General features: G+C 40.1%; 3 protein-coding genes and 1 long non-coding RNA gene across 4 annotated transcripts; 2 read left to right on the top strand and 2 right to left on the bottom strand.

Moving 5' to 3' along the window:
• Positions 1-24,639: 24,639 nt before the first annotated feature.
• LOC104109012 (uncharacterized) lies at positions 24,640-26,015 on the bottom strand. The gene is made up of 3 exons (XR_011408796.1): positions 25,827-26,015; positions 25,619-25,705; positions 24,640-25,468 (listed from the first exon to the last, which is right to left on the bottom strand). It is a non-coding gene; the product is annotated as an uncharacterized lncRNA (long non-coding RNA).
• An 11,883-nt stretch (positions 26,016-37,898) lies between these two features.
• Positions 37,899-38,639, top strand: LOC138894585 (uncharacterized). Its single transcript, XM_070179290.1, has one exon. The coding sequence runs from the start codon at positions 37,899-37,901 to the stop codon at positions 38,637-38,639; it is 741 nt and encodes a 246-aa protein (XP_070035391.1).
• Positions 38,640-60,764: 22,125 nt separating this feature from the next.
• On the top strand, positions 60,765-61,658 carry LOC104109014 (14 kDa proline-rich protein DC2.15-like). The gene has a single exon (XM_033659378.2). It carries the CDS (start codon positions 60,898-60,900, stop codon positions 61,300-61,302), a length of 405 nt encoding a protein of 134 aa, XP_033515269.1. The 5' UTR covers positions 60,765-60,897; the 3' UTR covers positions 61,303-61,658.
• A 559-nt stretch (positions 61,659-62,217) lies between these two features.
• Positions 62,218-65,807, bottom strand: LOC104109015 (cation/H(+) antiporter 15-like). Its single transcript, XM_009618190.4, has 3 exons — positions 65,341-65,807; positions 63,808-64,803; positions 62,218-63,724 (listed from the first exon to the last, which is right to left on the bottom strand). The coding sequence occupies exons 1-3, from the start codon at positions 65,560-65,562 to the stop codon at positions 62,417-62,419; spliced, it is 2,526 nt and encodes an 841-aa protein (XP_009616485.1). The 5' UTR covers positions 65,563-65,807; the 3' UTR covers positions 62,218-62,416.
• Positions 65,808-72,089: the final 6,282 nt, after the last annotated feature.

Raw genomic sequence — 72,089 nt, 5'->3', positions numbered from 1 at the left:
TAGTTATGGGTCTAGCTACTCATAATAATAGCAGAAATCAAAGATAAAGAGAAGATATAATCCATAATACTAAATTAAAAGATGAAAATCTAATGTTATAAGGTAAATCTTGTACAAAATTTCCCAAAAGGGAAAACCTAGCCGTCTCACGTACTCAGAAAAAACATAACATAACCTAAAATTGACAAAAAGATCTATATATACTAAGCTAAAATTTACGGACAAAAATACCTCTGCGGAAGTTTCACGGTCGCGTAATTCTGACCGCGGCCGCACACTTGCTTTTGCGGCCGCGTGATTCTGATCGCGGTCCGTGTTTCTTCACATCTGGACCTGGGTTGAACCTTGTTTCGCGGACCACGTAATTTCCACCGCGTCCGCGTGAGAGACTTTCGCGGCTGCGTAACTTTGACGCGGGCCGCCCTTCTCATTTTTGCTTGAATTATGCACTCTCTGAACCTTAGCAACCGCGGTCCGTGGAATTTCCATCGTGGCTGTGCTGGTACTTTTGCGGCCGCATCTTCTTGTCGCGGTCCGCGTTCATGTTTGTGCCCAAAAAACCCATCTCTCTGATTCTTCATATCGCGAACCGCGAAATAATGGCCGCGTCTGCGTTGATACTTTCGCGGCCGCATTTTTTTGTCGCGGTCCGCGTTCCACACCTCTTGGCCCAGTCTTGATTTTTGTTCAAGTTTTGACTTCTTTATGAGTTGATTATGGCTCCTTTGGCTCATTTTGAACAATCCCTGCAAGCAAGCATATTAAGTTAGTTTCCGAGAATACCTTCACGTATTTTTGTCCCATAACACAAGTAAAAGAGAGTAATTTAATAGGCAAATATCCCTATTTATCAACCGGGATTGTCCCGAATGAGCTCTCTTCTAACCAAAGGAAGAAGCTCAAACGAAACTGCTTGGATTATTATTAGGACGAGCCATATCTTTTCAAAATTTACAATGATGATGTTATCCGGAGATGTGTTCCGGAAGAAGAGCAATTGAGTATTCTTGAATCTTGTCATTCCTCGCCCTATGACGGTCACCATGGTGAGGCGAGAACTGCTACAAAGGTCCTAAGCTCTGGATTCTATTAGCCTACCTTGTACAAAGACGCTAGAGAGCTCGTTAGGCGTTATGATGAGTGCCAAAGAGCCGGTGGAATTTCCAAAAAGAATGAAATACCTCTCACCACCATCCTTGAGATTGATATTTTAGACGTGTGGGGAATCGACTTTATGGTACCATTTGTGAGTTCATGTGGGAACACTTATATTCTTGTTGCGGTGGATTATGTTTCAAAATGGGTTGAAGCTGTGGCTTTGCCCAAGAATGAGGCACGGAGTGTGGTGGCTTTCTTAAAGAAAAATATATTCACAAGGTTCGGCACCCCAAGGGCTATCATTAGTGATGGGGGTTCTCATTTTTGCAACAAAGCCTTTGACACTTTACTTTCCAAGTATGGTGTCAATCATAAGGTGTCAACCCCCTATCATCCCCTAGCAAGTGGACAAGTTGAAGTCTCCAACAGGGATATCAAGAGCATTCTATCCAAGACTGTCAATGCAAACCGGACTGATTGGTCAAGGAAACTTGACGATGCTTTATGGGCCTATAGAATAGCTTACAAGACTCCAATTGGTATGTTTCCGTACCGGTTGGTATTTGGAAAAGCATGTCATCTTCCAGTTAAATTAGAGAACAAGGCCATGTGGGCGCTGAAGAAATTGAACCTTGAATGGGATATAGCTGCCAATCTCCGGGTAGACCAACTAAATGAACTTGATGAGTTCCAGTTCCATGCTTATTCCAGATCGTCCTTGTATAAGGACAAGATGAAGTACTTACATGATAAGTATATCTGGAACAAAGAATTCAATGAAGGTGACTTGGTTCTTCTATTCAACTCTTGGTTACGGATCTTTCCGGGAAAGCTCAAGTCGAAGTGGAATGGTCCTTTCGAAGTGGTACATGTGACTCCTTTCGGTGCTCTAGATTTGAAAAACAAGAATGGTGAGATCTTTAGAGTCAATGGGCACCGAGTGAAGCACTATCTTAGCAAGATTGATAATAGCCATGTTGTGGCATTGATCCATTTCAAATGATGATGATAACATGCGTCGTGCTGCGATGTTAAATCAGGCGCTTCTTGGGAGGTAACCCATGTGTTTTTCTTTCTTTTGATTTTCTTCGTAGATTAGACATAGTTTTGGACTAACTGGTTGTGAAGTGTATGTAGGAATTGGTTGTGCAGTGCAAGAAATTGACAAGGAAAAAATTTGGCTAAGTGGTGAACTTTCGTGGACCGCACTCAAAATTTTGCGGATCGCATAAGCATTTCGCGGCCGCACCATTCTATGTGCGGTCGTGTAGCTGAAATGGGCAAAATGCCAACTCTCTGAAGTTGGCCTGTCAAAATACCTTCAGAGTTCGTGGCCGTGTTCAAATTTTCTCGGTCCGCACAAATTGTGCGGGCGCGGCCAGTTTTTTGCAGACCATGCCCGTGCATCTGAGGCAAATCTACAAAAAGGTAAAGAGTGCGGACCGCGACAAAATTTCGCGGCCGTACTCAGGTAAGGCGGTGGGGTCACTGGGTTCTGAGTATAAATAGGAGTTCTTGAAACTTTTCACACTTTACAAACCCTAACCTCTCAAACTCACCTAAAGCATTGTGCATCCTTACTTGGTTTCAAACTCATCCTATTCTCATAAATTGTCAATTTCCTACCATATTTTACAACTAGTATGTTCATTTCAATAATTTGATTTTTTCTTTTTCTTTTCAGATAGGGTTAGAATCATGCCAAAATGTCAAATTAATGCTTAATTATTTATTAACAACATATGAGTAGTGTTTGTATGCATAATGAGGGTTGGGGTTAGTAACTTTGCATGTTTAATTGCTACAATTCTTGGGTAATTAGTGAAAAACTTAGTTTTAAGTGTTCATCAGTGCCAATTTATTTTGAATTCCGCGGTCGCGGTCATTTTTCCGCGGTCCGTGATAGGATATGCGGTCGCGTCCAAAATTACGTGGTCCGCGATACCCTAGCATTTTAGAATTCGCGGCCGCAGTCACTTTTGTGCGGTCCGCGATTGGTCTTTCGCGGCCGCACTCAATTTTTCGCGGTCCGCGCATTTGAACTTCAGAACTCTATCATTTGCCTTCGCGGCCGCATTCATTTTTATGCGGTTTGTGATTGGTCTTTCGCGACCGCACATATTTTTGTGCGGTCCGCGGTTGATCAAGTTTAGAGAGCCAGTAGTCTGAGCCTGGCCTCTTCGTGTCCGCGTTCACTTTTACGCGGTCCACGATGGACAGTTCGTGGTCGCACTCATTTTTGTACGGTCCGCGATGCCCTATTCCGAGAAGCATTGTTTTTCATTTCATTTGTACTGCTTTAACACATGATTGAACCCCGATTCTAATTGTCTTTCACTACTTGTGTGTTGCAGAAAATGGTGCGTTCTCGTGGGAGAGGAGACACTTCAAAGGGGAGGGCAGAATCCTCCTAAGGCCGGGGTAAAGAAAAGCAACCCTTACCCTTAGCAGCCCAAACGGTATTAGGCAAAAAGGCTACCCTCGTTAGACCTCCTGCCGACTCCTCTGACACCAGTGAATACCTCTCATCCCGGAAAACATCTGAGGGGAATTCTGTACAACCACAACCGAGGGAACAATCACAATAATTCCCTGATAGATTCCATTTAGTCGATGAACCTACATCCTCCTCTAGTTCTTCTGATGGCTTAGAGGGAGGTAGTCAGGCATCTGAACCATCTTCCCTGCCTGCTACAACAACAGCTACCCCAATCATTTTAGATGAGGATTATGAGGTCCCGGATGACGGGAAAGGGGGTGACACAATTATGGGAGGTCTGGCTAGATCAAAGAGGCTGGAGGTGTGGGCTGATAGATTTGTAAGTGAGAAGGCGTATGGAAAATTTTAGGAATGGTGGCCCCAAAGGTCGCTCACTCTTGAGCGACAATTCATAACCAAAGACCTAAGCCAGCACAATCCGAATGTCCTACGGCAATTTACGGAGAGAAAAAGATGGAAATGGTTCACCTGTCGGATGCATGATGCAAATGAATACCTTGTCAAGGCATTTTATGCCAATATTGCCCACATCAAAAAGGGTACAAAGGTGACAAAGGTCCGGAACTTGAAAATCCGATTTGATGGCCACGCACTGAACACCTATGTAGGGTTTGAGGATGTCGAGGCAGTGCAATACCTGGAGAAGCTAGCATTAGGTGATGCAGTTCGCCCATGGCTAGCTGAGATACTTGCTATTTCGGGGACAACACGTGCACGGCTCATAGCAGGAGTTCAAATTGTCAGATCCACCCTTACCTTTGAAGCAAAAGGGTGGGCAACATTCGTGTGCACCCGTGTTGACCCGTACCAACATAAGAATGTCCTTCCACTCCCCTGGGCAGTATTGGTAGCTTCCATCATGGCCGGCTATCCTATTAATGTGGGAAACTTAATGTCCTACAATATCTTCAATGCAGTCCAGAAAGAAGAGAGATCGTATCCCTACCCCAACTTCCTCACAGAGTATTTCCAAGACCAAGGGGTAGAGCCAAGACATTTTGATGTAGAGGTGAAGGCTAAAAAGCCTTTCTCATGGTACCACCTCCAGGGAGCGGACAACCCTAAATTCAGGGGTAAAGCCACTACCTCCACTGGCCAGTCTAAAGAGCCAGGGGTAGTGGCCACCAGATCAGTTGTCGAGCCCTCCACATCAGCAGGCACTTCTGCCGGAGCAGCTACCATGCCTTATCCTTCCTCCGGACCTTCCCTCTCAGTGCCACTGTCAGTGCCCACATCTTCTACCTACCCTCAGACTGCACTGCGGGTTTCACAGACACTATCAAGTCTCAACAACTGGATGCAGGCAGCTACCACAAAGCTGACTGCCATATCTAGTGCAGTGGTAGCACAGTCTTCAGCCCTATCAGAGCTTCAGGTACCTCCATCAGTGGAGGACTCTTTGAAGAAGATTCTGGACAACCAGAAGAAGATTTTGGACGACCAGAAAAAGATCCGGGAGACTCTTGATACACATGGGAAGATTATTAAGGATTTGGGGAAGCAAGTGGAGAAGATGCATAAGACTCAGGCATCTAAGGAGTCGGTAGAGAAGTTGAGCAAAGAGGTTTATAAGATTGCTTCTACTGATGATATTCCACTAGACCTGCTCATAGAGGGGACAGCCCCAGCAGCACAGGCAGTAGAGCATGAGGCATCAGATGCAGCAGCTGGCCAGTCTGAGGAACCAGCTGCCACTACACATATTATTGAGGAGATCATCCAGATGCTCAGCAACCCCATGGTCCCCAGTTAGAGGATATGGAGATCTAGTTAGAGGACACGGAAGGAGCTGATGATCCTATGCAGTCTGAGGACCCCACTCATGTTCCTAACCCGATGTTGACAGAGACCACATATGGACCGGATGTCGAATTATGTGCAAACAACCTCAGAATAGAATTTTGATGATTCCAACAACTTCGTATGGTGATTTTAGACTTAGGAGCATGATAAAAATTTTATTTGGAAGTCCGTAGTGAAATTAGGCTTGAAATGGCTAAAACAAGAATTTAAGTTCGGAAGTTTGACCGGGGAGTTGACTTTTTGATACCAGAGTCAGAATACAGTTTCAAGAATTTTCATAGATCTGTTATGTCATTTATGACTTGTGTGCAAAATTTGAGGTCAATCGGAGTTGATTTAATAGGTTTCGACATCGAATGTAGATGTTAGAAATTTAAATTTCATTAAGCTTGAATTGGAGCATAATTCGTGGTTTTAGCGTCATTTTATGTGATTTGAGGTTTCAAATAAGTTCGTATAATATTGTAGGACTTGTTGGTATATTTGGTTGAGGTCCCGAGAGCTTCAGGTGGATTCCGGGTGGTTAACGGATCGAATTTGGAATTTGAAGAAGAGTTAAGGCAGCTGATATCTGGTGTGATCGCAGGTGCAAAATATCCATCGCGGGTGCGAAGCCGCGGGTGCAAAAAATCCATTGCGGGTGCGAAGCCGCAGGTACGAAAAATCCATCGCGGGTGCGAAGCCGCATGTGCGAAAAATCCATCGCGGGTGTGAAGCCGCAGTTGCGAAAAATCCATCGCGTGTGTGAAGCCGTAGGTGCGAAAACTCCATTGCGGGTACGAAGCCGCATGTGCGAAAAATTTTGCCGCGGACATGATGATCGCTGGGCAGTGAGTGTTTAAAGCGGGGATTTGAGCATTTTTGCTCATTTCTTCATTCTTGGACGATCTTGGGAGCTTCTTGAGAAAAGCATTCACCTAGCAACTTGGAGGTAAGTTAATTCACGCCTATTGCAAGTTAAATACATGGTTTATATATGGATTTACACATGAAAATTTGTAAAAATTTGGAGTTTTAAAGAAAAACCTAGAAATTGGTATTTTTGATTTTACACCACGGAAATGGTTATGAAATTGGATGGAAATTATATATTTGAGTTCTTGAGATTATGGGTAACGATTCCCTTCGAAAATTTCTGAAATTCGGGTACGTGGGCCCGGGGTCAATTTTAGGAATTTTACCATTTTGGATAAGGTCATTTATTTAATAGATAAATTTCGAATCATTTAGTATATATTAATTATTTTGTATAGTATTTGGATAGTTTCGGATTTTTCGGCGTCGAATCGAGAATTCAACGTGACGTGGTAATCAGAAAGTGGACTTTGAGACGAGGTAAGTCTCTTGTCTAATATTGTGAGGGAAAAATTATCACATAGGGATTAAATTGAATAATTGTTGCTAATTGCGGGGGCTACGTACGCACGAGGTGACGAGAGTCCATACGTAGCTACTATAAATGCTAAAGTCCGGGTAGTTTAGGACTCAAAGCATGAATTACTTGTGTAAATTGTATTCCTTGATTAATTAAATATTAATTGATATATATATTCTGAATTGTTAGATAAAAATATTAAAGGATAAAAATTTCATATGCTTGATATTTTGTTTATATTGTGAATTGTTAGATAAAGATATTAAAGGATGGAAATTTCATATGCTTGATTTTTTGTTTAAATCAATTAATTATTAAAAGAAATTGTTCTCCTCGTGAATTTATCCCATAATAAATATATTCTCCTTCCAGAGGTACATAAGAAAATGTCCTCCTTTCTTGTGGAGTGGGCCGAACGCCTCGGCAGGATAGATGCATCTATGGATCGCGCTGCACGTCCCTCGGCAGTGTACACGACACTCTGGATCGGGCCGTACGTCCTCGGCAGAAATCTTGCTTAATAATAATAATAATAATTACACAATATCTTAATAGTTTATTTCAGCTTGCGAAGCTAGTTGATAAATTGGAAATCTTTGAAATTTAATAAATTATTATTCCTGCTTGTTAAGGAATTATTGTTATTCCTGTAAATAAGACGAATTGATAAATTAAAAAATTTATTTAAATTGAATTGCAGCTTGTAAAGTTATTTGATAAATTGGAAGTTTTATTGAAATTGCATGATTTAATTAATAAATTGAAAAATTGTTGCATTTGAAGGATTCTTATTATTTCTGCTAATTGAATAAAATTATTGTTAACTCTATGAACCATGCTGATTTGAATAATTATAATTTATTCCAATTATTATTATTGACCCATAGGGAGTGTCAAAGTCGGCTATCTCGTCTCTACCACTTCAAGATTAGGCTTGATACTTACTGGGTATACGTTATTTTTGTACTCATATTGCACTTTCTGCATAATTTATTGTGCAGGTACATATATGCATAGCAGCATTGTGGGCGCAAATGTGTGGTTAATAATTGTGGGAACATGGGTGAGCTGCATTCTATATTACGATCCGCAGTTAACAGAGTCTCTTTCAGAGTTATTATATTTTTCTGTCTAATTTGTATTCTGGACAGATGCTGTATTTTATTTTTAATTCCCTAGTAAATGCTCATGCACTTGTGACATCGGGTTTTGGGAATGGTTGTGAATTGTTTAAAAATTTAGCTGCAAAAATATTTATCATTTACTCTATGAGTTTATCTCTACAATTTTATTAAGGAAATTTTTTATTTCAAAAATACTAAAATGGGTAATTAAGTTAATTGATTATGGTTGGCTTGCCTGACAGTGGTGTCCGGTGCCATCACGGCCTTTTTGGATTTTGGGTCGTGACAACATGGTATCGGAGCACTAGGTTCACTTAGGTCTCATGAGTCATGAGCGAGTCTAGTAGAGTCTTGCGGATCGGTACGGAGACGTCTGTGCTTATCTTCGAGAGGCTATAGGGCTGTTAGGAATACTTTCCTTCTTGATTCCTCATCGTGCGATTCGATTCCTTTGAGGCTTATGCATACATTTCCCTCTTATTCAATCTTATGCGACGTGAAGAGCTTGTTATACATTGAGGATCGAGGAAATTTTTAATGGTACTATAGATGTAGTGCAGGATGCTTCTCCCTGTGTAATTAATTGGGTTATTGTCGTCGCCTTGCAGAAGGACGCTCTGTCATTTCAAGTTAAGTATCAGTACTACCTAAGGTTTTGAAATTTGGCATTGATTGTTACGACGATTCGTGTGTTGTTATCGCACAGTGTTTATGAAATATTAAAATGCCCGTCTATGTGTCAGGGCAGTAAACGACTTGAAAGAAGGTTTTCTTAGTACATGATTCATAGGTTCCATGTTTTAATTTCAGCAGAGAAAAGGCAATCGGACTATGAATGTTCAGGTTTGGGATTGATGGAGTAACGAAGCTTGATATTTTCGAGTGTGGTAGAGTTCTCAATTTTGATGTGGTGTCGTCGCCTTGTAAAATGCATTAAAGATCGCCAGTGTTATGGTTTTCTTCAACTCGCCTTCACGACGGGGTGTTAGGTATTGGTATAGGGGAAGCAGTCATTAGAGATCGCGGTGTGCAGTGATTCAGGATCGAATCAGCATTTCTAGTGTTGATGTCTCAAGAAGGATGATCGTCAGAAAGGTTTAAAGCTGGTAACGAGTTATTGGTTCAAGTTTTATAGAGACGGATTTTGAGTTAAAACAACAACTGGGTAGCGAAGGATGAGGAAGGACATGTGGTAGGTTCCTTGAGGTGGTTAGGCTCCGAAAAGGCCAAGTATAAGAAAACAGAAGCAGAGTAGTTGCTTAAAGGAGATGGTTGGCCAAAGTAGGAGAGTGCCAAGGTAGCACAGGGGTTACGTGGTAGGATGATTACACGTCTTGAGGAATGTTTGGAGTGATTTGGGATGTAGAATGGACAATGACTAGGTCTACAGACTTAAGTTGTAATATTAACTGCTATATTGAGGAAGATTAGATACAATAGGAGGGAGTTGTTTGATATGAAGACGGATACAACATAAATTTGGATTGGAAGGTATTGTCGCACCTCTAGTTGACGTCCATGAGGAGTGAACAGACTGGTGCAGCTAGTGAATGAGCCTGGACTCAGGATGATCTGCTGATTTCATAGTATTTGCACCCAGTGCAGCGGCGTTGGAATATGTCGGCATGTAATTTCCACGGGTGGGTTATCTCTTGTGAGCAGGTTAGCGGTTGCATAGTATTGACGAATCTTCTGGTAAAAAATGTAATATGTAAATGTGGCTAGTGGTTCGGAGTATTTATTAAAGTTAATAGAAGGATTTCGAGAAACATTTGGCGAGTTGCATGTGCAGGATCATGTCAACGATGAAGAAAGAATCTCGGTGGATTCCAAAATTTTGTAATTGTAGCTTCAAGCTAAGTAGAAGAGCCCCACCGTCTATGATTGGATTGCGTAGTGACAATTTGTGCGGTTTCTGGTTATCGGTGTATTGGTGGGTCATTGCAACTAAGGAAAGAAAACATCAGTGCTAATTTGAGCAAAGTATTTGAGGAATGTGCACCATATTTGGCCTTATTAATTCATATTCAGGTTTTGGGAAGACTCAGAGTTTATGCTTCGTGTAGATGTAATGCATAGGAAAGTGAAATAGTCAGATGTTTCCTTGATAAAGTGTCCATGTGCTAGTAGGGCCTTGGAATTGATCATGTTTGGGAACAAGTCAGAGCAAGTGACTCTCAATAACGGTCCTAGTGGATTCAAAAAATTTAAAGTGTGGTGTCTAAGTATCTCGAGTCTATAGTATGGTTGAGTATCGAGATTTTGTAGCAGATTATGAAACGGGGCTTGGAGTACTCTACGTTATCTTCAGGTTGTGGTGTAGCATTGGAAAAATGGAAGAAAATAACTTCGGATTCATAAAAGAAGTATGAAAATGGGTGTACCAGTTGAAGATGTAAAAAGTGTGCACAAGAAGGGATACGAGATAATTAGTGGGTTTTGAAATAGTGTGGTCTCGTGAAATAAGATCACTTGGGATGAGTGCGGATTTGAGTTCGTGATGTAATGAATGGAGCTATTATTATTTCTAAGGCAAGTTGAAAGTAAATTGAGAAAAGACGGATCGGCTAACAATGGTTGAATCAGCACGATGGTGGCAATGATCAGTTCCTTCAGCGCATTGAATTATGCATGTGATTTGTGGCGGCACGTGCGAGCCTTGACGGCCGCCGTAATTAATTTTATTTGGAGGAATTCAAGTATTATGACTTGTTATGTGTAGAGGGATCCCAGAAGAGTTATAGTGGTTTAGACCACTACTTGAGGCCAATATTTGTTTTTTACGGATATGGGAATTCAGTCACGTGTTGCAATGGTTCTCTTGAAATGAGTTAAGAAGAAGGTTTCTATATGATAAAGTGTTTACCCTATTAGTGGTTCGGGAGTTATGATGGAATTCTTGTACTCCTGCGCATTGGCGTGGTTAAGTGCACTAAGTAGCATGGGATTCGAAAGTTAAGGATTTAAGATTTCGGTTCGGTGTTAACAAGGATGTCATGAGCTCGGATGAGAAAGAAAGCGATTTAGATGTTTAAAGTAAGATGGTATTGTTTTTGGCATTATCTAAGGTCGATGTCAGGTGTAAGAGACCTTGTGTATTGATTTTTGGATTCTTGATATGCTTTACAACATTAGTGTAACCGGTAGCATGGATGTGCAGACTTGTTACCTGGTGCGGAAGGTCGTGGGAGCGTGTCTCACGGAAAGATTGTGTAAGAGTGACATGTAGTCACTTGATTGAGTGAAGATTGAAACCAAGTATGAAGATTGTGGTAATATCGTTGATTTGAGAATTTATGCCTAGAGGGCGCTCGGTTCATTTGGTTGTCGACTGTGGAAATATTGTTCCGGTTATGATGGCTATTCTTGCATGTTATGGGAAAAAGGGGTTATTATGGATACTTGAAAGGTGATTAGCCTAGTACGATGCGATCAGAATCGGCTTGAGGTCTGTGGATGGATTTAAATATGAATACGGGCTCTATATGTGTTCATTTCAGCATAAAAGCTCCCTATGGAGGAGTATTTGGATGTTGGATGTCGTTTCGTCGTCGGTTATTTCATGTAATACTATGTTGTGTCGTGCCGTGTAAGTTATGAAACGGCTTGATAAAATTCTTATGTGTTGAGGTTCCGCGTAGCGATTGTGTTGTGTGAGCATAATGGCTCTCGAGATTCAGATCATATATCGCACCTTAGTTGTGCTTGAGTTTTGTAGCATATGGCGTTGTCGGTCCTTCCAAGGATGGTATTATGCACATAGCGTGCTTGTGTCTGATGTTCGTATATTTTGGTAAATAATGAGCATTCTAGCTCGGTAAGTATTTTCTTATAGATTCTTTTTGTGCAGATCGGGTTGCACGCCGCAACAGTGTGATGTTGAGTACGGTTCCCTATATTCTATTTTGTGTCCCATTTTCTGAGGAAGGTTCATGACATCTTTTCAGTTGTTTAATTAGACACGTGGGTTGAGTAATCCTTTCCATAGTCTGTTTTCCTTATGTATCGCAATCGAGTCCGTAGCTTATTAGCTCATTGTGGCGTCATATGAGACTTTTTGTCATGTCTGAGGTGGCTTATTGCCTGAGCAGCTTATACTAAGTGAGACGAGGTTATTGGATTCGGGATCAGTACTATCGGATTATATGAAGTATAATAAAGAGCAAATACCATTATTTGATCCATAATGAGGCAATGGTTCTTGTCAGAAGGAGAAAAACTCAATAATTTGTTGGCTCAACAGTTGGTTATGAATTTCTACACATTTCTTCCATCGTGGAAACAGCTCAAGAGTTGGAACATGAATTATAGGTATCATGGGGTGTGTTGTGAACATCAGATTCGTGAAATTTCGGCTATTATTATCGAAAGATGATATTATGATCATGTGAATGGTGCGGTGCATGGTCTAAATGCAACAAAGGTATGCAATCCTGTATTGGTGCATCGCGTAGTGATTGATATGATATTCATAGGTTGGAAACAAGCATGGTGGAGAATTCTGGATGTTAGAATTGGGCTCTAAGGCTTATTTGCCTAAATAAAGAGGAGAATTTTAAGATTGGCTCGAGTTAATATGCTCAACTAGGTGTGGTAGCACGGGTAGGTGCACGAGGTGTTAAACAGTAATTTTGGATAACACCGGAACACTCCTCGACACGTTCGAGGACGAACGTATATTTAACTGGGAGAGAATGTAACGACCCAACCGGTTGTTTTGACTTTTAGAACCCCGTTCCCTTAAATAAAACTTCTCATATGTGCTTTAATGATCTATGACTTGTGGGGATGGTTGGTTCGGGATTTGGAAGTGTTTGGGTTGAAATTGGAACACTTGGTTCCTTAAGTTGGCTTTAAAAGGCTAAGTTTGACTTTGGTCAACATTTTGAGCAAACGGACTCGGGTCGATGTTTTGACAGTTTCGGTAGGTCCGTATCTTGATTTGGGACTTGGGCGTATGCCCGGAATCAAATTCCGAGGTCCCTAGCCCGAGATATGAAATTTTGATGAAACAATTAAAAAAGAATTTAAGTTCAAATAGTGACCGGATGTCGAATTATATGCAAACGACCCTGGAATAGAATTTTGATGATTCCAACAGCTCCGTATGGTGATTTTGGACTTAGGAGCGTGATCAAAATTTTATTTGTAAGTCCGTAGTGAAATTAGGCTTGAAATGGCTAAAACAAGAATTTAAGTTTGGAAGTTTGACCGGGGAGTTGACTTTTTGATACCGGAGTCGGAATACAGTTCCGAAAATTTTTATAGCTCCGTTATATCATTTATGACTTGTGTGAAAAATTTATGGTCAATCGGAGTTGATTTGATAGGTTTCGACATCGAATGTAGAAGTTGGAAATTTAAAGTTTCATTAAGCTTCAATTGGAGCATAATTCGTGGTTTTAGCATCGTTTTATGTGATTTGAGGTTTCAAATAAGTTCATATAATGTTGTAGAACTTGTTGGTATATTTTTTTGAGGTCCCGAGGGCCTTGAGTGGATTCCAGGTGGTTAACGGATCGAATTTGGAATTTGAAGAAGAGTTGAGGCAGCTGATATCTAGTGTGATCGCGGGTGCGAAAAATCCATTGCGGGTGCGAAGCCGCGGGTGCGAAAAATACATCACGGGTGCGAAGCTGCATGTGCGAAAAAGTTTGCCGCGGACGCGATGATCGCTGGGCAGTGAGCGTTTAAAGCGGGGATTTGAGCATTTTTGCTCATTTCTTCATTCTTGGACGATCTTGGGAGCTTCTTGAGAGGAGCATTCACCTAGCAACTTGGAGGTAAGTTAATTCACACCTATTGCAAGTTAAATACATGGTTTATATATGGATTTAAACATGAAAATTCGTAGAAATTTGGAGTTTTGAAGAAAAGCCTAGAAATTGGTATTTTTGATTTTTCACCACGGAAATGGTTATGGAATTGGATGAAAATTATATATTTGAGTTCTTGAGATTATGGATAACGATTCCCTCCAGAAATTTCCGTAATCCGGGCACGTGGGCCCGGAGTAAATTTTAGAAATTTTACCATTTTGGATAAGGTAATTTATTTAATAGATAAATTTCAAATCATTTAGCATATATTAATTATTTTGTATAATATTTGGATAGTTTTGTATTTTTCGGCGTCGAATTGAGAATTCAACGTGACGTGGTAATCAGAAAGTGGACTTTGGGACGAGGTAAGTCTCTTGTCTAATCTTGTGAGGGGGAAATTACCCCATAGGGATTAAATTGAATAATTGTTGCTAATTGCGGGGGCTACGTACGCACGAGGTGACGAGAGTCCATGCGTAGCTACTATAAATGCTAAAGTCCGGGTAGTTTAGGACTCAAAGCATGAATTACTTGTGTAAATTGTATTCCTTGATTAATTAAATATTAATTGATATATATATTCTGAATTGTTAGATAAAAATATTAAAGGATAAAAATTTCATATGCTTGATATTTTGTTTAAATAAATTAATTATTAAAAGAAATTGTTCTCCTCCCGAATTTATCTCATAATAAATATACTCTCCTTCCGGAGGTACATAAGAAAATGTCCTCCTTTCTTGTGGAGCGGGCCGATCGCCTCGGCAGGATAGATGCATCTATGGATCAGGCCGCACGTCCCTCAGCAGTGTACACGACACTCTGGATCGGGTCGTACGTCCTCGGCAGAAATTGTGCTTAATAATAATAATTACACAATACCTTAATAGTTTATTTCAGCTTGCGAAACTAATTGATAAATTGAAAATCTTTGAAATTTAATGAATTATTATTCCTGCTTGTTAAGGAATTATTGTTATTCCTGTAAATGAGACGAATTGATAAATTAAAAAATTTATTTAAATTGAATTGCAGCTTGTAAAGTTATTTGATAATTTGAAAGTTTTATTGAAATTACATGATTTAATTAATAAATTAAAAAATTGTTGCATTTGAAGGATTCTTATTATTTCTGCTAATTGAATAAAATTATTGTTAACTCTATGAACCATGCTGATTTAAATAATTATAATTTATTTCAATTATTATTATTGACTCATAGTGAGTGTCAAAGTCGGCTATCTCGTCTCTACTACTTCGAGATTAGGCTTGATACTTACTGGGTACACGTTGTTTTCGTACTCACACTGCACTTGCTGTACATTTTATTGTGCAAGTACATATATATATATATATATATATATATATATATATATATATATATATATATATATATATATATATAGTGGCCTTGTGGTTGTGGGCGTAGAGGTGTGGTTAATAATTGTGGGGATATGGGTGAGCTGCATTCTATATTACGATCCGCAGCTAACAGAGTCTCTTTCAGAGTTATTATATTTTTCTGTCTAATTTGTATTCTGGACAGATGCTGTATTTTATTTTTAATTCCCTAGTAAATGCTCATGCATTTGTGACACCGAATTTTGGGAATGGTTGTGAATTGTTTAGAAATTTAGCTGCAAAAATATTTATCATTTACTCTATGAGTTTTATCTCTACAGTTTTATTAAAGAAAATTTTTATTTCAAAAATACTAAAATAGGTAATTAAGTTAATTGATTATGGTTGGCTTGCCTGACAGTGGTGTCCAGCGCCATCACGGCCTTTTTAGATTTTGGGTCGTGACAGTACATATTCAGTTTACTTTCCGTAGTTTACTTCATAACTCCTTTCATTATGTTTTCTTAATAGCTTAGCTTCTTATTTCCTCTAGTAGCTTCTTTTTAAGTTTTTAGCTTCTTTTTATATTTTGTGTGAACAATAAGCCTTTGGTCTTCTTAATGCCACGGTTCTTTCCAAAGGTGGATGTTATGTGAACCGGGTGGCTCTTCCCAACGATGGATGGCTTGACAACCTTCTTAAGGGATCGAGTCTGTTTTCTTTTTGTTTTGGTGTATATAGTAGTAGTAATGAATAAAAGTGTCTCAAGCAGGCTTCATTTGGTACTAACACATTTACCTTCGACCTCATGATTAGAGACAAGTTGATTGGCAAAGATTAGCTCTAGTTGTGACCTTTAGACTCTTGAGTTGACTAAAACAATCATCTAGTGGTTTCCTTTAGCCATTTGTGATTTTCAATCTTAGCTAGGGTTGTTGTGGGCCCTCGACTCTGTTATCTTTAACAATTCAGCAGCTTGAGAGGTGAGGTATTGAATTTCAAGTGCAAGTCCCGTGCCAATAAGTCTAGAACTTGCCCTGAATGTTTGTCTAGGCGAAATTCTAAGTATAGCTCGACTTGAGAAATGATTGTAGGCTCTCCTTGGTCCAATTTGAACTTTGAAAGCTTCCGTAGCCTACCAATATGATATCCCTAGTCAACCCCTTTGAGCCTAAGCCTTTTTCATTCAATAGCCACATTACAAGCCTTTATCCGTTCTATAATGACCCTTTCTTGGTACCCAATCTTTCCTTAGCATTCATGATGAACAATTGGCAAAAGCATAAGTTTGGTGGAGAGACGAGGAATTTGAAAGTGATAAAAGGTTCAAAGAAGAAAAAGAATTGATGAAAAGAAAAGGCAAAGAAAAGGAAGAAAAGCCAAAAAGAAATGAGTCAAAAAGAAAATGAAGGTTGAAGGGATTCAAAGAACGCAATGATGAAAGGCATGGAATGATGAAAAAAGGAGAAAAATGATTTTCATGAGTAAGAAAGAGTGACAATGTGTCTCTCTAGTTCCCTTAAGGAAGAATAAAATGACTCAAAGAGTCAAGAAAGTATGAGCCGAAATGAGAAAATGGAGTGCTTAAGGAAAGATGAAACTATCATAGTTCGATAAGTCCTACCTTGATCCAAAAGCCTTCATTACATCCCATTAAAGCCCTATATTATTTCAAGTTGAGTGAGCTTACATTAGTGCTGATTTACATAAGGGTCAAGCTTATGGTACTTAGAGCCGGACTTGTGGCATTCTTTTGAGAGTGATGAGCGCACTTCTTCACAATCCTTGTTTTGAGTGGTACATTCTAAAAAATGAGATTTGCTCATGGAGAATAGAGGAGGAGGAGTTTGGGATCCACAATAACCTACGTGATAGAGCGAGCTTCCTTGATGAATTGAGTCAACTCTTGATGCTCTAGTATTACATTAGAACTATAGTACTCAAAAGGTCATAACATGATGTTGTTGATAATTCATTTGTGTTGAGGGTAATTATTAGTCCCAATTGATGCTTGATGGAGTCACCTTAGGCCAGCTGAAATATCCTTTTCTTTTTCTTGTGGAGATGGGAATTACCCTATTTGCTCGAGGACAAGCAAAAGCTTAAGTTTGGGGGAGTTGATAAGTAGAGATTTTAACCTATTATTTTCTCTCTTTTACTTGTGTTTAGGGCCAAAAATGCATGAAGGTATTCTCGAAAACTAATGTAATATGCTTGCTTGCAGGGATTGTTCAAAATGAGCCAAAGTTTCTTTAGTCATAATCAACTCATAAAGGAGTCAAAACTTGAACAAAAACCAAGACTGGGCCAAAAGATATGAAATGCGGACCGCACAAATATTGTGCGGCCGCGAAAGCTACAACGCGGTCGCGAGCACTATTTCGAGGTTCGCAAAAGGAAGATTCATAGAGATGGATTTTTGGGCCAAAACATGAACGCGGACCGCGTCATAACGGTGCGGTCGCAAAAGTACCTTCGTGGACGCGATTGGAATTATGCGGACTGCGGTTGCTGAGGTTTAGAGAGCTTACATTTTAAGCAAAAACAAGAAGAAAACAAGAAGTGTGGTCCGCGTCAAAATTATGCGGCCGCAGAAGTCGCCTACTCGACCGCGGTGGAAATTACGCGGTCCTCGAAACCATGCTCAACCCAGATCCAGAAGTGAAGAACGCGGACCGCGATCAGAACTACATGGCCGCTAAAGCAAGAGTGCGACCGCGGTCAGAATTACGCGGCCGTGTAACCTCCGCAGGGGTATTTTTGTCCGAATATTTTAGCTTAGTATAAATAGAACGTTTTGTTATTTTTAGAGTGTGGTGTATTTGCTGAGCACGTGAGAGGCTGGAACTTCCCTTTTGGGCAATTCTATATTAGATTCGCCTTATAACATTAGATTTTCATCTTTTAATCTAGTATTATGAATTTTATCTTCTTTTCATCTTTGATTTCTACTATTTCTATGAGTAGCTAGACCCATAGCTAGGGTTGTGACCCAACCCTAGTGTGAGTATTTAATGGGTACTAAATTTTAGGGTTTGAATGTTTATGGATTAGTGATATTTAGCCTAGTTCTTGCTAGAATTGTAGAATTAGTAGTTGCAAATACTGATTCATGCCTTTATGACTTAGTCTCTTCTTGAGAAAGAGGGACTAAGTCTAGAAAAACTAGGCTAACAAGAAATTAGGGTGAACTAAAGAAATTGATAGCCCCAATTAAAGGGTTAAACCTAGAGATAGTAATACCCGACTTGAGCTAATATTACGTGATTTGTATGAATACCCATTTGGACTTGAGAAATCCAAATTGAAAAAAATCACTCAAACTATCGAGAGGTATAGAGTGAGTACTTAGGTGTGATAGCTATATTACGACCCCAAATTAATCAAGCTTGCCCTAGATTCTTGCTACCCGTTAGATATCCACCTAGGCGGAAGTCATTACCCTAGTCCTTTTAAATACTTGAAAACCTACATAAAAAAAATATTGTACTTAGCTTTAACCACTGCATACAATAAAATAGAATTAGAAGTAGAATCAAAACCAAAAGTGTGGAAGCGTAATTAGGAACAAAACACGCATCTAGACTTAGATATAAACCTAATTCCAAATCAATTAACTCCATGTAGATTCGATCCCGACCTTGTTGGGTAAAACTGCATCGACCATCCTCGCTACTCAATAGTAGTGCATGCTTGGACCCGATCACATATGCCATGCTCACATGCCATCAAGTGCTTTCAACATACAGGTTTAGGGGCAACCAACTACGTTGATAACGAATATAGTGTTGCTGCATACTTAAACACCTATAGTGGGCAGTTGTAGCCAGTTGGTGCTGAGCATTATTGGCCGCCGGAACCATTTAAAGTGGTGTGTAACAAGGAGTTTTTGCGTCAGCGACAAGTGCAAAAAAGAACGCGCATACGGAACCAAATGGATGTTGGTGATACCGTTTATATGCGCAAATGTGGCATATGCTCGCAAACAGGGCATGACCGTCGTAAATGTCCTTCAGCTGGTTTGGGTGGCGGTGGTAATCCAGCTCCTGGTAGAAGTTCATCTAATGTGCCCAACTATCAAGGCTACACATAGTGTTTTGTTTCCGTAATGTGGTTGTAATAAGTGTATGTACTTGTTTATGTTACAAAATGTATCAAATAAAATTATATTTCCATTGTTGTTAAATCTTATTGATATTTAACATTATCAGTGGAGTAAATTAATGAATTTCTCCCTCCCGTTCATGTTATCAAAAATAGTATTGGATTAAAAGACCAAACTTATTACGTTGACTTTCGAATTTCAATCTAAAATTATTAGAAAACTACATTGACGGAGGAGGAAGATGTTTGATAATTATGTGAATATATATATATATATATATATATATATATATATATATATATATATATATATATAGTCCTAGTCCCGTATGTAATAGGATAGCGCGGTTAAATACTACGTTATGGGTTATAAAAATTATTAAGTATTCACATATGGGTTCCAGGCTCGATATTTGAGGCCCAGTAGCACCAAGATATCCTGAATTCTTGTATGTGTTAGTTTTATTTTTTTATATATTAGTTTTATAATTTTATATGTTTGTTTGTAAATTAAATAATTAATTTTTAGAATTATACAAGATTATAAAAGTTATTAAGTATTCACATATGGGTTCTAGGCCCGATATTTGAGGCTCAGTAGCACCAAGATATCCTGAATTCTTGTATGTGTTAGTTTTATTATTTTGCATGTTAGTTTTATAATTTTATATGTTTGTTTGTAAATTAAATAATTAATTTTTATAATTATACAAGATTTAATTATTAAGTATTCACATATGGGTTACATGCTCGATATTTGAGGCCCAGTTGCACCAAGATATCCAGAAAATATTGTTGTTTTCTCATTTATTTTCTTACGATCGTTGAACTAAATTGGACAGAGTTTGTGTTTGATCTATCAGCTATTTTGACGTATTTTTGGGTATAAGAGATACTTAAATAATTAATTTCAATAACTAAAGGGATACTACGCTAAAAGGCACTACATTTTACTACGCTAAAAGGGCACTATATTACTAGTCTTTGAGCAAATAAATAATCTAAACCAGATAAAAATAACAAATATATTTAATCACAAAACATTCACGAAAATACATATACAACAGTAAAAAGTAACTTATTAACATTTTTTTGAACAAATAATAATGATATCTCAATTTTTACATATCTTTTTAGCACACTAATATCTTAGTCCGGATAAAAATAACATACCAGTTTAATCGTAAAAAAAAAATACAAAACAACATAAAACACATTTAAAACAACTAATATGCATTTTTTATACTAGTTTCGACAAAAACTAAATTGGAATACCTCGATTTATGTTTTTTGGAAAGTTGAAGATTTGAATCGGCCGAAACGAGCAACCCACAACGAGAGAAAGCTTAGCTAGGATGTGCGACCAATAATCTTTACTTTTTGTGGGAGGGTCCACTCGAATTTTTTGGGTCGTTAATGGGGGGGGGGGGGTTCGCTGGTTTGATTTTAAAAATGGGGGGGAGGGGTTGTTTTGGTTCTGTAACGGGGGAAAAGAGAAGGGACGAATATTTGAAGGGGTATAGCGCAGTTTATTAAGGCGCTATACATATAGTGTCTTAATAAACTGCGTTATACATGCCAGTCTAATCAACTTCATGTATAGCGCCCTTTTAAAGGACGCTATATATAGTTTGGTCACATTATTTTGTTTTCACTCATTTCAGTCATTTGAGTCTAAAAAGACCACATTTAGGTTCCAAGATCATCTTCTATCACTATAGATATGTATTAGTGCCATCTTATGGCATGTGTAAAGACAGGTTTTTATTTTAAAATTTTGGAACCAAAGCTCCAAACAGAAGTCCAGGCCATGATTTTCAATACCTCGACTCAAACAGAGACAAGTATTTTTTTCATTTTAATTTTAATATTTGAAGTACCGAAATCCATTCTACTCATTCCAATTATAGAGTGCTAATTGCAATTAAAAGATATTTGTATATTTTTTTCTAGTCATCTAAAACTGTCATACCCCACGGACAACGAGCAGTTGAACTCGAAAGGGGTTACTGTGAAGTTTGTCTTAGAAAAATCCTATATCAAAATAAGAGGAGAGAGTTAGAGGTTATACAAGGGTGAGTTCTTGACTCAATTGTTGGCGTATTTGGGGTTAAGGCCCAATGGACAAAACCATAAGACCTTAAAGTCTTAAGGTGGCCAATATGGGTCAGGCCGAAGCAAATAATACCTTGACAATTGGGCTTGGATAGTGACAACTATACCAGAGCTGATACCTCCCCTAATATGGTTGTGGAGCAAATCTCAATGAGAATGCAGTATTTATTTTAGTTTAACCAAGTGTTTTTTCTTTTCTTTTTTTCTTTTTTTTTTCTTTCATTTTTCTGTTATAATTTGCTAGTCCAAGAAGGATTGGTTGGAAATTTCAAGTCAGTCCAAGTCTACGTTTGCTTCCCTCCTTTCAATTATCTACATTTGCCAAGTCCTTCTAAGTCATACATTTTATAGTTTGTCTGCTATCCAGTTGCTTTTCTTCAAAACAGGTTAACAGACATTTTTTCATCTTCTTCTTCTTTTTTTTTTTTTTTTAAACTGATCAAAACATCATTAAAAAGCCCAGGGTATGCATTCAGAGACAATTGGCGAAAAGTTTACGCCTACCAGAAGAGAGAGTAAACAATAGACAACTAGTAAACCCAACTCCTCTATATGACAATAATCAACTCAATTACTGATCTAGGTAGCAAACTCAATACTCAATAATGGAATTACTGAGACAAATTAGTATCAGTGTTTTAAAAGGCGTGGGCGTAAGATGAAACGTTTTACATATGCCTCAGCGAGGCGTAAGCCCCATAAGTATTTAATTTTTAATATTTTATAAAATAATATAATGACAGTAAATATTTATAAATATGTAAAATTGCATAAAAATTGAAGAAAACTATAAATATGTAATATATATATATATATATATATATATATATATATATATATATATATATATATATATGCGGTTCATCCTCACAAAAAATTAGTCAAAACAATCTATTATACGCTACTTATAAGCACGAGTAACTTGAGTCTAAAAGAATAAAGTTTTCTATATGGAGAAACAAAAAGGATGATTAACATACAATTTAAATTTTGAACTTGCTGTTATGAAGGAGAATTGAGTTCTCTTTGTATTTGTAAAAACTTTATTTGTTGCTTTTGGGAGATATTAGCAGACTAGTGGACAAGATAAAGAATTGGGAAAGACCACGAATTAGGGCTTCAATCAATAAAAAAGGTCTTGACTTTTAAATTTAATACATTTGAGTTCCTTTTTGGACTTTTTGAGTAATTACCAAGCTGACTTTTGAAAATTTAGGAATTATATAAAGGACTTATTCAACAAATTTTATTTTAATTTGAAAAAGTCTCTAGGGCTTACGCCCCGAATTGCCGAGCGTACGCCTCTTGAGACTTTTGCCCCACACCATCGCCTCGGGGCGTTTTTGGTGCGCCTCGCCCCAGGGCTTGCCCCGATAACGCCTTTTAAAACACTGATTAGTATCTAAAGATATAGACCAGAAGGGAGGTGAGAAGAACAGATACAGAAGGGGGATGAGAGGAAATCAGAGATCACTCATGATTTAAGTCTATCCTATTTCAACAACTACTTTCTTATTTATAGTTGTTGTTCTTCTAGAATTTGCTCCTGCTCACGTGTTCTCTGCCCTAGATGCCAAACAAAATCAGTTAGAGCTTTTGGCATTTTTCAAATTCTCGTGTTACGCCTCACGTTTCCAGTTCCTTGAGGATCCATGACGTGGCTGCTGACTAGGATAGCGGATTGGGCATCAGAAGTGTTCATAACATTACCTCCGTCCCCGAAAAGAACCTTGTCCTCAAGGTTCGGATTATCCTGTGATGGGGTAGTGTCGCGTAAATGCAGTGGCGTAACCTGTTGATCTTGGGATCCCACACATCTCTTAAGCACTGAAATATGAAACACATGATGAATCTGTGCAGCTGCCGGCAATTCCAACTTGTACGCAACAGGTCCAATCTGTTTCAAAACCTTAAAGGGCCCAAAGTATTTGCGTTCCAGCTTGTGCGGCGTCTGAAGACGCAGTCAATGTTGACGGTATGGCTGAAGCTTAACATAAGCCCAATCCCCGACTTGCAATGTGACCTAAGTCCTCTTGCGATCAACAAACTTTTTCATACGATGTTGGGCTTGTAACAAATTTCCCTTAAGCTTCTCCAGAACCTCATCTTTGTGAAGGAAGTATGCCTCAACAAGGTCATGAGATATGCTACGTTGAGTATAGCGAGCGAGAGTTGGAGGTTCACGATCATATAGCGCTTGAAAAGGTGACATCCCCGCTGAAGTCTGGAATGAAGTGTTATACCAGTATTCTGCCCAAGGTAGCATGCCTACCCGATATTTTGGAGAATCAGCCACATAACACTGAAGGTATTGTTCTACACATTTATTCAGAGCCTCAGACTGCCCATCCGTTTGAGGATGATAGGCTGTGCTCATAGCCAAAGTAGTACCCTGAAGACGATGGAGCTTTTGCCAGAAAGAGTGGGGTGATGAAAGACCCCGAAAACCACTATGATACGTAACAGTGTTATCAAAGGCGCACTTTAAGTCTTGAAGCGAGACTCAAAACATGTTGAGTGCTTCGTCTCGCTTTACGGGCGCTTCAGTGTCGCATCAAGGCTCTAAGGCATACCTTTTCTTGCCAATGAATGTAATTCTGAAAATGCGACACTAAACAATTGATATTTCACTTTATCGGAATTTTTTTGTCCATATATTTGTTATTCATGCTTATAGTTTTTGGTCTTAAACTACATATACATATTTTTACTTTTTCTCCAGTTGCGCATTTTTTCATTAAAGTTCACGCTTTATTTGCGCTTTGCGCTTAAAGCCCCAACGTGCCTTATAACATTTTTAGGCTCTTCGCCTTTGATAACACTGATTATACGTACTAAAGGGACGTTGCCAATTCATAAACACCTGCAGAGCACTATTCTACACACCCTTCCCTCCGCAATCTTTTATAGCTTCTGGTCAACCAAAAATATTCTTATCTATTTCATCATCAGTTGGTCCATAATAAAACCAGAATTTTCTGTACTTTTCAAAAGATAAAGGGTGATGCAATTCAAAGAATTCTCTCTGGGGAAATCTTTCACATCATTCCCCTCACGCTGAAACCGAAACCTTTAAAACCATTGTCTGCACTTGAAAAGAAAAAAAACAAACTCAATTTAGCATACAATAACAAATATGCACAGCTCAGTATCCGTTTTGCACTTCAGACAGATTCACTTCAAATTATGGAACTTTGTGGGACAACCAAAAGATCTAAGTCTGTGTTATACTGGTACATCATACCAATAGAGAGGAACTATTTAGTCTATTTTGTAACCTCTCATCTTTAGTTTCTAGAATGAAACTTCTGTTATGACATTAACTAATGACAGTAAGCCTACAAACTCTTGTGCGTGTAATAATGACTACATAATTATAAACTTTTGTGCAATTAAAGCTTTCAAGTTTCTAAAGTCAAAACTACTTTCAGTAAAAGATCACAAAATCAAATAGAGGGAGTGAATTCACTAGTAACAAAGTAATTCAATAAGTAAAGCCCCCCGTATCAGTAACAAACTAACAACACATGACTGTGTCGCTTCAAACCTATAGAATATATCTAACACAATGAGCTGATGACAGTTCTCTCAAAGGCACCAACCAGATCAGATTCAAGAGGTACAGATTTTTCAATACAACTCAAACCCTCAACCAAAGATAGATGTAGTAACTAATATCAGCAAATACAAAAGTATCTTCAGTTGGATAATACAAACGGGATTTTGGTGTCTTTGTCGTTCCAAACAGCTAACAGTTTGTTGTGAACCAAAATAACTCAAATAATATTTATGGGGTAGTTATTTGGACAGAGGCTGTTGGACCAGGGGCTAAACCGCGAAGAGGTCCAAGAATTAGAAAGCCCAACAAGAGATTTGTCTGGGATCCAGGTTAAAAAAGCACATGACAAAGTGAATAAAAGGGGTTATCGTCTGGGTTATGAGGATTACTGGATTAGGCAAATGTTATGTGAAAAGCTCTGTACTTCTCATCTCCTTCTTGTATGGTGTATTTCTATCTTCTCATCCCTTCCGTTATCCTGCAGCTATCCTTTTACTATTTCCTTGCAATTTCCAGTTGATTGTAATTCCATTTAGGGAATCAATATAGCTAGTTGGTTTGGCTGTTAATTGGTTTGTTTCATACAAAAAAGCTCAACCCACCGCATAGCCAAGCCAACGCCTCAAACTGTCATTAAACATGACACCTAATAATTAATCTGACTAACAAAAAAAACTAAAATTGTAAATAGACAATAGTCTCTCCGTTCTATTTTCTATGACAAAATTTGAATTAACTGAAATTTAGAATGTTTATTTGACTTTTAAAAGATCTTACCTTTCCGACAGTGTCTGCTATACGATCGATATGAGGTTCGGAAAAAGGAGTCCCATTGTCCCACACAAGTTCATCATTCACCGGAAGCTATAATAATATCCACGAAAATAGTTAGCATAAGATTAGGTAATTGAATGGAATTCCACGAAAATGGAACTTAAAAAGCTACTCTACTATATGTGTGGAGATTTTTTAGAAGGAGCATTACGGGCTTGTCATGCACGATGTGTTTGCCGACGGGAAGGCCCATGCCGGAGCGTGTTCGATGAGAGGAGGTGGAAGCGCGTGCCACGATTCCATTCCCACCCCAAAATACGTGAAGCTGTGTGACTCAATCTTCCGGCCATGGGCGACGGATTCTCTTTGTGATTGTGCGATTGGGCGTACAACTACTGTGTTTTTCACTGAAACAATTAGCAGTTACTTTAAAAGGTTACTGTAGTTAAAATGTTCGAGAAACCTTTTTTTAGATTTTACAAAATTTAGAATAAAAATTGTAAAACTTAGCCATATAGTAATAGTTAATAGTTATACACCAAATCATATCAATTTGTTATGGTTAAATAAATTAATAAGAAGAAAAGAATATCAATTAATCATGATTAAGCAAAATAAATTTAATTGTAATACATAATCAACACATATATTATGCGAATAATATTTTTTACCATTCTTCCGATATTTGTTACTTCTTAACAAGCCACATGCACACTGTTACGCGGCGCCTTCCTGAGATTTCTTGGAAGGGCGACGTAAGACTAAGCAACCGATGTCCATGAAGTTACTATCTGCCAATTTGGGTCCCCTCCGTACGCTATACGAGATTGTCAATACCATACGGAAAACCAGTATCAATAGCAATTGAGAAAACAGTAAAGAGAATTGAGAATGAAATAAAGCTTGGTTGTATTAATGAAAGCTATTACAGAAAAGCAACACTGTGTCGAGGGCGAGAGACACTAGTATAGAGAATTGTTTGCTTGCTAGAAAGTTTGATTGCTTGACCCCCTAATAATGCTTAAAAAAATAAATAATCAAAGTTACACGACTTGACCTAACTAAGCTAGAGAGACATAATGGAAATACATGAAATAAAACTATTCTATATTTACAATGAAAAGGACCTAGATTCCTACAAGGTAGAAGAAGATCTGTTGGCAACAACCTTATCTTCAGCATCAGAGTCTGCGCGCACGGCATTGTTTGCGCGTGTGACACTGTTGGCATCTGCCTGCGTCTGAGCGTTGGCGAGGGCTATCGATGGGGAGATATTTAACATTTTCCAGTTGAGTAAATTAATGCATTTCTCCCTCCCGTTCATGTAATCAAAAATAGTATTGGATTAAAAAACGGAAAAATATGTGAATATATTTGATAAATATAGTTGATAAATATAGTCGATAAATATAGTTCAAAAATAGTTGAGTTAAAGGTAGATTTTTGATAAATATGTGAATACACATAGCGCGGTTAAATACTACGTTATGTGAATATATATAGCGCGGTTAAATACTACGTTATGTGAATATATATAGCGCGGTTAGATACTACGTTATGTGTATTGTCTTGTCGAACTAAAAAGCTGCCTGTCTGAGAAAAAGCTATTTTGTATCCGAAAGAATCTTTAATACGCAAAGTATAGCGCGGTTAAATACTACGTTATGTGAATATATATAGCGTGATTAAATAATACGTTATGTGTATTGCCTTGCCTATAAATAACGGGCGCATTCTAGTTATTTTTTGCGCTTAACAATAACCAATAGCAAAACTTTCCATAAAAGCAAGGTTTTTTTTACGCTTTAACAAATGTCTGAACGCCTTTATGTACCAAGGAGCCAGTGCGGCAAAATATGTATGATGAATGACTGTTGGGATGATGGTGAAGTTGGACGCCATTACTGGATGTGTGTGAACAAGTTTTATAGAGTTCCCGACGAACCTTTTTGCAATTTTGAGGTATGGATTGAGGAACCCTGTAAGCAGGAATGCTACAAACGATCTTTGCAGTATCTTCATGATTTGACCTTAAAACAGTGTGAATATGAAAAAGAATATAAACGAGAAATTGCGGAGTTAAATGAGAAACTGAAAGAGGCAGAACTAGAAAAAAATAAGATGGAAGATAAATTTAAGTGGTTGGAGCAGAGAATAATGAGCGGCAGTGACTAAACAATGACATGTATGTGTTGAGTGTACTACTTTATCTTTATGTTTCCCGTGTCATATATTTTCATTAGTTGTACTGAATTTAAATTATGTTAAGTTGCTATATTTTGTGTTTGTGTTGTAGTATTAAAATAAAGAAGGAACGGGGAAATAAAAACATAATGCGCATATTATATAAACATAAAAAACTGTTGATATTATTTACATAAAATAATATTTACATAAAATACAAAAAAAAAAAAAAATCAATGTGTCCCACAGCCTGTGTGCTTCAATGCAGCCGCTAGCCTGAGGCGCATCCCATCTCGCCCGGCTATGCTATCAGGATCATCCTCATCACGGCGCTTCTTTATAGCAGGATGCGCTGCAGCATGATCATCAGTGGTGCTGGCAGGATCGGTAGAAGGGGCCGTCGGTCCAGTAGAAACCTACAGAAGAATAAGTCAGCTCAGTATAGGAAAGTATACATTAAGTCACAATAATTTAAATTGTCTTACCATGGTCTCGTCGGGCTCCTGAATATAATCATCCGTCACAGCCATGTCAGCATCGCACAAATAGGCCTCCGTGACGGGCGGGGATGAAGCCTTAATAAGAAAATTAATAAAGTTTTGAAAAATAAATGAGAAAAGAAAAAACAAATTTAAATTTAATACTAATAAAAACATACCTGCGCCTGTGATGATGAGCCATAACTAAACCGGTGCCCACTATCCAAATCTCGGGTCGGCCGATCCTCAGCAGCGGTCGATGAGCCTGGGAAGTATGCTTCCCAATCCTCTCCGGTAAGGTCCGTGCCCGTGATCAATAATAGACCTGACGGGGTCACCTGCGAAGTCCCTAGAGTGAGCTGTATCCCAAGGCTGTAAGACAGCATGCTGGTGGGATACTCGTCCGGCTCATGTAGGTCACCTGGCAGATCAGCATCAACATCATCAATAGGGGCCTCAACGCCCCCTTGTTGGGTACCACCTCCTCGCCGCCCACCATGACCCCGTGCGGTAGCCCTGCCTCGTGGGGCACCCCCACCTCGAGGGGGACCCCTGCCTCGTGGGGCGCCCCTACCTCGCTGGTACTGCTTTGGCGCCACATAAGTAGGGTCGTGTCCCAAGCGCTGATCCTCTCGAGCTCGCTGTAGTGTCCGGGCAGCCACCTCTGCAACCTGCCGACCGTAACCGTGCAAAGCGGCCGCTCCCTCGACGGCATGCTACTGCATCTGCAGTCCCATCTGGTAGACTATATGTAGGCCAATAGCCTGCACAACGTATAAAGTATAAACTACAGAACACTAAGTTACAGTTATATAATTAATAATAACAGAAAACATACCAGGGCCTCGTGCTGCCTGGCGTATGGAACGTACCGACCGCCAGCTTGATGAATGGGATTCCCGACAAAAGGTCGGGTAACGCGGCGGTACCAGGGCATATAGAGATGAATAGTCTCCGTCTGGATATGTGAAGGGGGGGCGGAATCAGGTCAGCTCGCCAGTCCCAATTATGGACCTGTGCCTCTAGCCATGCTACATATGCGTCGTCTGCCCTGGAACGATCATCCTGCTGATAATGTGTGGCCTCCCATGTAGGCCCCCTCGATATATACTGCGGATGGATAAACTGGTGAAGTACCCGCTCCGTGGCATGATGCTCCACAATATCAAGGCACATCAGCGGGACGGAAGTGCTCCAAATCAGTCGACCGACCGAGGAATAATCGGCAGCCCACCTATCAAGTCATCGATGTATGGCGTCCAGATAAACTATCAAATAACAACAGAAAACGTGAGTATGCGTAACACATGTGAAGCTATACCAAGTAATTTTAGGTACACGTTTACCTGTGCACCCTCCAGCATATCCAACACATCCCTTCAAAGGGGGAGATGATGCCGAGCCTCGTAATCTCGTATATATCCACGTCGGAGAACCCACCTCCTAGCTAGAAGGAGAAACGGAGGTGGTACATCCGGAGGTAATGGTGGTAGAGGTGGCTGCAACTGCAGGAACCGCTCCCAGGACCAAACATAACATACAAAGTTGACGTAAAGTTTAAGATAAATTTATACTAGATAGAATTGGAAGGAATAAACAGAGTATTCGAATAAGTTGTCATATGTAGAAGCGGCAAAAATCCACATACGTCATGTTGGGTGCACATGCTCGCTGGCACAAATGCCTGTACAAGTAGGCAAGAACAGCAGCACCCTAGCTGTACCGGGGTAAATCATCTAGCAGCTGAAGATGATGAAGAAATCGCAAGCTGACTAGGTTCCCTGAAGTGTTCGGGAACAAGACCCCCCCCAAACAGAAGGAGCAACAACAACCTCGTATATCGGTGAATATGCAGATCATCTATCTCCCCGGTGATGTCGGGGTGCAATATCTCCAAATGCTGTCGAATAGATGTCAAACTCATGCGACTGGCCCCTGAGTGTGCAGTCTCATCCTGTGGCCTGAAACCAGTGAGCTGCTGCAGCATGTCCAAATACTGCCCATGCGTAATCTCTCTCATGGCCTGAGGCAGTGCAACGGGCAACCCATCAACAGGCATCCCATATAAAACCTCCACGTCCTGCAGCGTGATGGTGGCCTCGCCAATGGGCAGGTGGAAAGTGTGCGTCTCCGGTCGCCACCGCTCTATCAGGGCCGTGATCAAAGGCTAGTCAAGCTACAGCCGCCCGATCTCCAAAATCCTGTAGAAGCCCGTATCCCGCAGGCGCTGGACTACACGGGGATGGAGATCTCTGTCATTCATAAAATCCAACATGTTGTCCACTCTCCTGATGCGGAGAGTCCGGGCCAGTAACTTTCCCTCCCATGCGTAGGCGGACCTATGATCGCCCTGTAACACTAATAGCTCATCGGAGACAAGTCCGGGATGCATAGGCGTCACGTCCATGTCATCTACTGTAAATTAAATAACATTAATTGTATGTTTGATCTATAAATTAAATAATTATTTTTTATAATTACACAATATTTAATTGGACAGAGTATATATCTATAGGTTCCATGCTCGATATTTGATGCCCAGTAGCACCAAGTTATCCTAAGTTCTTGTATGTGTCAATTTTATTATTTTCGTAATTTTGTTTGATCTGTAACTTAAATAATTATTTTTTATAATTATATAATATTTAATTGGACAGAGTATATACCTATGGGTTCCAAGCTCAATATTTGAAACCTAGTAGCACCAAGCTATCCTGAATTCTTATTTGTGTCAATTTTAATATTTTCATAATTTTGTATGTTTGTTTTGTAAATGTTGAAGAAATCTGCGGACCGCACATGGAATTGTGCGGCCGCAGAACCTCCCAAGGGGCATTTTTGTCTGCGATTTTTAGCCTTGTATAAATAGACGAGTTTCACAAAATTAGGTCAAGTTTAAACATTAAAAGCTGCTGTAGCCGTTTCTTTTTACTACTTTAGGAAGTTTTACATTATTTTGGTGTATTAACATTAGATTTCATCATTTTAATCTTTTATTATGGGTTTAATTAGCTTTTCTTTTTTTATTCTTTTCAATATCCATTATGAGTAACTAGATTTTCACTAGGGCTGTGACCCAACCCTAGTGTGTAAACCTTATGGGTGATTAATTTAATGCTTGTTTATGATTAGGTGTTGATTATTTAGCTTAGTTCATGCTTTAATTTTAGAATTAATGGTTGCAAATATTGATTCATGCCTATTTGACTTAGTCTCTACTTGTGAAAGAGAGACCTAGTCTAGGATAACTTGGCTAAGAAGGAATTGGGTTGATTAAGAGATTGATTAGCCTAATTAAAGGGTTCAAACTAGAGATAGTAAGAACCCGACTTGAGCTCGTATCAACTATTTTGTTTGATACCCATTTGGACTTGAGAAATCCAAATTGGGTAAAATCACTCTCTGACCGAGAGGTATTGAGTGGGTAACGTAGAGTTGAAAGTAATAATATGCCCCAATCAACAAATAAGTATTAACGTCTTCATCCCATTAGGCAAACACCTAGGTTATGATCACAACCCTAGGCCTTTAAACTATTTGGAAAAATATCAAAAACATTCATCTCTAGTTTATTTACCTTAGCTTACAATCATTAGAGTTATAGTAGAAGTAGAAATCAAAACTCTTTTGTGGAAGTGCAATTTAGGTAGTCCATTGACTTAATTCAAATATATACTCCTGACACCCCTTATAACTCCCAATGGATTTGACCCCGGCTCATAGTTGGGTAATTATTATTCCATACGATTGTATCATATCTCTTATTGAGGTGTGTTGTGGACGTCATCAAAATGCGAGCACCAGTTCGCATTTGCGAAATAGTTATCGCATTTACGAAGGGGGCAGGCTTCGCAATAACAAATACGAAAAGGGGTATGGGGCTGGGCAGGTTGCATTTGCGACCAATGAGCCGCTTTTGCGAAGGGGGATGACTTCGGAATTGTGACATCAGTGTCTCATATGCGACATTCCCTATGTTCAGTAGGCATCGCATTTGTGATGCACTTGTCGCATTTGCAGGGTTCACATTTGCGGAACCCGATCGCATTTGCGACACAACAACTGAATAAAAGGTTGAGATTTCGGGACTTAGTCTCATTTTATCATATTTTGGAGCTCTAGACTCGGTGGGAGGAAATTTAGAAGGACATTGTCATACAAAGCTATTGGGCTTGACTCAATTTTGATTATATAACATGATTATTTATGAATTTAACATCTAGATAATAAGATTTGAAGAGAAATTTTGGGAAATGTTTACTATATTTTGAAAAATAAAAATTTGAGATTTAAGAGTAGAATTGGACTCAGATTTAAAAGCCAAACACATATTTGGACTTGTGGGGTTATGGGTAGTCGAGATCTACCCTTCGACTCGGGTTTTCACCGGGCGGGCCCGATGTTGACTTTTGGAAAATTGTGTTAAGATCTTAATTTTATTAATCAAATTGATTTCTCTTGCATTGTTTGATACTATTAAGTCAATTTTGGCTAGATTTGAGCCGAGCGCAGGTTAATTTTAAGGAAAACGTATTTTTAGAGTATCAAATTGACTTAATTGAGGTAAGTATCTTACCTAACTTTATGTGAGGGAACCTCCCCTTAGGATTTGGTCTAATTGCATTATTTGTATTACGTGAAACGACGTGTACATGATGTGACGAGTGTGTACATAGGCGTATGTGTGATAATTGATTGGATTAGACTTTAGGCTATTAATATGCCTTAAATTGGGAATTGTTTGTTATCTGAAGCACTCTTATAGTTGTTCACTCCACCCTTGTGATATTGTTGAGATTCTTGTTCATATTGTTGCTGAGCCATAGGATATGTATTATTGTGGCTTTGGTATTGTTATTTGGGCGATGTGGTGTCATATGTGCACGTGTGATGCAGTTGATTGTTGTGTTGTGAAGGAGATGTCCATGCGGCGACATAAGGGTGATGTGTATATTAATGCGCATGCGACGAGATGAGGGGCTTGTGCACGTGAAGCTATTTCAGAAAAAATGTCTTAAATGTTAAGCTCATGCGGCGTCATAAGGGTGATTTGTGATTATGATGTGTGGTACATCGAGGTGATTCTTGTTGTATATCTGTGTTGGAACGGCTTGATGATTTGAACATGTCATGGGTCTCCTTAATTGATTTTACTTTGTGTTTTACTTGTTTTGTTAATTTGCCATGCTATCTGTCATGGACGGCTTTCCAGCCATGCCTCATGACCCCTTGGACGTGCCCCATAGCATTCTGGCAAGCCTCGCAATGCCTAGCACCATGGACGGCCCCGTGGTCTTGGCCGCGCCAAGTGACAAGCACACTTGTGCCTATGTCGCCTCACCGATAGCCCTCGCCAGCGCCAGCCGCAGGCATATGCCAACATCACCGTGTGCGCAGACTCTGATGCTAAAGACAAGGTTGCTGCCAACGAACCTGCTTCTACCTTGTAGGAATATAAGTCCTTTTCATTGTAAATATAGAGTAGTTTTACTTCCTGTATTTTCATTATGTCTCTCTAGCTTAGTTAGGTCAAGTCCTGTAAGTTTGTTTTTTTAAGCATTATTTGGGGGTATCAAGCAATCAAACTTTCAAGCAAGTAAACAATTCGCTGTACTGGTGTCTCTCCCCCTCGACACTGTGTTGCTTTTCTGTAATAGTTTTCATTAATGCAATCAAGCTTTCTTCCATTCTCATTCTATTTTATGTTCTCTTAATTGCTCTTGACATTGAATATCCCATACGGCATTGACAATTTCATCAAGCGTACGGAGGAGACCCAGTTGGCAGATAGTAACTGCACGGACATTGGTTGCTTAGCCTTACATTGCCCTTACAAGGAATCTCAGGAAGGCGGCACGTAACAGTTGGTATCAAAGCCTAGGCTCGACATTGGACGAGGGAACACATATGTTGTTAATGCTGCACTACAAGGCCTACTTCGAAGAGGCGAAAACCAGATCGAGGGTGCTGTGAACCTCGCCCTTATGCCACAAAAGCTGAAGATTCCTGACCCAAAACCATAAAAGGGAGCTCGGAATGCCAAGAAAGTGGATAACTTCATTTTCGACATCGAACAATACTTCGATGCCACGAGGGAGTTAGAAGAAGCAAAAAAGGTAGCAACTGATGCCATATATCTTGAGGGTGATGATAAACTCTGGTGGTAGGTGACATACAAAACCATCAGGGCCGGTGAAGATACTCTTGAGACATGGGGAGAACTGAAGGCAGCCATACGCCTACAAATCTTTCCCGAAAATGTTGAGTACAATGCGCGGAGAAAGCTACAGGAGCTCCGCCAGACCAAGTCAGTACAAGATTATGTGCGGGAATTCTCCGCGCTCATGCTGAACATATGTGATATGGGGGACAAAGACAAACTCTTAACATTCATGTAAGGTTTGAAACCTTATGATCGTATGGAGCTGCAAAGAGAAAGGGTAGACATTTTACCCAAGGCGATCTAAGCAGCGGAATGCTTTGGGGACTATCAAGTAGAATCTCGGAAGGATAGGCCTCTACCGCCTGTCCGAGGAGGATACAAAGGGGGCCAGCCTAGCAATGGTGGCCCTAGAAAAAGTGGAGTAGATCGGATCCCAACCAAATCTAAGACTCCTTCCTCAAGCACCAATAGTGATGCATCTCACAACAACGATAGGGGGAGGAAGCACTTTTAGGATGCCGTCATTGCGGCAGGCCATATTGGAACAATGAATGCCCACAAGCACAAATAAACGCCCATCAAACTTTTGATGATGGGACAGATGATGACACAGATGATGCTGACCGGACAAAACCAATAGGTGCCTTCAACGCACTTGTTTGTTCTATTTCTGAGGCCTTATCGGGAATCAGTGCTGGTATCCGCAAGAAGAAGGACCCATGCCCAACCACCAAGAAAGGGAAAGAGAAGGCGGATGAGGGGCCTCCTCTTAACCAAGAGAAGACCTTGATGTTCGTCGAGATGAAAGTTAATGGCAAGCCCATCTGGGCGATGATAGACACGAGCGCTACTCACAACTACTTAGCCTCAACTCAGGTGGAGCACCTTGGTCTAGTTGTGGGTAAGGGCAAAGGTCGTTTCAAGGTTATCAATTCACCACCTTAGCTACTAGGTGGAATAGCCAAAGGAGTGCCAGTGAATCTTGGTCTTTATGAAGAAAATTTCAACTTGCGTGTGGTGATCATAGATGACTTCGAGCTGATAGTTGGATGGAATTCATGAGGCAAACCAATACCATTCCTCTACCTTATGCAGACATTCTATTGATGATGGGAGAAAACGGGGCCAAGCCCTGTATTATCCCATGCACAACCATAAATATGGCCGCCGGGAACACCTCGGCCTTGTAGTTGAAAAAGGGAGCCAGAAGACATGAACCGACGTTCCTTACTACCCTCTATATTGAAGATATTGAATGCTATTCGGGTCCCATTCCTTCACTCATAAAGGAGATGCTAAAGGAGTTTGAAGACATCATGCCACAGGACATGCCAAAGCGACTCCCTCCTAGGCGCACTATGGACCATGAGATTGACTTGGTGCCGGGTGCGAAGCCACCCACCCGGGCGCCATACAGAATGTCATAAGCCGAAATCACCGAGCTTCGGAGACTGTGTGTGGATTATCGTTCCTTAAAAAAAATCGCCGTGAAGAACAAGTACCCTATCCCGCTAATGGCAGACTTGTTCGATAGATTGGATGGTGCTATAGTGTTCACATAAAAGACATGAAGATAGGTTACTAGCAAGTTCGGATTGCTGAGGGAGATGAATACAGGATGACCTATGTGACAAGATATTAGTCGTACGACTTTCTGGTCATGCCATTCGGCTTGAATAATGCTCCGGCCACATTTTGCACTTTGATGAACCAAGTCTTCCGAGTACATTGACGAATTCCTATTGTTCTACTTGGACAACATTGTGGTATACAATAAAACATTGGAGGAACACTCAGAGCACATGTGGAAGGTCCTAGCACGACTGCGGGAGCATGAATTCTATGTGAAGCTCTCAAAGTGCTGCTTTGCCCAAAAATAGATTGACATTCTCGGACATGTCATGGAGGAAGGGCGGATCAAGATGGACCAACAGAAGATTCAGGTTGTCACAGATTGGTCGCCGCCTAAGGATATCCACGCCTTGAGGGAGTTCCTTGGCCTATGCAACTTTTATCGCCGATTTGTAAAAAAATTCTCTCTCATTGCAGTGTCATTGATAGAACTCCTAGAGAAATTCATGCCTTGGGATTGGGGTCCGAGGCGAGTGGAGGCCTTTAACGCATTAAAACTGGCTATGTCTAGTAGCCCCATTTTGGCCCTTCCTAATTTGGCTAAGCTATTCGAAGTACAAACGGATGAATTTGACTATGCTCTGGGCGGAGTCTTTCTATAAGAGGAGCATCTAGTGGTGTACGAGAGCCAAAAGTTGAAGGATGCAAAACTGCGCTATGCCACCCATGAGAAAGAATTATTGGTTGTCGTCTATTGCTTACCCTTTGGAGGCACTATCTGATGGGAACCCCGTTCGTGGTCAAGACAGACAACATAACCATTAGCCATTTCATGACCCAGCCAAAGCTGAATGGTCGACACGCCAGGTGGCAGGAACTCCTAGCGAAATTTCACTTGAACCTGGAGTACCGAAGTGGGAAGACTAACCAAGTTGTTGATGAGCTCAGTCGGAGGGATGACTTAGCATCGACGTGACTATTCGCCACCCTAAGGGGGAGTGAAGTGGCCACCACTATAAAAGACCAAATATAGGATCTACTCACCAAAGATCCTGATGCACAGTATTTGGTCGATTTGGTAGGACAAAGCAAGACTCGCCAGTTCTACGTGGAAGACGGGTTCCTGAAGGTGAAAGGGAACCGACTTTATGTTCCTAAAGGAGGCGATCTGCGAAGTACTTTTCTAATGGAATGCCATGATACTTTGTGAGTCGGCCACCCAGGTGAAGAACGCACCATGGCGTTGCTGTGCCGTGCTTATTATTGGCCTCAAATGGCTGATGATGTTGCGCAGTGTGTGAAGAATTTCCTAGTATGACAGAAAGACAAGTCAGACCGCTTGACACAAGCGGGACTTTTGGAGCCATTACTTGTTCTAAAGAAAACTTGGGAAAGTGTTTTGCTGGATTTCATCACCGGATTGACCAAGGTCGAAGATCTTACAACTATCTTGGCTGTGGTAGATTGGTTTTCCAAGTATGCCATATTTATAGCAGCCCCAAAATATATATCAGAAGAAGATACAACTCAACTCTTCTTCTCTCATGTTGTCAAATATTGGGATCTACGTAAAGACATCCTTAATGATCGCGACTCTTGCTTCACTAGCAACTTTTGGACTCAACTCTTTAAGTGTCTCGGGTCCAAATTGAGCCATAGTTCAAGTTTCCATCCGCAATATGATGGCCAGACGGAGCGGTTCAAGGGCATGCTGGAGTAATATATCCGCCATTTTGTTACCGAATCACTGAATAATTGGGTGAAGCTTCTAGATGCTGCTCAACTGTGTTTCAATTCATAAAAAAGCTCTAGTATAAATAAAAACATTTTTAAAGTTGTTACCGAACAACAACCGCTACTTCCACACACTGTGAATGCCCCAAACATGTCAAAATCTCCTCGAGCTACTAGCTTCTCGAAGGAATGGAAGCAAAATTTGGAGATAGTGCGGAGTTATCTTATTAAAGCCCAAAAGTGGATAAAAAAGCACGCTGATCAAAATCGTCTCTTTGTTGAATACCAAGTAGAATACAAAGTGATGGTGAAAATCCCAAAGCGATACTTGTTTGGAGGGGTCCATGACCCTCGCCTATTGCAAAAATACATTGGACCCTTGTCCATTGAGAAGCGCATCAGGAAAATTGCATACCAGGTGGATACCCCAGCCTGGTGGAAGATTCATCTAGTCTTCCATATCAGCCTTCTGAAACCTTTTCGGGAAGACATAGAGGATCCTTCACGGACCCAACTCACAAAACCCAGTATTCGAGGCCCTAATACAACCGGAAAAAGGCGTGTAGAAGTTATTCTCGATGATCGAGTGGTTCATGCCTCAAGGAAAGATCACCAAGAGTTCTTGGTAAAATGGCAGGGCTGTGATACAGAGGAGAATACTTGGGAGAGGGGAACAAACCTCAAAGCCTATAAGAGCATGATCGATGATTATCTTGCAAGTAAGGCACCAAGGACGTCGCCAACTCATATGGGGGAGAAGGTCATGGGAAACTTTCCAGCCATGCCCCATGATCCCTTGGACGCGCTGATAAGTGGAGATTTTGACTATTTATTATCGCCTTTTAGCTATCGTTTTAGTCCAAAAGCGTTTAATTGTCTTCCCGAAAACTGATGAAATGTGCTTAATTGGAGGAATATTGGAAGATGAACTCCCGAGATGAAATCCAACTAAAAAAGGAGTAATATGAACTCAAGGACAAAAAAGGCATAGAAGCTCAATTGTGCGGACCGCAGAATATCATCTGCGGCCGCAGGTTATTAAGGAATTTCCATCAGAGACTGGTGCAAAGTACACTCCGCACATGAATTGTGCGGCCGCAAAATCTGAGCCAGAAGCAAAGTTCAGAGAAGATGTATTCCAAGTCTCTCAGAAGTGCGGACTGCATAACAATTCTGAGGCCGCAGATACAATTGTGTGGACCGCAGAAGAGCAAGGTGCGGTCGCAGTTACAATTCTGCGAACCGCAGAAAGAGTGCATTAAGGCTGCGGTTCAGAATTATGTGGCCGCAGACTTCCAATCCTGTCAAGCTAAAGAAAAGTGCGGACCGCACATGGAATTGTGTGGCCGCAGAACCTCCAAAAGGGCATTTTGTCCGAAATTTCTAGCCCTATGTAAATAGAAAAGTTTCATATTTTTAGGGTAACTTTTGACATCAGCTGCTACAGTAGACGTTTTCTTTTACTCTTTTTAGTAGTTTTTCATATTTTGAGCTCTTCGAACATAGATTTTATCATTTTAATTAGCAATATGAGTTTAATTATCATTTCTTCTTCTATTTCTTCCATTTCAAGCATGACTAGCTAGATTTTCACTAGGGTTGTGGCCCAACTCTAATGTGTAAACTTAATGGGTGTTTAATTTAATGCTTGTTTATGGTTGGGTGTTTATTATTTAGCCTTGTTCTTGCTTCCATTTGTAGAATTAATGTTTGCAAACATTAGTTCATGCCTATTTGACTTGGTCTCTACTTGAGAAAGAGAGACTTAGTCTAGAAAAACTTGGCTAACAAGAAATTGGGTCAATCGAGAGATTGATAAGCCCAATTAAAGGGTTGAACCTAGAGATAGTAACAACCCGACCTAAGCTTTTATCAACCGTTTTGTTCAATACCCATTTGGACTTGAGAAAGCCAAATTGGGCAAAATCACTCTCTGAACGAGAGATATTGAGTGGATAATTGAGTGTTGATAGCTATAATACACCCCGACCAATAAAATAATCTTTAAAGTTTATATCCCATTAGGCAAACACCTAGGGAAAGGTCATAGCCCTAGGCTTTTTACAACATTTGAAAAACAACAAAAACAATCTCCTAGTTTTATTTATCAATTTGCAATCGTAGTTTCAATTAGACTTTAAAACAACCAGATTTTGCGGAAGAGTAAATTTAGATATTCAAAGTCACACGTTACGAGATATATTACTAACTCCCATCTATAGCTCCCTGTGGAATTCGACCCTGACTCTTGTTGGGTACTATTATTGCATCGACCATTTTCATAACCTTGAATTGAGGTGTGAAATTGGATGAGATTCATTTTTGGCGCCGTTGCCGGGGAGCTAAAAAACGGTGTTAGCTATATATTTAGATGTGTTGTTGGGATATATTCTTTTCCTTCCTTCTTGCTAACGTGTTGAGAAATTGTAGGTGCAATCATGGAAAACAATGAGCTCGAAAACTTACCTTTTGGGGGATGTGAACGTTGAGGATGATCAAATGGATGAGGTCTCTCTTGAACCTCAAGCCAATAGATAAGGCCGACCACCTCATGACAATATGCCCGTTCTACCCCCACCTCTACCACAAGCGGCTTCACACCGAGTGTTGCCGAATGAAGGGTATGCAAGTGCTATAGTCCCTCCCCGTATTAGGGCGGGCAACTTCCAGATAACTAACGTGATGCTCACTTTGCTACTTCTATCCGCAACTTGGAAGTACAAATGGGTCAAATTTATCAAGCATTGAATACTCGCCCTAAGGGGGCACTATAAAGTGATACGGTAGTAAACCCGAAGGTTGGGAACATACAGGCCATGCTATGGCGGTGACCACAAGAAGCGATAGAGGTGAAGATGCAAGTACCTCCAATCCAAGAAAGATTGTGAATGATTATTTGGTTGTGCAAGAAGATGATGAGATCCAAGCTAATGATGAGAATGTGAATGATGAAGTGAGGATAGATATTGATGACACCGTAGAGGAGACACAAAATGATGTGAACCCGTCTAGGGAACACGTGATAGACATACCAGAAATGGTAGTGCACAAATCCAAGGCACCTTTGCCAAGGCCTCCTCCACCATATCCTCAAAGGCTCGCAAAATAAAACAACGACAACAAGAAATGCATTGATATGATGAAAAGTTTGTCCATAAATGTACCTTTGGTTGAAGCTCTAACCAAGACCTACTACTATGAGGTTGAAAATGGCAGACCGGACAATGGAGAGGCCGCTGGGGATTATTGATGATGTTATAGTTCGGGTCGACAAGTTCATTCTTCCCGCATATTTTGTGATTGTCGACTGCAAAGTTGACTATGAGGAGCCAATCATATTTGGGAGACCTTTCCTAGCAATAGGGAAGGCATTGGTTGCACCTTCCGAGTGGGCGATGAAAAAGTTGTGTTCCACGTGTGCAAGTCAATGAGGCAGCCTAATAGCAACAAAGTATGCTCTTTTGTGGATCTTGTGATGGAGGTGATTGTTGATGACACGAGTGCTATGATCAGTGTGGAAGACCCTCTGGAAGCTGTGTTGTTAAATCGTGAGGATGATGAGAAGGTAGGCTTGATAGAATGTGTAAATGCTTTGCAAGGAATGGGATCCTACACATATGGACCCCGTAAACTTTCCTTGGACCTTGAGAACCGGAAGACTCCGCCAACAAAGCCCTCAATCGAGGATCCACCAACATTGGAGTTGAAGCCCTTGCCTTCACACCTCAGATATGAGTTCTTAGGCCCTTGTTCCACATTACCTGTTATTATTTCTTCATGCTTAACTAACGTGCAGGTATCCTTGCGGTGCTTCAAAGAAGAAAGAAGGCAATAGGTTGGACATTGGCAGATATTTGGGGTATAAGCCCCGCCTTCTACATGAACAAAATCATATTGGAGGAAGATACCAAACCCTCCGTGGAACATCAAAGGAGGTTGAACTAGGCCATGCAAGAGGTAGTCAAGAAAGCGATCATCAAGTGGCTAGATGCAGGGGTTGTGTACCCCATTTCTGATAGTTCATGGACTTTGCCGGTACAATGTGTCCCAAAGAAGGGGGCATGACTGTGATCATAAATGATAGAAATGAATTGATCCCCACAAGAACTGTCACCGATTGGAGGGTATGCATGGATTATAGAAAGCTGAACAAAGTGACCCGCAAAGACCATTTTCCATTGCCATTTCTTGACCAAATGTTGGATAGACTTGCCGGGTGTGCTTATTATTGCTTTTTGGATGGGTGCTCCGGGTACAACCAAATTCTCATTGCACCTGAAGATCAAGACAAAACCATCTTCACCTGTCCGAATGGCACATTTCTATTCTCACGGATGCCGTTTGGTTTGTGTAATGCACCGACTACCTTTTAGCAGTGTATGATGGAAATATTTACGGATATTGTGGAGGAATCCCTCGAGGTGTTCACGGATTATTTCAGTGTTGTGGGGGATTCATTTGAAGAATGTTTGGATAATCTTGATAAAGTGTTGGCCCGATGTGAGGAGACCAACTTAGTGCTTAATTGGGAGAAGTGCCACTTTATGGTCGAGGAGGGCATTGTCCTCGGTCATATGATCTCCAAGAACGGTATTGAAGTGGACAAATAAAATATTGAAGTGATATCAAAACTCCCTCCTCTGACTTCCGTCAAGGGAGTGAGGAGCTTTCTTGGTCACGCAGGTTTTTACCGTAGGTTCATCAAGGATTTCTCAAAAGTGGTTAACCCCTTGTGCAAGTTGTTGGAAAAAGATGCAAAGTTTGTGTTCAATGATGATTGCATGAAAGCTTTTGAGCTTCTCAATTATAGATTGACTACCACTCCCATCATTACCGCACCCAATTAGAGATTACCATTTGAGCTCATGTGCGATGCTAGCGACATTGTGGTAGGAGCGGTTTTGGGGAAAAGTATCAACAAGATATTTTTATTATGCAAGAAAAACAATGAATGATGCCCAAGTCAACTATACGGTGACCGAGAAAGAGCTATTAGCCATTGTCTTCACCATGGAAAAGTCCCGCCCGTACCTCATGGGTACCAATGTGATTGTGCACACCGATCACGCAGCACTTCGTTATTTGATGAGTAAAAAGGACTCTAAGGCTAGGTTGATGAGATGGGTTCTTCTTCTACAAGAGTTTGACCTTGAAATCATAGACTTAAAAGGGAGTGAAAATCAAGTTGCGGACTATTTGTCCCGCTTGGAAGAGGAGGGGCGGCCCCATGATGGCCTCGAGATTAATGATTCGCTCTTGGATGAACAACTCCTCTCCGTGTATGTGACTGGGATACCTTGGTTCGCCGATGTGGCTAACCTTCTTGTGACCGGCATTGTCCCGAATGAGCTATCTTCAAACCAAAGGAAGAAGCTCAAACGGGACTGCTTGGATTATTATTGGGATGAGCCATATCTTTTCAAAATTTGCAATGATGGCATTATCTGGAGATGTGTTCCAAAAGAAGAGCAATTGAGTATTCTTGAAACTTGCCATTCCTCGCCCTATGGTGGTTACCATGGTGGGGAGAGAACTGCTACAAAGGTCCTAAGCTGTGGATTCTATTGGCCCACCTTGTACAAAGATGCTAGCGAGCTTGTTAGGCATTGTGATGAGTGCCAAAGAGCTGGTGGAATTTCCAAAAAAAATGAAATGCCCCTCACCACTATTCTTGAGATTGATATTTTTTATGTGTGGGGCATCGACTTTATGGGACCATTTGTGAGTTCATGTGGGAATACTTATATTCTGGTTGCTGTTGATTATGTTTCCAAATGGGTTGAAGCTGTGGCTTTGCCTAACAATGAGACACAAAGTGTGGTGGCTTTCTTAAAGAAAAATGTCTTCACAGGATTCTGCACCCCAAGGGCTATCATTAGTGATGTGGGTTCTCATTTTTGCAACAAAGCCTTCGACACTTTACTTTCTAAGTATGGTATCAATCATAAGGTGTCAACCCCTTATCACCCACAGGCTAGTGGACAAGTTGAGGTCTCCAACAAGGAGATCAGGAGCATATTATCCAAGTCCATCAATGCAAACCAGACTGATTGGTCAAGGAAACTTGACTATGCTTTATGGGCCTATCGTACAGCTTACAAGACTCCAATTGGTATGTCTCCATACCGGTTGGTATTTGGGAAAGCATTCCATCTTCCAGTTGAATTAGAGCATAAGGCCATGTGGGCGCTGAAGAAGTTGAACCTTGAATGGGATGTAGCTGCCAATCTCAGGGTAGAGCAACTAAATGAACTTGATAAGTTTCGATTCCATGCTTATTCCAGCTCGTCCTTGTATAAGGACAAGATAAAGTACTTACATGACAAATATATCCGGAATAAAGAATTCAAGGAGGGTGACTTGGTTCTTCTATTCAACCCTCGGTTACAGATGTTTCCGGGAAAGCTCAAGTCAAAGTGGAGTGGCCATTTTGAAGTGGTGCATGTAACTCTATTTGGTGCTCTCGATTTGAAAAACAAAAAAGGCAAAATCTTTAGAGTCAATGGGCATCGAGTAAAGCATTACCTTAGCAAGATTGATGATAGCCATGTGGTGGCCTTGATCCATTTCAAATGATAATGGTAACATGCGTCATGCCGCGACGTTAAATCAGGCGCTTCTTGGGAGGCAACCCATGTGTTTTTCTTTCTTTCTTTTGATTTTCTTTCTAGATTAGACATTGTTTTGGACTAACTTGTTGTCAAGTATATGCAGGAATTGGTTGTGCAGTGCAGGATTTTGACAGGGAAAATTTGGCTAAGTGTTGGAAGTTCGCGGACCGCGCCCAAAATTTCGCGGTCCGCGTAAGCATTTCGCAACAACACATTTTTGTCCGCGAACGCATACTTGAAAAGAGAAAAATGCCAACTCTCTAAAGTTGGACTGTCAAAAATCCTTCAGCGATCGCGGCCGCATTCCAATTTTCGCGGACCACATTGAATTTCACGGGCGCGACCGATATTTCGTGGACCGCGCCCATGTGCTTGAAGCTGGTCTACATAAGGTAACATAGCGCAGACCATGATAGAATTTCGCGGCCACGCACAAGTAAGGCGGTGGGTTCCACAGTTGATTAGTATAAATAATGGTTCTTTAACCATTTTACACTTTTCGAACCATAACGTTTCACCGCACAAAAAGCATTGTTCATCTCATACTGCTCTCAATTTTCATCTCATTCACATTAAAAGTTCATTTCCTACTACAATTTTACAACTGATATGTTCAATTTCATGATGTGATTTTATCCTTTTCTTTTCTTTTCTCTTTGTTTTAATTTTTCTATGTTAGTTAGGGTTAGATGCATGCCATTGATCTCAAATTAATGCTTAATTGATACTTAAATACATGTGGGTAGTGTTTATATGCCTAATGGGGGCTGGGGTTAGTAACTTTGCATGGTTAATTAAACCATTGTTTGCACACTTAGTGAAAACCCTAGTTATCAGTGTTCTTAGTGTCGATCGTATTTGAATTTCGCGATCGCGGTCCATTTTACACGGTCCGCGATAGGGTAGGCGGCCGCGTTCATATTTTTACGGTCCGCGCTACCCCAGTTTTTAGTTACAGAGTAATTGCTAAGAGTTTGCGGCGGCGGTCACTTTTACGCGGTCCGCGCTTGTAAACTTCAAAGAGTCTGTTAATTACTTTCGCGACCGCGTTCATGTTTTCGCGGTCTGCGATTGGTCATTCATGGCCGCGTCTAATTTTTTGCAATCCGCGTGTGTCCAAGATCATAGAGTCAGTAGTCAGAACCTGACCTCTTCGCGGCCACGTTTACTTTTTCGCGGTCCGCGATGGGCATTCCGCGGCCGCGTCCACTTTCTCGCGATTCGTGAAGCCCTGTTTTGAGAAGCACTGTTGTTCATTTCATCTGTACTGCTTTAAGGCATGATTGAACCCCAATTCTAATTATCTTTCACTAATTGTATGTTACAGAAAATGGTGCGATCTCGTGGAGGAGCAGACAAATTAAAAGGGAGGGAAGAATCCTCCCGAGGCTGGGGCAAAGGAAAGCAGGCTTTTCCCTTAGCAGCTCAAAGAATCATAAGCAAAAAGAAAACCCTCACTAGACCTCCTGCCGAATCATCAGACACAAGTGAATATCTCCCATCCCGGGAGATTTCTGAGGGGGAATCTACACAACCTCGACAAGAGGCCCAATCACAACCCTTTCGCCTAATCAATAAAGCTACCTCCTCTTCTGGGTCGTTTGATGGCTCAGAGGGAGGTAGTGAGGCATCAGATCCATCTTCCCCACCTGCTGCATCTTCGGCCTCAACAACTGCTCCTCTCAATGTAGATGAGGATGACGAGGTCCCGGATGACGGGAGAGGGGGTGATACCAATGTGGGTGGTCTTGCTAAATCAAGGAAGCCTGAGGTGTGGGCAGATATATTCGTGAGCGAGAAATCATACCTCAAATTCCGGGAATGGTGCCCCCAAAGATCGCTTACCCTTGAGCGACCGTTTATAGACAGAGATCTCCTTCCCCACAATCCAAATATCAAGAGACAGTTTGAGAAGAGAAAAGGGTGGAAGTACTTCACCAGCAAGGTTCTGGATGAAAATGAGTACCTTGACAAGGAGTTCTATGCAAATGTTGCCCACATCAAAAAGGGCACCACAGTGACAAAGGTACAGAACTTGAAGATACAGTTTGATGGCGACACCTTGAACAAATATGTTAATTTTGAGGATGTGGAAGTTGGTACAGTATTTGGAGAAGATGGCCCTAGATGAAGCAGCCCGGCCTTGGCTAGAAAAAGTAATAGCCATCCCAGGGACAATAACGGCCTGGCTCGCAGCTGGAGTCCCAATCGCCAGAAACACCCTCATCTTTGAAGCCAAAGGGTGGTGCAGATTTGTATGTAGCCGGCTTGATCCTAGCCACCATGATAGTGTCATCCCACTCTCCCGGGCGATCCTAATAGTTTCCATCATGGCGGGGTATCCAATCAATGTGGGGAACCTCATGTCCCACCACATCCCAACTTCATCACTATGTATCTCGAGGACCAAAAGGTAGAGGGGAGGCATTATGACACGAAGGTGAAGACGAAGAAACCTTTCTCCTAGTATAGCCTCCAAGGACCGGACAACCCTAAAGAAAAGGGTAAAGCCACTACCTCCACTGGCTAGTCTGAAGAGCCAATGGTAGTGGCCACCAGGTTAGATCCTTCCACAGCATAGGGACCTTCAGCTGCCATGCCTTATCCTTCATTCGGGCCATCCATCACTGCACCACTATTTGTGCCCTCATCCTCTACTTACCCCCAGACTACACTATGGGTTTCTCAGACCTTATCTAGCATCAATAACTGGATGCAGGCAGCTACATCAAAGTTATCTGTCTTATCCAGTGCATTAGCAGCACAGTCATCCCCAACACAACTTCAGGTACCTCCATTAGTGAAGGATTCATTAAAGGAGCTTTTGGACAATCAGAAGAAGCTCCTGGACAACCAAAAGAAGATTCTGGAGACTTTGGATACTCATGTCAAGGTGATCAAGGATCTAGGCAAGCAGGTAAAGAAGATGAGAAAGACTCAGGCCTCAAAGGAGTCAGTGGAGAAGCTGAAGAAAGAGGTAGAGAAGTTCACTTCTGCTGGAGATATCCCACTTGACTTGCTTCTAGAGGAGACTGCCCCAGCAGCACAGGTAGCAGAGCATGAGGTAGACAATGCTCCAGTTAGAGGATTTGTGGTCCCCCAGCTAGAGGATTTGGAGATCTAGTTAGAGGACCCGGAGGGAGCTGATGATCCTATGCAGTCCGAGGACCCTACTTGTGTGCCTGACCCCATGCAGACAGAGACCACATAGGGAGTTTTCTTTACTCTCTAACCTTTCCCTGATCGTATTTTGATATTAACATTGAGGACAATGCTATCTTTTATTTGGGGGGTGGTCCATGTTTGATTTGGTTATGATTTGATGACATTGGTATGTAGTAATTATGATACTATTTTTCTTTGCCTTTATTTATCGTTAGTTTCACTTTCGTTATTTTTCACTTTTGGTATGTATATAATTTTGCCATTCGATGTATATATTCATTTCCATTCTATATATATTCGTTTCTCTCCATTATTGTACATATTCAGTTTACTTTCCGCAGTTTACTTCATAACTTCTTCCGTATTTTTCCTTAATAGCTTAGCTTCTTATTTCCTTTAGTAGTTATTTTTGTGTTTTTATCTTCTTTTTGCATTCTGCATGATCAATAAGCCTTTGGTTTTCTTAATGCCACAGTTATTTCCAAAGGTGGATGCTGTGTGAACCGGGTGGCTCTTCCCAATGATAGATGGCGTGACAACCTTCTTAAGGGATCGAGTCCGTTTTCTTTTTGTTTTGGTGTATATAGTAGTAGTAATGAATAAAAGTGTCTCAAGAAGGCTTCACTTGGTAATAACACATTTACCTTCGACCTCATGGTTAGAGACAAGTTGATTGGCAAAGATTAGCTCTAGTTGTGATCTTTAAACTTTTGTGTTGGCTAAAACAATCATCAAGTGGTTTCATTGAGCCATTTGTGATTTTCAATCTTAGCTAGGGTTGTTGTGGGCCCTCGACTCTGTTCTCTTTAACAATCCAGTGGCTTGAGAGGTGAGGTATTGAATTGCAAGTCCAAGTCCTGTGCGAATAAGTCTAGAACTTACCCTGAATGTTTGTCTAGGCAAAATTCTAAGTGTAGCTCGACTTGAAAAATGATTGTAGGCTCTCCTTGGTCCAAGTTGAACTTTGAAAGCTTCCGTAACCTACCAATATGATATCCCTGGTCAACCCCTTTGAGCCTAAGACTTTTTCATTCAATAGCCACATTACAAGCTTTTATCCGTTCTATAATGACCCTCTCTTTGCACCCAATCTTTCCTTAGCATTCATGATGAACAATTGATAAAAGCATAAGTTTGGGGGAGAGACGAGTAATTTGAAAGTGATAAAAGGTTCAAAGAAGAAAAAGAATTGTTGAAAAGGAAAGGCAAAGAAAAGGAAAAAAAGCTAAAAAGAAATACGTCAAAAAGAAAGAGAAGGTTGAAGGGATTCAAAGAACATAATGATGAAAGGCAAGAAATGATGAGAAAAGGAGAAAAACAATTGTCATGAGTAAGAAAGAGTGACGGTTTGTCTCTCTAGTTCCCCTAAGGAAGAAGAAAAATGACTCAAAGAGTTTAGAAAGTATGAGCCGAAATGAGAAAATGGAGTGTTTAAGGAAAGATAAAACCATCATAGTTCGTTATGTCCTACCTTGGTCCAAAAGCCTTCATTACATCCCATTAAAGCCCTATATGATTTCAAGTTGAGTGAGCTTACACTAGTGGTGATTTACATAAGGGGCAAGCTAATGGTACTTAGAGCCGGACTTGTGGCATTCTTTTGAGAGTGATGAGCGCACTTCTTCACAATCCTTGTTATGAGGGTTACATTCTAAAAAGCGAGATTTGCTCATGGAGATTAGAGGAGGAGGAGTTTGGGATCCACAATTACCTACGTGAGAGAGCGAGCTACCTTGATGAATTGAGTCAACTCTTGATGCTCTAGTGTCACATTAGAACTATGGAACTCAAAAGGGCATAACACGACATTGTTGATAATTCATTTGTGTTGAGGGTAATTGTTAGTCCCAATTGATGCTTGATGAAGTCACCTTAGGCCAGCTGAAATATCCTTTTCTTTTTCTTGTGAATGTGGGAATTACCTTATTTGTTTGAGGACAAGCAAAAGCTTAAGTTTGGGGGAGTTGATAAGTAGGGATTTTAGCCTATTAATTACTCTCTTTTACTTGTGTTTTGGGTCAAAAATACGTGAAGGTATTCCCGAAAACTAACTTAATATGCTTGCTTGCAGGGATTGTTCAAAATGAGACAAAGGAGCCATAATCAACTCATAAAAGAGTCAAAACTTGAACAAAAACTAAGACTGGGTCAATAGGTGTGGAACGCGGACCGCAACAAAAAAATGCGGCCGCGAAAGTATTAACGCGGATGTGGCCATTATTTCGCGATCTGCGATATGAAAAATTAGAGAGATGGTTTTTTTGGGCACAAACATGAACGCGGACCACGACAAGAAGATGCGGCCGCAAAAGTACCAGCACGACCGCGATGGGAATTCCGCGGATTTTGCTTGCATAATAGACCGGATGAAATATCTTGTTGATTCTTTGCCCCAATACCGCTCCTACCGCAACGTCGCTAGCATCGCACATGAGCTCAAATGGTAAGCTCCAATTGGGTGCAGTAATAATGGGAGTGGTAGTCAACCTATACTTGAGTAGCTCAAAAGCTTTCAAGAAATTATCATTGAACACAAACTTGGCATCTTTTTCCAACAACTTGCACAAGGGGTTCACCACTTTTGAGAAATCCTTGATGAACCTACGGTAAAACCCTGCGTGACCAAGAAAGCTCCTCACTCCCTTGAAGAAAGTCGGAGGAGGGAGTTTTGATATCACTTCAATTTTTGCTTTGTCCACTTCAATACCGTTCTTGGAGATCTTATGGCTAAGGACAATGCCCTCCTCGACCATAAAGTGGAACTTCTTCCAATTAAGCACTAAGTTGGTCTCTTCACATCAGGCCAACACTTTATCAAAGGAATCCCCCACAACACTGAAATCATCCATGAACACCTCAAGGAAGTCCTCCACCATATCCGTAAATATTGCCATCATACACCGCTGAAAAGTAGCCAGGGTATTACACAAACCAAACGACATCCTTGAGAACGCAAATGTGCCATACAGACAAGTGAATGTGGTTTTCTCTTGGTCTTCAGGTGCAATGAGAATCTGGTTATATCCGGAATACCCATCCAAAAAACAATAATAACCACGTCCGGCAAGTCTATCCAACATTTGGTCAAGAAATGGCAATGGAAAGTGGTCTTTCCGGGTCACTTTGTTCAGCTTCCTATAATCCATGCATACCCTCCAACCGGTGACAGTTCTTGTAGGAATCAATTTATTTCTATCATTTGTGATCACAGTCATGTCCCCTTCTTTGGGACACATTGTACCGGTGAAGTCCATGAACTATCAGAAATGGGGTACACAACCCCTGCATCTAGCCACTTGATGATCTCTTTCCTGACTACCTCTTGCATGGCCTCATTCAACCTCCTTTGATGTTCCACGGAGGGTTTGGCATCTTCCTCCAATATGATTTTGTGCATGCAAAAGGCGGGGCTTATACCCCAAATATCCGCCAATGTCCAACCTATTGTCTTCTTCCTTCTTTGAAGCACCGCAAGGGTGGTATCTACCTGCACATTAGTTAAGCACGAAGAGAGAATAACAGGTAATATGGAACAAGGGCCTAAGAACTCATACCTGAGGTGTGAAGGCAAGGGCTTCAACTCCAATGTGGGTGGCTTCTCGATTGAGGTCTTTGTTGGTAGAGTCTTCCGGTTCTCAAGGTCCAATGAAAGTTTTTGGGGTCCATATGTGTAGGATCCCAGTCCTTGCAAAGCATTTGCACATTCTACCAAGCCTTCCTTCTCATCCTCATCATGATTCAACAACACAACTTCCAAAGGGTCTTCCACATTAATCATAGCACTTGTGTCATCAACAATCACCTCAGTCACAAGATCCACACACGAACATACTTCGTTGCTATTAGGCTGCCTCATTGACTTGCACACGTGGAACACAACCTTTTCATTGCCCACCCGGAAGGTGAGATCCCTAGCTTCCACATCAACTAAGGACTTCCATGTAGCTAGGAAAGGTCTCCCCAATATGATTGGCACCTCATAGTCAACCTCACAGTCGAATATCACAAAATCGCCGGGAAGTATGAACTTGTCGACCCGAACTACCACATCATCAATTATCCCCAATGGCCTCTGCATTGTTTGGTCTGCCATTTGCAACCTCATGGATGTAGGTCTTGGTGTCCCAATCCCCAATGTCTTGAACATAAAATATGGCATCAAATTAATGCTCGCTCCCAAATCACACAAGGCTTTGGCAAAATCGGCACTACCAATAGTGCATGGAATTGTAAAGGCACCGGGATCTTCTAGCTTTGGAGCCATGGAATGCACAATGGCACTCACTTGATGTGTCATTTTGATCGTCTCATAGTTCATTGACCTCTTCTTTGTTACCAAGTCCTTCATGAACTTGGCATATCCCGGCATTTGTTCTAGAGCTTCAACTAAAGGCACATTTATGGACAAACATTTCATCATATCAATGAATTTCTTGAATTGGTTCTCATTGTTTTGCATTACGAGCCTTTGAGGATATGGTGGAGGAGGCCTTGGCAAAGGAGCCTTGGCTTTGGGCACTACCGGATCCGGTATGTCTATCACGTGTTCCCTAGATAGGTTCACATTATCTTGTGTCTCCTCCACGTTTTCATCAATGTCTATCCTCAGTTCATCATTCATATTCTCATCATTTCTTGGCTCATTCTCTTCTTGCACAACCACATCATCATTCACAATCTTTCTTGGATTAGAGGTACTAGTAACTCCACCTCTACCACTTCTTGTAGTCACCACCATAGCATGGCCCCTATTGTTTCCACCCTTCGGGTTTACTACCGTATCACTTTGTAGTGCCCCCTTAGGGTGAGTATTCAAGGCTTGAGAAATTTTACCTATTTGGACTTTCAAGTTGCGGATAGAAGTGTTGTAGGAGGCTATTTGGGCATCAGAGTCGGCGTTTCTTTTCATCATTTGCTTGAACATACTTTCTATCTGTCCCATCTCATTGTTGGAAGAACTTTGCCCTTATGACGGATATGAAGGCGGGTTGTTGGGTTGTTGATACATTGGGGGCCTTTGAAAGCCCGCCCCCCGGTTCCCTTGATTATTGTTGTTCCAACCCCCTTGGTTTCCATTGCCTCCCCAATTACTATTATTGTTGCCACCCCAATTGCCTTAGTTATTTCCTTGATTCCCCCAATTTTGATTGTTGTTCCCCCAATTGTTCGGATTGTTGTTGTTTCCACTATTCCAATTCCTTTGGCCTTGTTGCCCCAATTTTGATTGTTTCCCTGTGATCTCCACTGTTGTTGATTTGGAGTATTGCTCCGTTGACCTTGATAATTGTTCACATATTGAACCTCTTTACTTTGATCGTCATAAGAGTCATCTTGGTTGTACCCACTACCACTTTGCTCAAATTGATCCTGATTGTGTTGAACTTGTTGACCTCTTTGTCTCCTCTTGTTAACCATTACATTCACTCTTTCCATGTCATTTACTTGCTTTGGCCCCTGAACCTGCTAAAGTTGTGCCCTTGCTAATTGATTCATGGTAGTTGTTAACTCTGCTATGGCTTGTCTGTGATCATGAAGTTCCTTGTGAAGGTGGATAACATTAGGGTCACCCTGAGGAACATTGGCCCAACTTTGCCAAGCTGAAGAGGTGTCCGCCATCTTATCTAATATTTCACATGCTTCTAAATATGGCGTGTTCATGAAGTTACCCCCTGCGATCTGATTCACCATACACTGGTTAGTTGTGTTGATACCCCTATAAAAGGTTTGCTGGATCATTGCTTCAGTCATATCGTTGTTGGGACATTCTTTGACCATTGTCTAGTACAGTTCCCAAATCTCATGTAACAGTTCATTTGGCTCTTGTTTAAAAGCAAGGATTTCATCTCTCAATATTGCCATATGTCCCGGAGAAAAGAACTTTGCTATGAACCTCTCGGCCAACTCATCCCAAGTGGTGATGGAATGGTTGGGTAGCCTCTCAAGCCAATCCAAAGTCTTCCCTCTAAGTGAGAAAGGGAAAAGACTTAACCTCAAAGCGTCCTCAGATACATTCGTCTGCTTGCTCCCCCAGCATGCATCCACAAAACCTTTGAGATGCTTATATGCATTCTGATATGGAGCTCCGGTGAAGAAACCTCTTTGTTCCAAAAGAGTAAGCATGACATTGGTTATTTGAAAATTGCCCGCCCGAATTCGGGGCGGAATAATTGCACTTGCGTAGCCTTCATTGGGCAACACCCGGTGTGCTGCCCTTGGAGGAGGTGGGGGGTTGGAGCGTTATCATGAGGTGGGCGGCCTCTTCTTTGTACTTGAGGTTCAAGATGAACCTCATCCACTTCATTTTCATCTACCTCCTCCCCCTGAGGAATATGTCCGAGGGCCTCGTTGAGAGCCATTTGGTACCTAAAAGCAATTGACACACAAAAATTAGAAAAACGGAAGGAAAGAAAAACAAAACACACATATAGTTAGATATATAGCTAAGATCATCTAACTCCCCGACAACGACGCCAAAAATTGATCGGGTCCAAGCCTGCACTACTATTGAGTAGGGAGGATGGTCGATGCAGTTTTACCCAACAAGGTCGGGATCGAATCCACAGGGAGTTAATAGATTTGGAATTAGGTTTATATCTAAGTCTAGATGCGTGTTTTGTTCCTAATTACGCTTCCACACATTTTGGTTTTGATTCTACTTCTAATTCTATTCTATTGTATGCAATGATTAAAGCTAATTAATATTTTTTTAATGTAGGTTTTCAAGTGTTTAAAAGGACTAGGGTAGTGACTTCTACCTAGGTGGATATCTAACGGGTAGCAAGAATCTAGGGCAAGCTTGATTAATTTAGGGTCGTAATATAGCTATCACACCCAAGTACTCACTCTATACCTCTCGATAGTTTGAGTGATTTTGCCCAATTTGGCTTTCTTAAGTCCAAATGGGTATTCATGCAAATCACGTGATATTAGCTCAAGTCGGGTATTATTATCTCTAGGTTTAACCCTTTAATTGGGGCTATCAATTTCTCGAGTTCACCCCAATTTCTTGTTAGCCTACTTTTCCTAGACTTAGTCCCTCTTTCTCAAGAAGAGACTAAGTCATAAAGGCATGAATCAGTGTTTGCAACCACTAATTCTACAATTCTAGCAAGACCTAGTCTAAATATCACTAACCCATAAACATTCAAGCCCTAAAATTCAGTACCCATTAAATACTCACACTAGGGTTGGTTCACAACCCTAGCTATAGGTCTAGCTACTCATAGAATAGCAGAAATCAAAGATAAAAAGAAGATAAAATTCATAATACTAGATTAAAAGATGAAAATCTAATGTTATAAGGTGAATCTAATATAAAATTGCCCAAAAGGGAAGTTCCAGCCGTCTCACGTGCTCCGAAAATACACCACACTCTAAAAATGATAAAAAGTGTTATCTATACTAAGCTGAAATTTTCGGACAAAAATACCCCTACGGAGGTTACGCGGCCCCGTAATTCTGACCGCGGCCGCACTCTTGCTTTAGCGGCTGCGTAATTCTGATCGCGGTATGCATTCTTCACTTCTGGATCTAGGTTGAGCATGGTTTCATGGACCGCGTAATTTCCATCGCGGTCGCGTATGAGACTTCTGCAGCCGCATAATCTTGACGCGGACCACCTTGTTTTTGCATAAAATGTAAGCTCTCTGAACCTCAGCAACTGCGGTCCGCATAATTCCAATCGCGGCAGCGCAGGTACTTTCGCGGTCCGCATTCATGTTTTGGCCCAAAAATCCATCTCTCTGAATCTTCCTTTCGCGGACCTCGAAATAGTGCTCGCGGCCGCACAATATTTGTGCGGTCCGCGTTTCACATCTTTTGGCCCAGTCTTGGTTTTTGTTCAAGTTTTGACTCCTTTATGAGTTAATTATGACTTCTTTGACTCATTTTGAACAATCCCTGTAAGCAAGCATATTACATTACTTTTCGGGAATACCTTCATGCATTGTTTGCCCTAAACACAAGTAAAAAAGAGCAAATAATAGGTTAAAATCCCTACTTATCAATGTGGTAGACGGACCATTTTCCACAAGAACATAACCTTCTGGCTTTATTTTCGGTGTGTTTATTATTCCCCCGGTTGTGATGGATAAAGGTGCGAACTTCAAAAATATTTCGCTCGTTGCAAGACTGCAAAAATGAATGCTAATGTGCTCGCTTCCTGTATTTCTCAAATCTTTTCATTGGTATTGGCATAAATTCAACACCCCTTTCCATCAATGACGATGCACCTCTAGCCCTTTCAACAAACCTCTCCGCCATCTGCTTGAATGACATCTGCACCATGGCAGTGACAGGCAATCCTCATGCAGACTTCAATAACCTGTTGAAAGACTCTAACACATTTGTAGTCAGAATTCCCCATCTTCTGCCACCATCCGCATGCAAAGTCCACTTTTTAAGCTCATGTCGCATCAACCAACGATAGGCTCCCTCGTCTTCCTGCCAGATAGATTCCATGCGCCTCCTGAATTTACACTCTTGGTGATCTGTTGCAGCCATCCACATTAAATCATGCAAATCCTTATTGGGATATGCCTTCTGGAAATTGGCCTTCAGGTGCCTTACACAGTGACGGTGGTCGGCATACGGTTCCTGCCATGCACGCAAATTCTGCACAAAACTTAAAATACCACCATGCTGATCAGATATTAGACAAATACCTGAACGCTGTTTGATAACGTGCTCTTTCAAGTGGTTCAAAAATAGTGTCCACGTCTCTTGTCTTTCATTGGCACAAATAGCAAAAGCTAAGGGAAATATACTTCCATTAGCATCTACTGCAAGGGCGATCAACAGCTTAATATCATACTTTCCATAGACATGAGTGTCGTCTATGGATATTACCGGCCGGCAATGCAGAAAACCATCAATTGCTGGTTTAAATGCCCAGAACACATATTTGAATATATGTTCTGGTATTCCCGGACTCCGCTCAAGCTTCCATTCAACAACAGTCCCGGGGTTAAAGTGTTGCAATACAGCCATGTACCTGGGTATTGATGCAATGAACTTATCCCAGTTACCATAAACAATTTCAAACGCATGTTTGTGCCCGAGAAATGCCTTTCTTTTGGTAATGGTGCACCCATATTCCTGGTGGACGTGCACTCTTTGATCTCGTACCTTATGGACGCTTCAATTTATGGAATCAGGACAAGAGAAATCAAGTCAACATCCAAGTTGAAGTGATTCCCACTGAATGTGTCCATTTCACAAGTGTGGGTGCCAATGTATTTACCCACTTTTCACATACTTGTTTTCTTCTTGCTCGCGCGCAGCATCCAATGACAACCCGTAAACCATCTACGACAAACAACCTTGTATATATCCGAAGTTGACTCCCATACCATCATCTCACGACACTCTTTTATGCTGTACATTTTCGTCGCCCTGCTTAGGTGCGATTTATCAGGAAAAAGCATCCCCTTTGCCAGCACCGTTTGTCTAGACTCATCCCACATTGCTATCTAAATTTCGTCAGTATCCCTTGTGAGGGCATCCACATCCGGCATACTTGGCAAATGATCAAGGTAGGGAATCTCCCTTGAATGAAACAGTACATGGGACTCGTACACTCTTGGTCTAACGGGGGTGGAGCATGCTCCCTCGTCAAATCAGGTCCAGCATTCTCTTCCTCCTCATCACCACCCTCATCAGGGAAGGGTGTGTCATCTCCGGACTCATCAGCATTGTTGTCATAATCACTGTTCTCTTTCTGACTCTGTGCATCTGCCAGATCTCGATTAAATATGTCGTCTTCGGGCAATTGAGTCAGGACAAGAGGTTCAACTTGCTCGTTTTCACTGCACAAACAACAAAATAATGAGCTACTCAAATTGTCAATCATTTTACATATAGCTATATCACTTCACTTACAAGTCGTAATGTGTTGACATCCCATGATGGACATTATCCTGTTGGTGATGATTCCCGGATGGACCACCATGATCCAACACACTAGAACTACGCATATTCCAACTGGGCGTGGGTTCATAACTTGTAAAATTCATATCTGGCTGGTACCCCCTGTGGAATATATGAGTGTTAATACAAACTCAATACAACAAAAATAAATATCGTAACACAAAAGGAAAATTGAAGTTTACCACTCGTCTTGTGGATTATGTAAAGTAGGAGAGAAATTATTTCCTCGATCCTCATTCGCCCGTGGAGATAAGTTTAAATCAGGCCAAACTCTTTCAGCCGGAACCTGTTCGGCAAAAACTGCTCTAGAATAACCACCCAATGACTAAGGGTTATCCCTGCTTTGCGCCACCTCATTATTGCGAACGTCTTCAACATTCACGTACATTTCCAATATTTTTATCAAAAGAAATTCCTGGTATTCATCCGGAGTCCTCAAAAAATCACTCAAAGTTTCATCATCCTCGATGTTAAACTCAGCGTAACAAGTAACCCCTTGCGGAGTGACAGAATACGGATATCTTCCGGTTACTTTAAGGTTCACCGAACGTTTGCTCACACTCATTTTGTTACATAACAACGATATCAGTCTATCGTACTCCATTGTAAGTGGCAACTTAACATGACACTGTGGAGATAAACTATAGCTCACTGAGTTATTCGCTACCACAACCACCACCTCCCCTCCCCCCTCCCCCCCAATATAATGAAACCCTTACTTTTTGCTCTTCAGACATTATGACAAAATGCTTGAGAATTTAACAAGAAGAAAAATTTAACAGGAGTTGAGAATATTTCTGAATGGAGTTTTGCAAAATCCTTAACGCCTTTAAATAAGGCAATGCTCAACTCGGGGTGTCCAATTTTTTTAGGTATAGCCCATTTGAATTATTGTTATGTCAGTTAAGCGCATAAGAGTTATTGGTGGACCCATAAAATATGTATAGCACCGTTTATAAAGGCTCTATACCTGCCAGTCTAATCAACTTCATGTATAGCGCCCTTTTAAAGAGCGCTATACCTTAACGTTCAAAACGGACATTAAGGTATAGCGCCCTTTAAAAGGGCGCTATATATAGTTTGGTCATATTGTTTTTTCACTCATTTCGATCATTTGAGTCTAAAAAGACCACATTTAGGTTCCGGACTCATAATATTTAGGCTTGGACACATGGTATTAATGGCAACATTAAAATCATCTCAACTACTTTCCATCCACAGAACTGAAACCACAAGATCCCAAAATGTCTTCTCTACTGGGATAGAGAGGTTATTCAGTCGTCTTTATCAAGTCCAGAAGCATCCTTGCCACTTTGATGATATAGGTTGGCCATGCCCAGTGATGACTGATGACCCTTCATTTTTGGTAAAAATGATAACATTAGATGTTAAAGAAACAGAAAGTTCAAAAGAAGCTGAAATGTTGGCAGAAGTTAGAGGAAGCTTTTCCGTTTAAGTCTACTGGAAGTCCACAAATGCAGGGAAACGAAAAGATCAATGATTGCCGAGAAAAGACCATAATTTCACAATAGGCACATGTCATCTACAGTTACGTAATTACATTCCCATTTACATAATGACCAACCATTACAAAAAGTTTCTTTGTTGTTAAGTAACACCTTATAATGGTTTATTGTCTAATTAATGCGTTATTAGTTCCTTAATTTACTATAATATCATAGCATAATCTTGGTTATTCCTGCGTGTCATTCTCTCTTGGAGCCATTAATGCAACATCTTTGTTACAGTACTTGGTGTATTTGTGTTAGGTAGGTTTGCTATAAACGTATAATGCATTTAATGGGGTCTCCATCAACCATTAACTATTGGGTTCAAGGGCTGGTATGTAAGATACATATTCGTAGGGTATAGGAAAAGGAATTTCCATATCAATTAAGACCTTTGGATTTGAAGCTCAATTATCACAATATTTGGGATTCCCTCTGCTCCAAAATATAAGTCGTTTAATTTGGTTTAAGATAGTTGGCATTCTAAAAAATAAGAAGTCATTTTGTTTACCCGAAAAATCGGATAACGTTAAATTTAGATATGGTTCTAAGGGTATGCGAATCCCTTTGATACAAAATGACAATACAGGTATTTTTGCTATAAAATGGGAATGATGGACGGGAAGACTGAAATGAGTTAGAAAAACAAGCATAATGAAATCTTAATGTATCTTGGAGAACTTGCCTCTATTGTAGTCTATCCCCCTTTTTATAGTAGAGGATCACTGTTTTATCTATAACAACATAATAAAATAATACATATAGTGGAGGACCCATGATGGTTTGTCTCTTCCTTGATTCTCGCCAAGATTCTCTCCCTCGGTGCGGTTGTTACGGCTCTTGTCTGCGAGCTTGGCACTGGCTCGAGCTCGGTGTTAGGTCGAACCCTCAGTCTTGGTTCGAGCTCGGTTCTGCCTTGGGGCATCGATATTCGGGGCCTGTGTCGATCGGTGTTGCCCCGTAGTCCGATTCGGACACGGGCTCGATAATGATATCGAGTTTTGCCGTTTATAGCGCGAAGCTCGACGTCCCTACTTCGGAATTCGTCCGAGCTTGTCATGTGGATACCCTTCGATTGAAACATCATTGTCTCGACCGGTCTTTATGACTGAGAATCGGTTTTGACCATACACACATTTGTTATTGTTCCAATTAGTGGGGTGTTAATTATATATGAGACATTTAAGAAGGAATATGAAGATAGTTTACACAAATTCTCTTATAATTGAGACTACTAAATGTTTTTGTAAGGAATGTGCAGCATCCATTTTGGACCTGAAGTACTATCATGTACTCAAAATGAGGAAGACCTGCATCAGAGTCTTGAATTGATAGTTATGATATATAGGGTTTCCTTGAAGATTTGCAGTCAATATAATAGCCTATTAATGTGAAAATATAAAAGGTATAGAAGGAAGATCTAGCATTTTACGAAAACCTTGCCTAACGTATATATTTTGGCCCGATCTTCGTTTATTCACACTTACACTAGAATAGTTGAAAAAATAGATCAGACGATTACTACTAGTCTCCAAGGTGAAGAAAAGCTTCAATCTTGATGGTTTTTAGGTCTTGATACAGGTCCGACATATTTATATGAAAATATGGGATAGCTTTTTTTTCTTCCACAACTAAGAATAGTTACAACTAACGGAATTCACTGAGCACCAACGTCAAGAACCATTATAGGCTAGGCTAATCTTGAATTGTATTTTGCCAGCTTGTCCTGATATCTCTATATATCTAATGCAATAGCCCACATGGGCCTCTCTAAATTTTCTTGATCACTTATTAGTTACACAAAATAGCAAACAAATTAAAAATACTCGCATTTTCCATCTATAAATTCTCACTCAGTTGTTCATTTCCTTCACCAAGTAATCTCTTAGCTCTAGTATTACACACAAGCACTTCCCACGTACATTTTTTCACTAACCAAATGGCGAAGGCTACTGCATCATTCATTGTCCTTCTCCTCACTTTGAACATTCTCTTCTTCACAATGGTTAGTTCAACTTACATCCCATGCCCACCAAAAACAAGGAATCACCCCCATCCCACTACCCCATCATCCAAGGGTTATAATAAGTGCCCAAAGGACACACTAAAATTGAAGGTGTGTGCCAATTTATTGAATGACTTGGTGCATGTTGTTATTGGAAGCTCATCAAAGAGTTCATGCTGCTCTCTCATTGAGAATCTTGCTGATGTCGATGCTGCAGTTTGCCTTTGCACTGCCATTAAAGCTAAGCTCTTGGGAACTAACCTTGATACTGCTCTTTCCCTCAGCTTATTGCTCAACAATTGTGGAAAGACTGTCCCTAAAGACTTCCAATGCGCATAAACGGCCATTCTCTATTTTCGTCCGACCCCAACTTGTTTGGGACTGAGGCATAGTTATCTTGTTGTGTTGTTTGTTTTCTCTATAAGTTTTTTGTGTGAAAAGTACTGACAGTGTAAAAGATTTTTCACACTATCAGTACAGAGTGTGTTTATGCATGGTTGCTTATTTTCTCAGGAGATATGTGAAATTATTCTATTGCTTAGAAGGAAGCTGGCTCTGCTCTTCTTCTTTTCAATGTGTTGTATCCCATTTTTATTTGTAATAAGATGGTTATCTTCTCATTAAGGAATTATATTATGTTTGATCTCGGGAAATCAATTATTGAGAAGGTATTGATATTAAGTTTTTTTCTTTCAGCAGTGTGACAATTTCATCCTTTTCATCTGCCAATTTGATCTTTCCTTTTTCTTTTCCTCTCTTTTAAATTTGTACCTAGAAAGAATACTAAAGTTTTAAAACTGATTCATGAAACAACTCTAAATAGTTACGCATACTTCTTTTGATTTCACCCAATACTTAACTTCTCGTGCGAATACTATCAAGGTGTGGTGGGAAGGTTGAGATCCCCCATCCTTAATTAGAAGTTTCGGATTTGAACCATGGGAATAGAGAACTTCCTGGCAGGGAGTGTACAGAATAAAAACCCAGTCATGAGAATTGAGTAAGAGAGGTACAATTTGAATTGGAGAATGTTAAAAGCAAAAGGCGTCGGACTTAGTGATAGAAACATCAATGACATAATCGCAAGTACAACTAAACTTTAGAAATTGAGGCTCATTTGCATGTGACCAACTTTAATGACCTTCAACTACTGATAGAGGGCTAATAAAGTTAGATAAAATGTGATGTTCATCTCTTAGATTTATTTTTATTCCTTTCACAAGGAATGAGAATTGAGAATAAGATGATAAGTCCTTTGCAGAGAAGAGTAATTCAACCTGAACCTTTATAATTAAGTTTTATACATAATGGATAGGCAGGATCCAATATTATCTTCCACATTCCAAGATGGCATTTCAAAAATTCAAAAAGATGAAGAAAAAAGTAAGAAAGAATGTCACTAATTTCTTGGAAAAAATTTTACAGAACAAAACCAAAAATCCTACAAATGTTATCAGGGTTGTGTATGGAATTGAGGCTGCTGTCCTCTGATTTGTGTGCGAGGATTCATATGGCTGAAGTTAAAGTGCTCATGTAATTGCTGGCTAGGACTGTCTGGTGTAAGAAGCTGATCCCCTGCCCCCATTCCTACATACTGTTGCACCACCAACACTGAAACAGCTGATGCAGAATCTGAGGATGCTAACAGATCCCCTATTGCACCTAGCTCTGGGCACTCACTCCAGTCAGTAAGTCCTGCTGTCAACGGCGATATAGTGCCTTGTCCTCTACCAACTATGAACAGGTCATGTGAGTTATCTATTGTCCTTATTGCTGCTACTGTCTCTTCTCCATGATTCACTACTCTTTCAATGTATACAACTGAATCATCATTAGATGTTCGTGCCCTGAACTCGCTAACATAGTCCTCGTCCAGTTGTTTTTCTCTGTCGTCGTCTGTTACGACTGTTAGTACTCCTGGATCATTCATACTACTCTTTCTTGAATCAGATCTTGTTGCTTCAATTGCAGCTTCTCCAGGGAGGAACCGCATGACAGTGAGGTTGATCCCGGGATGTTCCCTCATTCTTAATCCATAGGACAATGCTTCACGATCATCTGGTCCACCAAAGAATAGGACGGCGACATGGTGAGATACCTGGTTAGCAGCCAGCCTTGTGGATCCACTTAGTCCTCTGTCAACAAGAATACCAACAGAACAAGGTGCATTTGCTAATACATTCTGGTTTATAGTTCGAAAAGCTGGATTTGTAACTTCCATTCCGCCATCAACTGTTTGTTGCTTGTGAAATGGGACGATTAGGAGCGCCACTCGCTTGTCCTCAGCCACTGTGCAGATGTCTTCGTGCATAGTGGAGTAAGGGGAGATGGCAGTGAGAGGTTGCACGGAGACACATCCAACGTGCTGCTCAAAGTTCTCGAATGCATTGATGATGTGATCTGATTGAGCTTGAGTTCTGTTAAGTGCTGGCCTGCCGGATTTTCGCGTATTATGGACGATAAGCATGGCAGATGAACGTCCAGTGAGCTCGACAAGGTGAAGGACGTAAATACCTATTGGAGATTTCTTGGTGGGATACGAGGCTTCAAGAATATTGATAATTGTTGGAACATTTCTTGGTGTGTGGATGCAAACCAGTACCCTGAATTCGCTATCTGGCTTTGTACTTTGTACCGTTCTTCTTTTATATGGCACAAACTTTCTTGCCGGCTTGTAAATTATAGTCACAATTGGGATGATACAAGCAGTCATAAGCACAGCTACCATGACCATAATTGCAAATGATTTGTCATCAAGAACCTACAAGGATGCATTTAGGTTAATGTTGCAAATAGTACTAATTAATTTCTCTGTATGGTATGTCAAGAAGAATAATAATGTACCTTTTGGTCTTTACCAACATTGATCACAATCATCTCAATGAGTCCTTTGGCATTCATAAGAAGACCAAGAGTAACGCCTTCATAAAATGGCATTCTGTAATAGAGAGTTACAAGGACTGTTCCAGCAATTTTGCCAGCACAAGCTAGGACTATTACTAAAGCTAAAATGGCCCATGTACCAACTCCATCAATGGCACTAATCTCTGTCTTGAGACCACTAATGGCAAAAAAGAGAGGCAACAAAAGCCCTGAAACAAAGTCCTCTAGCCTTTCAATAAGTGTCACACCAAGTGGACCATTAGGAATGACCAATCCAAATATGAAAGCCCCAAAAATAGAATGCGTTCCAATTGCATCTGTTATGAATCCACATATCATAACTCCAGTGAGAATGAGACAGATAGAGAACTCGCTGATGGATTCGCCTTCTGGAGTTCGTCTTATCATCCATCCAACTAAAGGCCTAACAATAATAACGCAGAAAACAACAAAGGCTGCACTTGACAGAATCACCCAAATTGAAGCCAAAGCCATATTATGATTCTCAGAAAAGGCAATGGCAAATGCCAAGAGAACCCACGCGAAAATGTCATTAATAAGAGCAGCAGACATGGCTATCCTACCAATTTCAGTGTTGATAAGTTTCAGCTCAGCGAGGATTCGCGCAAGAACAGGAAATGCAGTGACAGAAAGTGCAACTCCAAGGAAGAGTATGAAAGTCCCTTGTTTTGTATCTTGTGAACTCTTATGCAACATAAAGGAGAATGAAACTCCTATAAGAAATGGCACTACCATTCCTGCTAGAGCTATAGGTATGGCTTTTTTGCCCGTTCGACGAATAACAGCAATGTCCATTTCTACTCCAACCAGAAAAAGAAAGTAAAGAAGGCCTATATTTGCCATTGTCTCAAGAACCATCACACTTCTTAGAGGAAATATTGTATCAGCAAATTTTTTACTTCTTCCTAATACTGATGGCCCCAAAATTACACCACCCTGTCACCATTTAAGACAACATTAGTCTACTTAATCAACAAATGTAACAAGAATTTGCTACCTTCCATAGATGCAGATTTACACATACGAACATCCATCATTTTTTTTATGACAAATTGACATAATAAAGAAAAAAGAACAATCTTTAAATTTGGCCTAGACCAACATTATATTCTTTCATAGTGTCTTTAATCTTCTAAGAAATTTGATCTCTTCTTTGATCTTACATGTAAAATTCTAATTAACGTACATCTTGACTCCTCCATTTATAGGGTAACCCGGTGCACAAAGCATCCTGCGTTCACGCAGGATTCGAGGAAGGACCGTACGCCAAAGGGGTACGATGTAGGCAGCCTATCCTGATGCAAGCATCAGTGGTTGATTCCACGGCGACAACTTGACTCTTCCGTTTATGCTATGTTAATTTGCCCTTATACGTAAATATGCATGCGATTTTTTCATATGAAATGATCATGACAAATGAGAACAGAAAAAATGTACGTAACAATATATGTTGGAAAACACAATGAAACTTACGAGGATCTCAGCGATAACGCGAGGTTGACGAAAAGGTTTCAAGATAAATACGAGAATGCGAGTCATGACAACAACTAATGTCAATTGCAAGATGAAGAGTGGCAATGAATAATCAAGTGGATTTTCGCCCTGCCATATACCATTGGTCGTTATCATAGTTGGAGCATAGCATACTATATTCTCCTCCGTTTTGTTTCCAACTGTTACTACCTCACCTGCCATTTTGCCTCTCCAATATAATGTTTTCCTTAATCTAAAGAATCCACAAAATTATAATGTCTTAATTAGGTCGTAAACCATCAATCATCATGAACATGCATGGCTACGTGTAGAAAATTCAGCATTTGATTGCTATCTGAAAATTAGACTTCCATCAAAGAAGAAAGGAAAAGAAAAGAAAAGAAAAATCTGAAAGTTTGTCAAGTACAGAGAGAAAGAAAAAAGGGAGAAAACAGAAAGAAAGTTTTACGGTCGAATTTGGAGGAGAGATAATTGGAAATTAGGTACCGTTTCAGCTGGTAGACTCACTCGTTTTAGCGCTACATCTTCTATGGTCCACAGTTACCACGGAGAAGTCTTTTTTTGGAAAAGAAAAATAAAAGCTCTAAGAAGGTACAAGAAATGATTTTCTTTGACCCGTTACAATTTAAGAAAGAAATGATTAATCTACAAAGATTTTGTGTTTTATTTATTGATTCGTGTGTTTTTTATATTTTTTCTTAAGAAAAAAGATCATATAACCAAAAGAACATTTGCTATAAAACCAGCCTCTTCAAAAGATTAAAGAATTGGAAATTTAAATAATTATGAAATCCGGCGGTACATGTTACTCCACTTTGTGTCACCATTAATTTTGTTCATGCTATTTGAAGTTTGAACTCTCCCTTCAAGATTTAAAAGATAAATAAATAAATCATAAAATAAAACAAAAATAGAAATTCCAATGGTGTGATCAATGGTCAGTAGCTAGCCAATCCATCATTCACCGGCTAGACCAAAAAGGGTCCCAATTTACGTAACATTTTTCGTGTTTTTGAAATTTAAACTTCTTAATTTTGACCATGTATTTGGACATAAATTTTTTTTAGTTTTTCAAAATAAAATTTACATATTTAAAAATTACTTAAAATTATTATAAGTCACAATAATTATTAAAATATTTAAAAGGCATTTGAAAAAAATACGGTCAAAGAATAATTTGTTTAAATGGCAGCCTGGTGCACTAAGCCCCCATTATGCCTGGGGTCCGGGGAAGGCCCGGACCATAATGGTCTATTCTACATAGTCTTACCTTGCATTTCTGCAAGAAGCTATTTTCACATCTCGAACTCATGACTTTCTTGTCACATGACAGCAACTTTACCAGTTACGCTAAGACTCCCCTTCCAAAGAACAATTTGTTTGACCATAAAAATTCCAACACCTTCATATAATAAATTGTGACGGAGGAAGTATAATCTTTATTTCCTAAGTTAGTAGATAGACTGTTATAAACGCCGCAGGCGGATATACTTCCATAATATGACTTGAAACTATGGGTATTTAACGGGCGGGCTGGGACGGGCTGGACACAAAAAAAATCAGCCCGTCCGTTTAACGTTGCGGGCTGTATTTTTTCGGGTTTTTTTTTGTCCGTCCAAGTTCGAGTTTAGCGGGTTGTTAGCAGGCTGTTAGCGGGCCGTGAATTTTTTATTTTTTTTTAAAATAAATTTCGTGTTTCTTATTCAATGTTATTGATACTTAAGTGTTTGCAAACTTTTAAGGCTTAGAATTAAACTTTGAAGTTTAAAATTTTAAATTTGAAATTTAAATTTTATAATGTTAAAATTAAAATTTGAAAGTAAGTGGCTACAAAAAATTATTTAATAAGACCTATATGTAAGGATCAAGCTCCGAAAACTTTCATTTGATATTTTTATTGAATAATATATAATACTTCAAATTCAGTTGCAAGTTCTTTTTTGATTTTGTTATTTTTGAACTTACAAATTAAAAGTTTACAACAATTATAAAAAACAAATAGTACATCACATGCTTTGCATCATTTTTGTAAGTTAATCCATGTCAACATGAGGTTCTTGGTTTCCGGCATTGGTTGAATCAAAACCATAAACCATTATATCTCCAATTTCTTGGTCCTCCGCTTCATCTACCTCGTCACGCCCTTGATTTCGTCGTTATGATCTTATCCAATCTCTGAAACACACTAGAATTTCCAAAGCGTTGCTACCCAATGAATGACGGGTATCTCCTAGTTGTTGTCTTTCTTGGCTAAATGCGCTCTCTAATGCGACTGTTGAAATCGACACATTTAGCACGTCTCGAGCAATGGCCGAAAGAACAGGAAATTGATTTGAGTTGCTCCTCCACCAACCCAGTGGTAGAAATTCCTTTGTGCGGGGCTCTGCTGACTTTTGCAAGTAGAATTGAAGTTCATCAATATTCCTGCTACTGGTTTGTTGATGCTCTCCTATTGTAGACCAAATCAAATAATCTTCAACACCATCATTATCATCCAAAGCACTGGCCCCAGATGTTGAAACTGAACTTGAAGGAATATTTGCACCTACAGCAGAAGAAGCATCAACAATGTTAGCATAATAATTATATAATATTTCTAAATATTTGTGTAGATCAGAAATACAAGTGTCAATAACAGAAGTTTCAGTTGGTCCAATATCCATATAAGAATATAAAGCAGTGATTAATTGGCGACAAGTGGTCATTTTGATAGAAGGGTTTAAAATAGCACCAATTAGGTAAATATGGAGAATTGGGTAAAAATATTTTTTAAACTTATCTAGCATAGATTCAACAACAGAAGTATATCCTTCTTTCTTCTTCAAATTATGTAGTAAAAGAGAAATTTCAGCAATATGAACTAAACCATTTGCAATAGTAGGATAATAAGCTCCAGAAAACTCAAGTGTAGCCACATAAATTTTTTGTAAAAACTTTACAACATCTTCAATGACATCCCAAGTTCTAGATGTTAACAAACGGCTAGGATCAGTACAATGAGAATTAGCAACTTTAGTTATAGGCATTCTATATTTATAATAATATTTTAAGAATAAATAAGTATAATTCCATCTAGTAACTATTTCTTCAGGCATGAGTCTTGATTTTAGTCCATAGTGTAGACATTTTTCTTTAAATGCATTTAATCTAGCTCTACAAGTACTTCTAGGAATACCTTTAAACAAAGGGTTATAAATTCTTTGAATATAAGTAACAAGATATGGTGAAGCAGCAAAACTAAAAGGTAAACAACCTAAAACAATCATTTTAGCTAATTCTTCCCGATCTTTCTTAATATCGTATTTACCCATTAACCCTCCAGTATCCGGGTTAAGTTTTTGTTGCCCATCTTCCTCATCTACTCCTCAATCAAGAGGGTGGTTGTCTACCATGTGCCTACGAAATTGACCCGTTTTCCCTCCCTTACCGGTCTCATGTTTATAAATATCCTTACAAATTCTACATCTTACATAATTTTTATCTTCTTCTAGTCTGTTAAAAAAATTCCATCACTTACTTCTTAATCTTCGATTCTTCTTAATAGGGAGGGGAGACCTACTTGTATTACCACGACTTCCACCCCTAATATTTTAAGTTTGACTAGCATTACCAGGTGTAGCTGGTGGTGTTTCAAGATTATCAGGTGATGAAAATGGAATATCATCTAAATTATCATCTAAATCATCATCTATACTAGAAGAACAAGCACCACTTCTTGATCTTTTGAAAGTTTTCTTACTACCACCTCTACTAGTGCACGCTTTTTTGGCTGCTCTAAATATATCCATTATGTAAATTAAATTAATAATTATAAATAATAAAATAAATATACACCGAAGCAGAGAAAGATATAGAACGAGTGTACCGGGATTCCGGATACCGCACTAAATTTGATATCAAAAACTAAACTTCAATTGATAGATCGATACTTGATAGTTGATACCACACTTCACTTGAATACTTGATATTTGATAATAATAATTTTGTAATGGCTAAACTAAATATTTGATGAAACTTGAAATAATAAGTAATTGAGAATTTAAGAACAATAATCAATAATATCAAGAGAGAATTAGAGTAGTAAGAGAGTGAATTGTGAGAAAAAATGAAGAAGAAGGGGAGCTATTTATAATTTTTAAAAGGTTAAAATTATAATTTATCAAATACTAGGGGTGTGGGGGCTATTTTCTTAAGAGGGTAGGCCGAAATGACCATTTATGCAAAAAAAAAAAAAGGCTGTTGGCCAACGGTCATATTTGAATTTGACCGTTGGCAACGGTCAAAACAAAAAATGTTAAAAATCGGGCTGTAGCCCGTTAACAACCCGTTAACGGGTTAACGGGCTTAGCAAGTTCTGGTATACCGGTATCAAAAAACTGTTCGTTTGAAACCCGCTCCCCGCCCAACCCATCCCAGCCCGCCCCCACGCTACAATACCGGGCTGAACCGGGTTGTAAATGGGTCAGCCTGGCCCGATTAACAGGTATACTTGAAACTCGTGGATTCTTACTGGTGCAGCCCAATTAACTATCACTTCTAAATTGGAATGAAGAATAAGGACATTGGTCTAAGAACAAAGAGCATAATAAATCTAATAAAAATTGACAAGGTAGATCCAAAGAGCAAGAAATAGTGTCTTAAGAACGAAAAGTTTTTTTTTTTTAATTTACTCAAATGGTAGCAATATTCAAGCATATTGTTTACCCGAAAAACGGATAACAATTGAGTTTATACGCGGTTCCAAGGATACGTAGTATAACTTGGTACAAATTGAAAAAAGATATAAATGAATATCGAAATTAACTGTAAAGAAATGAATGCAAACCGAATGAATTAATTAGCCTAGATCCTCAAGTTTGATCACCCTCAAAGTGAATAGAGAGTAGACTGATACAAGAACAAAGTGACTAAATATCAAAACTAGAAGAAAAGGCAGTATATTGCTTTGTATTCTATGAATCGGAATCCCCCTTACAAATGATCAGACCCCCCTTTATATAGTATGAAAGTCCTATTCTTAATATAATTTTTAAACACAATAAGGAATCCCATGATAGATTAATTAATTGGCCTCTCATTGATATGCGTCGTGATTTCCGCCGAGATTCTCCCCCAATTGCGGATATTCCGGCTTTCTGTTTTTTCGCTCGATAAGCTTTCCTCGATCTTGGTCGATCACGGCCTCGACCGGTCTCTATTTTGCTCAATCTCGATCTTTGCCGATCTCGATCTTGACCGGTCTCTATCTTGCTCGACCTTGATCTTGACCGATCTCGATCTCGATCGGTCTCTGGGTCTTGAGCTCAACAACCTAACTTCGCATCATGGATCGATATTACACGAAGTTGAGCCTTGATCTATCATATTCCAATTTTGATTATTCATACGAAGGGCAAACTAGGTTTTGACCGTATATAGATAGTCCCCTTATTTCTCGAAAAGAAGATAACGAGAAACGATATGAATTTCTGAACTCCGACTAGATGGGTAATGATGTTAGTGACGAGCCTGATTATGACGTATGTGACAGACGTCCCGTTGGTCTAGTTACCAAGGCATTAAATGTTTGTCAGTCGTTGGTCGGCCACTACCAGTTTTGAACCGTCATTACCAAGCTATAAGTATTCAAACTTTCATACTCATTCAAACCTTTTCACTCAAAGCTTCTTATCTACTCTTGCATCTTCTTTAGAAAATTCCTTTACTTCATAACTTTCACACCGCATACAACCCTAATTCTCTTTTCCCTTGTTCATCAATGGCGAAAACCTCCAAAACAGTGCCGTAAAAAGAGGCCGCTTCTTCATCACGACCCGCCGGTAGTGAGGATGCGGCGGAGCCTCACCCTGAGGAATTCGTTCCGGTAGGGTGCTCAACCATCATCGACTTTAAAATCAAAAAAGCTTATTCGATACCGGGCCGATGTGAGCTGATCTCGAGGTACCAGTGTACAATCACCGAGACAATCCTCGACAAAGTAAAAAAGGAATACAACTGGGGCAAAAAACACGTGGTAGTATCATCGTCTGAAGAATCGATTATTACCCACGTGGAGGGGTTCTTAAGTGTTTATACTTATCCTTTTACGTTGGGTCCCTTAGACCATGTCATTGTCGCCTTTCGCAAGAGATACGACGTGACCCATGGCCAGATCCATCCTTCTTTTTGGAGAATAGTGATTCTCCTCCGATTCTTCTCGAGCGAAATCAAGGGGTGTCTTTTCACCCTCGATCACCTTATGCTACTTTACAGTCCCCGACTCTATTGAGGAGGGCTAATAAAGCTTGATCGCCGAGCCACCAAAGCACCATTCTCGAGCATAGATGAGACTCGTGACCAAGGTTGGATGGGCCGATTCGTTCGAATCACAACTTCAGACTTGATCCTCGTTGATGACATACCGTTTCCTGAGAAATGGAATATGAATCGTGAGTAGTATTCCCCTTTGAACGTTTAATTTTGTGTCTCTGCTTTTCATTTTTTTATCTACTTTTTCTATATTTGTTACAGTTGTGGCCCAGATGCCGGAACCGATTTCGAAACTTAAACAATGGGTTGAAGGTTTGGTGTTGCAGAGACCGTACTCCGAGCGTGCTTGGATGGAAATATCAAAGGGTCGATGGGATGCCTGCAGTCATGGTAAGTTTCCTTCTTAGAAAGGTTATCGTTTGATCTTCTTCTCTTGCTTACTCCCCTTTTTTCCTTTGTAGGCCTTGGGAAAGACATTG

The sequence above is a fragment of the Nicotiana tomentosiformis genome, chromosome 6 (genome assembly GCF_000390325.3).
Source record: "Nicotiana tomentosiformis chromosome 6, ASM39032v3, whole genome shotgun sequence".
Lineage (NCBI taxonomy): Eukaryota > Viridiplantae > Streptophyta > Magnoliopsida > Solanales > Solanaceae > Nicotiana > Nicotiana tomentosiformis.
The sequence above is the reverse complement of the archived record's forward strand: the minus strand, read 5'-3'. Positions and strand labels throughout refer to the sequence as shown.

Excerpts from the sequence above, each read along its gene's own strand:
- LOC138894585 (XM_070179290.1), top strand. The coding sequence starts at position 37,899 with ATGTCAAAATCTCCTCGAGCTACTAGCTTCTCGAAGGAATGGAAGCAA.
- LOC104109014 (XM_033659378.2), top strand. The coding sequence starts at position 60,898 with ATGGCGAAGGCTACTGCATCATTCATTGTCCTTCTCCTCACTTTGAAC.
- LOC104109015 (XM_009618190.4), bottom strand. The coding sequence starts at position 65,562 with ATGGCAGGTGAGGTAGTAACAGTTGGAAACAAAACGGAGGAGAATATA. Across the intron at positions 64,804-65,340 it reads GCGTTATCGCTGAGATCCTC|GGTGGTGTAATTTTGGGGCC; the intron begins GTAAGTTTCATT and ends AAATGGTGACAG. Across the intron at positions 63,725-63,807 it reads ATGTTGGTAAAGACCAAAAG|GTTCTTGATGACAAATCATT; the intron begins GTACATTATTAT and ends GCATCCTTGTAG.